A 60,625-nucleotide genomic window follows, 5' to 3' on the forward strand; every position below is an offset into this window, starting at 1 on the left:
CCCTGATACATGCTAAGAGAACCCGGGCATGTGTTTAACACACGTTGACATCCTGTGAAGAACTGAAATGTCGAAAGAACACCCAAGTGTGTTTTTCATGCAAATGAAACTAGCAGCTTGATGGCACAGACAAAACTGCGCTTGACAACTAACGACCTTACCTGAATCACATACACCAATGAACAACGCTGAAGATTTCGGAACCCCTTAGGAAGGACGAGGACTGAAAATCAAGGTGAATTGAGCAACATTAAGCATGTAGTAGACATAACAAGTATGTTATAGTTAGGCTTGATATTTTCATATAAGAATTGTCCTGAACTATAGTAAACCATATATTTTATGAAACCTCTTATCTCACACTTTCTGAAATTCTGGGTAATTTTGGGTAGAATTTAATGGTTATCACGTGACTGCTAAGTAAACAAACAAAAATGTTATTTTAAAAAAACGAGTACTGCGTGAAACTGGAACTAGTTAGATGAGTAACAAACATCGTAATGTTAACCACAGGGTGTCCCATCCAATCGGGTGACAAGATTTTTGCCCAGCGAGATGCATTTATTTCATGAGACCAGCTTGAAATGTTGGACCGCGGTCACTGAATTACACTCAATTTACTTTTAGTTTATAACAAGATTTCTCGCCAACGATTATTGTTAGGATAAAACGCTCTCACCCGCATGTTTGACACTTTCGGTAGAACAGCCCATGCAAAATTCAAGCCAATGCGATACCCAGGGAACGCAGCGTACTCGATAATGTAGTTCACTAATTAGTCCGTTTTCATTCGGCAGAAACGGCAAATAACCTTTCCACTGATGAGAAAGAACGACCCAGACTAACGCGAGGGGTTTGATTTTCTAAAACTTTCAAGCTCTCTTCAGGCTGTAGCATTTTCTTTAAACTGCAATGCTGGTAATGACTGGATATGACAATGCATACACAAACTGCAATGCTGGTAATGACTGGATATAACAATGCATACACAAACTGCAATGCTGGTAATGACTGGATATGACAATGCATATACAAACTGCAATGCTGGTAATGACTGGATATGATAATGCATACACAAACTGCAATGCTGGTAATGACTGGATATGATAATGGAAATACAAACTGCAATGCTGGTAATGACTGGATTTGACAATGCATATACAAACTGCAATGCTGGTAATGACTGGATATGACAATGCAAATACAAACTGCAATGCTGGTAATGACTGGATATGACAATGTATATACAAACTGCAATGCTGGTAATGACTGGATATAACAATGCATACACAAACTGCAATGCTGGTAATGACTGGATATGACAATGCATATACAAACTGCAATGCTGGTAATGACTGGATATAACAATGCATATACAAACTGCAATGCTGGTAATGACTGGATATGGTAATGGAAATACAAACTGCAATGCTGGTAATGACTGGACATGACAATGTATATACAAACTGCAATGCTGGTAATGACTGGATATGATAATGGAAATACAAACTGCAATGCTGGTAATGACTGGATATGACAATGCATACACAAACTGCAATGCTGGTAATGACTGGATATAACAATGCATATACAAACTGCAATGCTGGTAATGACTGGACATGACAATGTATATACAAACTGCAATGCTGGTGATGACTAGATATGATTATGCATATACAAACTGCAATGCTGGTAATGACTGGATGACCCCTTAGGAGAGGCCTTTTTCTATAGGGAATGCTACCCTAAGGTGTTCTTTGTGAACAGGGTATATTCCCTAATAGTTTCCGATTGGGACTGTAATCTGTAGTTAAGCCTAACAAGTAATGAATGGAATTTATTATTTCCACTGACTTGGTAGGTAATGCAGTAAACTGGTATAATTAAAAGTCTATAAGCTTTTCATATCTTTTTCTCTCATATTTTCAATATACAACTAATATATTGATTCATAACAAAACTGATTCCAGGGTTTCATAATTCCAAGCCAGTCCAGATCTTCTTAAATATTATTTATTACTTTCGACATCAAAATGTAATACAGCAAGGAGTCTACAAATTCAATTTGTAATTACTACTATTCATGAAATTTTAACATCAAGAATTATCAAATAGTCAACAATTTAAAATAAATCAAAGCTGACCAATATAAATGTTACCCATAAGACCAATGTATCAATAAAGGGGCATACAGCTCATTTCAATGCAATTTAAAGGATCAAAACCAAAAAAGCACTATGAAAATCTGGGTGCCAAATAAAGTTTGTTCGTTAAAACCCTGAATAATATCACAACTGCTGTTTGAGACATGATATAAATACAACTTTGAAATTTGATAATTCTGTATAAAAAGTGACATAGAAGCCAACAGAAAATTAAAAGCTAACAGAAAATTACAGTAAGAACTAAGAAATGGTTTTAGGCATTAACCATATGATAATGATTATCGGTACACAACCTTCGTCACCTTCGATGGGGGGGGGGGTTATTGTACCGGTAACAGCACAGTTTTACTGTGTCAAATGTGATTGTTCTTCAATGACAACTGCATGCATTCTTGGGGGAAATATAATCAACAAAATCACATTTATAGTGAATTTAAAACCCTGAACCTTTCAAAAGTACCAGGATGTGTGACCCTTGGGGGGGGAGGTCATGCATGTGAAGATCATAAGGTTAAGAGGTCAATTCACTGTATAAATATAATATCACAGAGAGTACAAAGTGTTCTATACATTTGGTATACTTTGCAGTACAAGTATGTCAAGACATTTTGGGGTAGTAGAAGTGCAATGTCTCAGATAAATCTAAAGGTACAATATGTTTGCTGTAAGAAAATCTGCTGAAACGTTCCAAAAACTCATTTTTGAAAAATTGATAATAATATAAACAAGAATAACAATATAACTTTATTGCATTCTTAGAAATACAATGTTTCTATCAGTTTAAAGCAAAGATGAAATATATAATTATCTATTTTGCATGGTTTAAAAGGGTGCTTGGGAATTGCTATCAAGATCGCAATTGACCCTTGACGAGACTACAATTAACTGATGCAGGATACGTTCAGTTCTCTACTCAAAGACGGCTATGGAAATCATCTAGTAGATATTTAGGAATGTGTGCTTCCACTTTCTGTAAAGAAATAAAAACACAAAATAAAAGGTTGTGTACATGCCAAACCATGAGAACTCCTGTGCACTTTGGGGCAATGACTGAACACATGAAATAAGTATTTAAAATTAAAAAGTCAGTGCAAAAAAAAAAAATTATAGCGCGATAAACCACAATTCAAACAAAAACATTATTCAAATTGAGACCATACTTTAGGTTAATTGTGATGTTTCAATTTGTGGAAAATACTGTAAAAAGCTTTAATATCATAGGAGACAAATTTAGCAAATCAGAAAATTTCAGTAATTTTCAAAAAAAAACATCGCAGACTGTACTTGGATATCTACTGCTGAGTGAACTTCCACTCCAAATTGAACCTAGAATCTTTCTGGTACAAGGCAAAATTGAACCTAGAATCTTTCTAGTACAATGCAAAATTGAACCTAGAATCTTTCTGGTACAAAGCAAAATTGAACCTAGAATCTTTCTGGTACAAGACAAAATTGAACCTAGAATCTTTCTGGAACAAGGCAAAATTGAACCTAGAATCTTTCTGGTACAAGACAAAATTGAACCTAGAATCTTTCTGGAACAAGGCAAAATTGAACCTAGAATCTTTCTGGTACAAGGCAAAATTGAACCTAGAATCTTTCTGGAACAAGGCAAAATTGAACCTAGAATCTTTCTGGTACAAGACAAAATTGAACCTAGAATCTTTCTGGAACACGGCAAAATTGAACCTAGAATCTTTCTGGTACAAGGCAAAATTGAACCTAGAATCTTTCTGGTACAAGGTAAAATTGAACTGAGAATCTTTCTGGTACAAGGCAAAATTGAACCTAGAATTTTTCTGGTACAAGGCAAAATTGAACCTAGAATCTTTCTGGTACAAGGCAAAATTGAACCTAGAATCTTTCTGGTACAATGCAAAATTGAACCTAGAATCTTTCTGGTACAAGGCAAAATTGAACCTAGAATCTTTCTGGAACAAGGCAAAATTGAACCTAGAATCTTTCTGGAACAAGGCAAAATTGAACCTAGAATCTTTCTGGTACAAGGCAAAATTGAATCTAGAATCTTTCTGGTACAATGCAAAATTGAACCTAGAATCTTTCTGGTACAAGGCAAAATTGAACCTAGAATGTTTCTGGTACAAGGCAAAATTGAACCTAGAATCTTTCTGGAACAAGGCAAAATTGAACCTAGAATCTTTCTGGTACAAGGCAAAATGGAACCTAGAATCTTTCTGGAACAAGGCAAAATTGAACCTAGAATCTTTCTGGAACAAGGCAAAATTGAACCTAGAATCTTTCTGGTACAAGGCAAAATTGAACCTAGAATCTTTCTGGTACAAGGCAAAATTGAACCTAGAATCTTTCTGGAACAGGGCAAAATTGAACCTAGAATCTTTCTGGTACAAGGCAAAATTGAACCTAGAATCTTTCTGGTACAAGGCAAAATTGAACCTAGAATCTTTCTGGTACAAGGCAAAATTGAACCTAGAATCTTTCTGGTACAAGGCAAAATTGAACCTAGAATCTTTCTGGTACAAGGCAAAATTGAACCGAGAATCTTTCTGGTACAAGACAAAATTGAACCTAGAATCTTTCTGGTACAAGGCAAAATTGAATCGAGAATCTTTCTGGTACAAGGCAAAATTGAACCTAGAATCTTTCTGGAACAGGGCAAAATTGAACCTAGAATCTTTCTGGTACAAGGCAAAATTGAACCTAGAATCTTTCTGGTACAAGGCAAAATTGAACCTAGAATCTTTCTGATACAAGGCAAAATTGAACCTAGAATCTTTCTGGTACAAGGCAAAATTGAACCTAGAATCTTTCTGGTACAAGGCAAAATTGAACCGAGAATCTTTCTGGTACAAGGCTAAATTGAACCGAGAATTATTCTGGTACAAGGCAAAATTGAACCTAGAATCTTTCTGGTACAAGGCAAACATGCTAACTACTGTGCTATAACCAGTTTTCTCCATTGCTGCTCGAGCAACTTTCTAAGGTTAACTGAGATCCATACCATCAAATATATGACATCAAGGGGGAAATAAACCTAATTCTATCATCTTTAAAGTGCCTGTGTAATGCCCACCCACACGCTTCTCATTTTAGATCTGTGCCCCACTGAAACGGGCAATTATTGATTTCTTTGCTGAAAATGATTACTCATATCCAAGTAAATTTGAGATATTTCTCGTGCTGTAGCCACGTCCACCTACCCTGAAACGGTCGACTGTTTCCGGATTTCTGACTCTCGTCGAAAGTGCGCCACCAAATATGAGAGGAAGCCATACCCCTGGGCCGTACTTTCATATCACTGTGTCATTCAACATACTTTTTAAACGATATACATTTTTTGATCGACATTACTTTTTTTTGTCTATTTTATTTTATTTTTGAGAGAGCGAATTTTCACAACAAACATTTATGATGGTTAAACGTTGTGTTGTGGACGGTTGCAGTAATGTGTATAGTCATAGTGTAAGTATTTACACGTTTCCAATCGATCTGAAGGTGCAAAATCGGTGGACGAAAGCAGTGAAAATAACGAGAAAAGGTTGAGGTGGACTTCCTCCTTGCATCGTCATATGTAGTGTCCACTTCACCTCAGATTCTTTTTTTCAAAAAAAACTGTCCTTGTCCAAAACAACTAGGTTTTAACGAGAAACGCCGACAACTGAAACCTGGCGCAATACAAAACGTTTTCGAAAAAATAGATTCTGGACCAGCCCATGATCACTGAGGCGGATTTCAGAAGGGAGAGAGACGTAAGTGTTTCAAATGATTTGATTTTTTTTTTGCGATCCTGATTATCGCTTTATAGAGACCATCCATTTTATGTAAAAGGTAGCAGTAATTTTGATAATGACACGAAAACGAAGCGTCGAACAAACAGGAAATTACGCAGCTCTCAGGTTGTTTTCATTTTCGCAAGTGTCTGAATTGTTCGGTGATTGGTGTTGAATGTCGAATTCACACATTTGTTGCCTTTACTTGCAGCTTGATCTGCGTAATAATTTATGGAATAAGAATCCGTGCTTGGGCTGTCAATGTATTTTTTTAATATGATGTCATAATTATGAAAATCACGCTAAATCCACTCTGAATTTGTCTGCATGTGAGTCGCTCTCAATTATTTTTGTTATCCAATTAAACGCAGCCATTAACACACTTGTCCCCGTCATGTACCGACGCGTTCACCCATTACAACAAATTTATTTCCATGTGGCAGTCATTTATTTAGTAACTGTGTTTTGTCGTTTTTTTTTAATTATTTTGCTATTTTATTGATCACTATAATTTAATGTTTAGAATGTCAAAATATGTTCTCTTTTTATTTTAATTTTGAATGTGTTTTTTTACTCAGACGATCGATGAAATAAAACAGTGTAGTGACGTGCCTAGTAACCTGCTAAATAACAAAACGATTCAGGCATCAAATTTGATTTCGTCCAGTGCCAGAGTCCAGCGACAGTGTACAAACGTGCACCAATGACTGTGACAACCACGGTGACTAGCTACACCAGACCGGACATATTACACATCTGACTCAACCCCATGAAACAAACTTGATACTATGTGTTCATTATGGTCCATTCTTCCTCGACGAACAAGTACATAAGTGGCAATTTAGTCAAAGACGAGAAAATGGCACAAGAAATTCGTCTTATTTATATGTATCGGCAATGCAAGCTACCCAGCAACTTCCCCTTCTGATGTCACAAGGGGAATTTCTGTATGCAAATGAGAAGCTAATGGGGAGTCTCGTTTTAAAATAGACAAAAATAAAGTTTAAAGTTTAAAACGCATTTTTTATTAATTTTTAAAAATTAATAATATTTATGTATGAATGGATAATTTTAGATGTGAAAATAGCAGCCATTTCATAGGCACTTTAAAGGAAAACTTCAATGTGTTAATAAATTACTACCATACTTCCTCGATCATAAGCCCAGGGGGCCTCAACATATAAATTCTGGAAAATTATGCGATGGGCTTATACTTTTTTGGTTTACCATTGTAACCTTCTTAACCACCCACAAAAAATTATCCAAATTACATGTTTCGTTCACCATGCCGGGCTCGGGGGAATATTACTTCGTTTTGAAAAAAAAAAAAATGAAGAGAGTCATCATTGATTTCCACAACACTTTTACAATGAAGAAACAAACATGTTCATAAAAATACACACATTTTATTACATTACTTTAAAATTGGTAGGGTCTGTGGGAAAAAAGTCGAAAGTAAGAAAGACCTTTATCATTATCTTCGTTGTGGGATGTTTTTGATAGTACACAAACACTCCAAGAAAGGCAATTTCCGCCATCATGTTTTTCAGCATGATTTGACCTGAAACACCATCCCAACAGGTCAAGTTATTCATTAACCAATCAAAATGCTGTGTCATACTGATGAAGTTTTTTGATTATTGGCGATGTCATATTTTAACACCTTATAATCGGGAAAGCCTTCGGGGATCGGGGAAGTAGGGTAAATTTATAAACTAATGAGCACCTAAAAACTATTATTACCTTTCTAGGGAGTTCAGTATGACTCATATAATCTTCTAAAAATAGCAGCACATTAGTTACATCGGGTGGTAAGTCAACTTTCTGACTCGTGGCCGTAACCTCAACCATTGATCTCACATACTGGCCAATCAGTGCAATGAACTGGTCGATATTCTCACTATGAGCTTGTCGCAGTAAAGTCACCGTACCAGCTATGAATGGTGGTCCATCTAACGGCTCTTTTGGGTTCTTGGCTGTCATACTCGCTGTGGAAGAAAAAAGATTGGTGTTCAAGGGTTAAACTGAATAGTTAAGGTACACATTGGTGGTTTTTCAAAGAGATCAGGACAGGACCATGTCAGTTAAGAGATTGTACAAATAGACTTACGATTTAAGTTTCACTGAAAACCCATTCATAAGGCATGGGGGTATCTCACACCCATGACAAAAAATATGAGGTAAGATTCATGGGAAGTATAAATACTTATGAAAGTGTTGAATGAGTATCAATGTAATAGCAAATTACTTACCCACGGCTTTTGTATACTGCATTTTCGGCATCTGCGATATGACCAATAAGAAGGCAAACAAGGGAAAATACGGCACTCTCTTTGTTGTTGTATAAATCTACAATAATACCAAGGTGGTATAAGTTATATAAGAGTATGCAAATGATGTGATATGCAAATGTGTGATATGCAAATGATGTGATATGCAAATGTGTGATATGCAAATAGTGTGATATGCAAATGATGTGATATGCAATCAAGATCTCATTTGAAGTCACACAAATTAACATATGCAAAATATACATATTCAAAAAGTAAAATTATTCACATTTTCAAATGGAAATAAATATTATTATGGAATGTTTCCTCAAGCTGAAGTGACATTGTCTGGACTACATACTATAAAACATGTTGAAAAAGCGGCATGAAATTTTAGCAAATTGTTATATGTTGATTTAGCAAATCTTACTTGTCATTGTTGATTTTTTTGTTTGGCGGCCATTTTGAATTGATAATAAAGTCATTAGCAACATCTTGAATTAGCGAATCAGTTGTCTCGCTTAATTCGCGAAAAAGACATGTTTTACAATATGCATGTATTCTACGGCTCTGTAATTGTTTTTCTGTTCTCTGGTTAAGCTTTGCGTACATTACACTCTATATGTAGTTCAAAACTAGCAAATCTCTAAAAATTGGCCACTACACAAACGTATCAATAAAAAAACATTAAATTTTGGACATTAGACATGTACTCAAATTAGTGGGCATTCAAAATGTCCTGTATGTGCTGTTATTTTTAATGACATTATCAGGGGGGAAAAAGGCCGACTTACGTTTCTGAGATATGGTAAAAGGTATCAAAGAGCAACTCAAACACATTAGTCGTCAGCAAATACGATGTTTGATATCTACTGAAGTGAAAATGCTGCAAATGCACAAACATGCAGACAGACAGACAAAGCCAAAGACTATAATACTGTAAAACATGTCTTTTTCGCGAGCATGTCTTTTTAGCGAATTTAGCGAGAGAAGTGATTCGCTAAATCAAGATGTTTATTTTATTATAAATTCAAAATGGCCAAGACTTGGAGATTTGTATACAGTAATCCGGAACATAAAAACCTGGGCGCTTCCTTATTACACTTTTTCTTTGTTCTTATGGAAGTGACAACTGCTCATTTGGGTTGGTACGCAACAGAAAAGTATTGTGAAAACATTCGCTAAATCAACATTTAGCTATTTCGTCATTTTATCACAATTCGCTAAAATTGCATGTCACTTTTTCAACATGTTTTACAGTAGTTCCTTTTTTAGACTAAATAAACAATGTATTTTTCTCTCATTCATATAATGTTAACTATTATCTACATCAAGCATGTGAAGTTCTGCTGAATAGCGCCCTCTAAAATGTTAACAGTATGCGTAATTACCTTTGTGAAAGGATTATTTATACCAGCACACTCTAAGTAGGAAGTCAATTCATACAATAATGGATTCTCATCTTTAGGATAGGGTAACGTAGGATCCTGATAGTGAGCCTCAATGTCCGACATTAAAGAACTGAAAGATAAGTTAAATAATAACTTTACTGTTTTGAAACAAAGATTATCACAAATCAATAAATATATGAAAGATGTAATATGATACAGTGATATTTGGAAAATTATTCTTTAAGGATTGGATACGACTTTTGTGGCCCGAGGCAGAAGCCGTACGACCGAGGGTAGCAAAAGTAATTTATGTTGTTTTGAGTGATGAAATCCGGGCGCTCTGGTCCAGGCATGATTCAGGAAACTATAGCCCTGATGTGAGGGCACACTTCCCATAGTGTTACGAGGCCCGGCAATATGAGGTATATGATAAGAACTCTTAGCTGAAATAATAGATTAATATGAAACAATTACTACTAAAATTTAATACTGGTTTATCATCATAATCTACTTCACAGATGCACATGCTTAGAACACTTCTAACAGAAATTGTATTCTTTTTGACTGGCTATTTAAAAGTTTAAAGAAAAAAATTTGGGTATCAGGAATTTTTTGAATCATGAAGCTCAATAGAACCTAGATGCAAATGGCAAGCGAGAGTCCCATGATACTTGTTCCAACCCCCCCCCCCCACATCTATTACAATAGTTTTTCATGGTTACGGTAGGTCAAACAAACTATGGAGTCCCATGATACTTGTTCCAACCCCCCCCCCCCAATCTATTACAATAGTTTTTCATGGTTACAGTAGGTCAAACAAACTATGGAGTCCCATGATACTTGTTCCAATCCCCCCCCCCCATCTATTACAATAGTTTTTCATGGTTACGGTAGGTCAAACAAACTATGGAGTCCCATGATACTTGTTCCAATCCCCCCCCCCCACATCTATTACAATAGTTTTTCATGGTTACGGTAGGTCAAACAAACTATGGATAATGGAGTCCCATGATACTTGTTCCAATCCCCCCCCCCCACATCTATTACAATAGTTTTTCATGGTTATGGTAGGTCAAACAAACTATGGAGTCCCATGATACTTGTTCCAACCCCCCACATCTATTACAATAGTTCTTCATGGTTACGGTAGGTCAAACAAACTATGGAGTCCCATGATACTTGTTCTAATCCCCCCCCCCACATCTATTACAATAGTTTTTCATGGTTACAGTAGGTCAAACAAACTATGGAGTCCCATGATACTTGTTCCAAACCCCCCCCCCCCCCCACATCTATTACAATAGTTTTTCATGGTTACGGTAGGTCAAACAAACTATGGAGTCCCATGATACTTGTTCTAATCCCCCCCCCCCCACATCTATTACAATAGTTTTTCATGGTTACGGTAGGTCAAACAAACTATGGAGTCCCATGATACTTGTTCCAAACCCCCCCCCCCCCCCCACATCTATTACAATAGTTTTTCATGGTTACGGTAGGTCAAACAAACTATGGAGTCCCATGATACTTGTTCCAACCCCCCCCCCCCCCACATCTATTACAATAGTTTTTCATGGTTACAGTAGGTCAAACAAACTATGGACATGATGAAGAGAGAGAATACAACACTGTTTTGGGGGCAAAAATTAAGCTTTTTGGGTCTTGACAAAATCTCAGCAATCATTTGCATCTAAAGTCTAAGTGAAACCAATTTTCAATTCAAAATGGTTGCTAGAGTGGACCTTAATGCTGGGTGGGAAATACAGTACTAATGCAATGTCATTCTAATTGAGCTGAGATAAATTACTGCTGCATTTGTATTTGAGAAGACCAACTACTTACTTGTTCAAATTTTGCAATGAATCAAATAGAAACATGGAATCAAACTGGCAAGAGAAGTTCAACTCATTTGCAATCTGTCGTCGTAGCAACTGCATCTGACCAACCTAAGAATCAAAACACATCCATTTATTATTTATGGTATTTTAATATCTAGTAGAATAATATGTAGCATGCCTGGAAAGCAAGCAAAGATGAGTAGTTTATTGATTTACTAAAAATAGCCATAGAATGTTGAAGCGTATGAACATGATTTGTGTTTCACCACTGATCAAAATGACCCCAAACACTATTCAGAGTTGAACTTTTTTCTGTCCATTGCCATAAAACGAACGCATTATCAGTAAACAACATTCTGAACATGCTTTATCACGCATGAGCTGTCTCGCTTTGCATAATCTGTGAAACAACAAGCAAAACGACTAAAGCTCGCTTCACGCGCTGCCTTCGACCATGCTTGCTATTAAATAACATTTAGTGTAGCTTGCCTTAAGTACGACATCCAGGAATGGTGGCCACAATTTAGCAGCTTTTGTTACAGCTTGTCCGTACACTTTTCCAGCGTTATCTGAAATGTACAACAAATATTCATCTTTCAAAAAAAGTCTCAAACGAGTCTACAAAGTAACCATACCGACTGACTGACTCCCTTCGTTCCCTGCACACAGCATCAAAAAACATGCGAATTCCATGAAAATTACGAGTGTGTGTCTGTTTTCTAAAGGGACAGATTAATTTTCCTTTTTAACCCCAAAGTAATTTTTCACAAAATAAACCTAGCAATTTATAAAGTAACACTGCATGATTTTGGGGGAGCTCTCTGTGAATTTCTCTACAGTGATCTGTGATAGCATTGCAAACTATATATAATATACAGATAGATAGATCCCCAAGCATATGCCCCTGTACTCACTGACAAGTCCTTTGACAGGATTCAGTGACTTCATAGTCGTACCAAGAAACTCCAACCACGCCTTGTCACGAAGAACACCTCGGTTCAGTATAGTAGCAAAGTTCTGTAACTCCTTGACAATCATGAAACTGAGAAGCCTATCCAATCCAGTCAGACCATAGGTACCAATACTTCTCTGAAAAGTATAGGATTCAACAAAGTTGAATGAAATATAAATGTGTACATGTTTTTAAGTTAGGTAACACAACAGCCTTGGTTTAAAGGTAACACAACAGCCGTGGGTCAAAGGTAACACAACAGCCGTGGGTCAAAGGTAACACAACAGCCGTGGGTCAAAGGTAACACAACAGCCATGGGTCAAAGGTATCACAACAGCCTTGGGTTAAAAGGTAACACGACAGCCTTGGGTTAAAGGTAACACGACAGCCTTGGGTTAAAGGTAACACGACAGCCTTAGGTTAAAGGTAACACAACAGCCATGGGTTAAAGGTAACACAACAGCCATGGGTTAAAGGTAACACAACAGCCATGGGTCAAAGGTATCGCAACAGCCTTGGGTCAAAGGTAACACAACAGCCTTGGGTCAAAGGTAACACGACATCCTTGGATCAAAGGCAACACGACATTCTTGGGTCAAAGGTAACACAACAGCCTTGGGTCAAAGGTAACACAACAGCCGTGGGTCAAAGGTATCACAACATCTATGGGTCAAAAGTAACACAACAGCCTTGGGTCAAAGGTAACACGACTGCATTGGGTCAAAGGTAACATGATAGTCTTGGATCAAAGGTATCATGACAGCCTTGGGTCAAAGGTATCATGACAGCCTTGGGTCAAAGGTATCATGACAGCCTTGGGTCAAAGGTATCACGACAGCTATGGGTCAAAGGTAACACAACTCCTCTGGGTCAAAGGTAACACAATAGCCTTGGGTCAAAGGTAACACAATAGCCTTGGGTCAAAGTTAACACAACTGCCTTGGGTCAAAAGTAACACGACAGCTGGGATAGTACTGAACATTTACTGCCAGTTAAATTATTTCTTATATAAAAAAATGAAATTATTTAATTTAATACCTGTACTTTGGAGAAGAGCTTTATTGTCATGACTTCTTGTTTAGTTTTAAAGTCGTACCATGTGTTTCTCTTCTCAATGTAACATGTTGTTCTGTATTGAATAAACAAATCAGTGTTTAATTCTGTTCGTATGAATGTCTCACTTCACATACAATCCTAGGAAAGTGTCTTAGTGCTAAATATTTTCATGTTAAAGTAGTATTGTCAGCAAAATTTCATTTAAAGTGGGAGGGTCGTCACCTGCGTACACGCTGGAATTGAGACCTAAGCGACGATAACAACGCATGCTAAAAATGCATGCGCAGGGGATGACTTCCCCACTTTAAAGTTTTGTCATATTAAGTAATATATGTACTGTAATAAATACAACAGCTACGGGTATTGCAAAATGTCTGCTTTACCAATAACTGATGATCAGTGCGCAGTTATGTCGATCTGGTTGTGATTAATTTTTCAGCATCTTAGGATGCTATCAAGTAAACAAATTGCATGCCAAATTCCCTGTTCAATGAATGAAGATAAACTACTAGTGTATTATGGAATTCAATGGGAAACATTTACCAGAATTTACCTGGAGATTCACACCACACTCTTGAGTTGTTTCCTGTACACCAATTAGGTCCATCTCTTATTTAATTTAATTTATAAGATAGCTATTATTATTGATCTTACCACTGTGCTCAAACTTTAAACATTACTTACTGACTAGGTTAATTGTGTTTAGCACACTCGTGAGGTCAAACTACAAAGCATTACAGAAATTACTGTAGTGAAGAAAAATACTAACTTACCGGCCACCAATAAATGATGCAAAGTGTCAGGTTTTAGATGCTGTAATATTCAGGTTTGTTTTTTAGCCATGTTACTCAGATTGAAAAGGTTTCTATGTTTTGCCAACAATACAACTATTTTCAATCTTAATAAACAATAAAAGAAAACAGAAGTTTTCCTTGAAATTTCTGTTACAAATAAATTAAACAAGCAGTCAAAATCAATTTCTGAATATTATTTTGCACTTCAGAAAAAGTTATTTTTATGCAACTTCATTTAATTTTCATTGATACATTAATTAATTTTGTGGGTAAAAAACAACTTGCTGCTGAAAAATTTTACAAAATTTGGGAAATGTTTCTAATGACGAACATTTGATAGTTTATTTTATGTTAATTAGTACCACCATACTGTAAAATACTTTATTTTAGCTGGAAATTAATTTTCGGTGTAAAGGCTTTTTTGGTATTTTGTATGGAATTGATTTTAACTGATTTTTGATGAGTTGGATTGAAATATAGGAAAAGATTATATTCACTGGATAGCGAAAATAAATTCGAAGTTGAAATAAAGTATTTTACAGTATTTAGTTGTCAATGAGTGCATACCTTGGATCAGTCATGCGCAGTATCTCCCGTGCCATTCGACCAATGAAATTCACTGAACTGTCTCCCATGACAGGTGGGAATCTCGGAATAGGTATGGCAGTTGATTGGTACACACTCTGAAAATCTAACACCTAAATACAGTACATTATAAAATAAATTTTGAATTATTTAAGAAAGTATACTTTATAATGCAGTCTTTTAAACTATTAAAGGATTGTGGTTGTTGTAGCCATGTCCATTTAACAGCTTGAGAATTTTGTGTAAATAAAAAAAAAGCTTTGAACCAACAAGATTTTATAGTGCTATGTGTAGTATGGGACCTATACTCGGTTATTATCTCCTGCTAAATATGCTAATTTTTCCCAGAGACGTCGTATAGCACTACCAAATAATCTTGCTTGCCAATTATAACCTATAATTATATTCTAAACTGTTTGAAAGTCCTTAACTTATGTCATAAAATGTGACATAAACCAAAATTAGTAGTTACGGTGAATTCAATTTTTATTATAGCAATAATGAATGCATAGTGCTATACTGAATGAGAAATTGATTTCATGCAAGATACAACTTTGAATAAAATATAGAAATGTGGGAATTTATTATTGTTATTAGGATATACTATCAGTAGGTGTTACATGTTGAATCTGCAGTTGTATTAATTAATCTGGTTTGTTTAGCACCCAAATCCAGATGCATAGATAACACACTGAGTCAGTTGGAAACAAATATTTAAAGTTCATATATCATGAAAAGTGCTATGTATTAATATGCTTAATTTTTAAGAACACAAACCTCCGCAAAACCGATTCAGACACTGTCTAATAGCAATGACATAACATAATGTCTAAACATGGACAATGGTATGTTATAATATGAGGCTCTTACGAGGATACCTTAAAGTATGTACGAAGACAGTACAGCGCTGCGCAGCAGAGGTCGATGCAACGGTGTACTGTCTGAGTGCATACTTTGAGGTATACTTGTAATAACCTTATTATTATGCATCTTTTCCTTCCAAGGATACATCATGGGAATGCCGAAATTTAAAATGTTTAGAACAGAATCAGCGAACTTCTTTGTGTGGAATCTGGTCAAACCCTGGTGGCAGCCATGTTTGTTTTTATTATTAGAGGACGCTTACATGCGTAATCATTCCATATTTGGAATTTGCGTTTCCTAATATGGTAGGATGAAAATACCCCGTAAAATACCACAAAATTACGACACGCTGTATATTATGGCGTTACGGCGACAGATGTATAATAATATTTAATATTTTAATACCTTGGTTCTCAAGAAACTATTACATTCTTGTTCCACGTTGTAGTTAATAATTCTGGATACTTCTTCCTGCCATATCTTTAATCCATAAATACTGACATAGTCCTGGATATATTCAAATGAAATGCGGAATCCATCCATGCGTGCACCAAGAGCATCCAATTTAGGAGGCAACTCATTTACCTACAGATTTATATCACAAACTAATGCATTACTATGCCTTGTCTTAGGCAAAACAATAACAGTTAGGCAAGACAGTTCAAGACAATGACAGTTAGGCAAGACGGTTTGGAAAAACAATGCCAGTAAGTAAAAACAATAACAGTTAGGTAAGACAAAACAGAAGAATGACAGTTTAATAGGCACACCAATGACAGTTTGGTAAAACAGTTAGGCAATATATTTCAAAACAATAACAGTTAGGCAAGATAGTTCAAAACAATAACAGTTAGGCAAGATAGTTCAAAACAATAACAGTTAGGCAAGATAGTTCAAAACAATAACAGTTAGGCAAGATAGTTCAAAACAATAACAGTTAGGCAATATATTTCAAAACAATAACAGTTAGGCAAGATAGTTCAAAACAATAACAGTTAGGCAAGATAGTACAAAACAATAACATGATTGATGAAGTAAGATGACGACAGATAACCAATTCTGACAAGTTTGAATTCACTTGGTGCAATTTAAGTTCCAGCTGGTGATGTCATGAACCAAATTGAAACAAGTCAACATAATCAAAACACAATCTGACACCTGAATATGATAAGGACTAGTTGATTGTTATTGTCTGTAAATGTTTCTTACCTTTGCTTTAGGGTTAAATATGAGACCTTCATGCAAAGCTCTCGCTACTTGGCGTACCAATTCCTTGCGTATACCGTCCTCCAAAAGCTGTTTAGGATCAATCTGAAGATGAATAAAGTCATAATATTAAAATGAAGTCATAATATTAAAATGAAGACATAATATTATATGCTTCCTTATAGTGAACACTTCACTATAACAAACTCAATGTAATATGTGCTTCACTATAGTGAGCACTTCACTATAAAAACCAATGTATTATGTACTTTATTATAGTGAACACTTCACTATAACAAACCCAATGTATTATGTGCTTCATTTTAGTGAACACTCACTATAACAAACCCAGCGTATTATGTGCTTCATTATAGTGAACACTTCACTATAACAAACCCAATGCATTATGTGCTTCATTATAGTGAACACTTCACTATAACAAACCCAATGTATTATGTGCTTCATTATAGTGAACACTTCACTATAACAAACCCAATGTAATATGTACTTTATTATAGTGAACACTTCACTATAACAAACCCAATGTATTATGTGCTTCATTATAGTGAACACTTCACTATAACAAACCCAATACATTATGTGCTTCATTATAGTGAACACTTCACTATAACACCCAATGTATTATGTGCTTCATTATAGTGAACACTTCACTATAACACCCAATGTATTATGTACTTCATTATAGTGAATACTTGACTATAAAAAACCCAATGCAATATGTGCTTCATTATAATGAACACTTCACTATAACAAAGAGTTTGCTTTTGTTACAACAAGGATACAGTGTATTACCATTACTCTCAATGTATAAGATTAATAAAAATGTTCATTATCAAACTAATCAAATTATAGTTGCGTGCAATGATATATTTACCTTTATTATGCCAACCAGTGTTGTTTTCATCATCAGTATACCTTCTGTAAACACTGATATTGAATGGGTTAACTTAGCAACCTGAATATACAAAAATAACGTAAAATTATCAGCAAGATGTAATTTCTCCATTACAACTGTGTTTCCATGACAACTGGGAAAAATAGCTTTACCTAGCTAAATAGATTCAAGCGTTCACAATTTGCTATCCTAACATAAGAGATGTCAAATTGTTTCTGATTGGTTCAAACATAATTCAGTACTGTTAAAGTGACACTGTATCCCAGTATCTGTAGACATGACAGAACTACAAAATCTTACATAGCAACCATTTGAACAATGATGATGTAATACACAAATCTTGATTTTTAAAAATTGTTTTACATAAATAGAGACTCAAATTTGAATTGCTTTAAAATATGACTTTATTTTGGAACTTTTTAATAATTCAGTTGTGTTATATTTCTTGTGTGCTTTCTTTCTGAAATGTACATTTCAACATTGCTGGACTCCCTGGTAGAAGGGCTTATATCTAAGAGATTATCAACGATGAATAAAGCATATTATTATTATTAAAGACCAAAAAAAGAACAGACAATAATTGAACAATAGAACCTAAAGAGACCTAAAGAAATATCTCACCCATACAACCATGCTTACCTCATATCGCTGATCTAGCTGTGCGAACTCTCGTAGTTTTTCTTTCTCTAATCTTGTTGGCACCTCTTTGATACTGTGCGTCTGCAGACGGATGATCTGGGCTAATAATCCAAACATGGTTTCTGGGATAATCTGCAGCACTTTTCGTACATAGGAGACAAGTTCACCTGAATAGTACTGGGACACGCTGACCAGATCCCCACTACCAGCTTGGTTGATTCTCAGTAGAGGAAGATCGAGAGCAGACGCCAACTAAACGAAAGAAACATAAACCACATTGATAATTTACCGGTATGCCAAACAAATACACCATTCTACATTTAATATTGTCAATCATCAAATAATATAAGAAAATATCTAGTGTAAAAAAACTGTACAAATATTTATAGAAGTGCGGTGTCGGTATTGAGCAGGAATTATACTATGTTTACTTCATGAAAGTACATTATCGCTACAAGTTGTAATTTGCAGGAATGTTTACCTTACAGAAGTATGGTGTCACCATGGGGCACGAGTAATAAGATTTTTATGTAATAGTACATTCTCGTTAGCGTACGCTACTTACAGGAATACTGTATTGCAAACATTTTAAAATCTTTTTTACATAATGCTTGCAATTTGCTTATCATAATGTTAAAACAGGGGAGTCGTCACCTGCACATGTGTCAGATGGCCATAGCATGTCATTGTTTACAAACAAGCGTTTACCCATGAGCCTTTGTGTTTTTAGCGTGTGTTGTTATCGTCGCATGGGACTCAATTCCCACGCGTGCGGAGGTGACAACCCTCTCACTTTAATGCAAGTTACATTATGATAAATAATGGATATGATAAGTTAACTTACCTTTAAGAATGTAGCTCTCAGTTTGATGACTAAAGACGGTTCCCGTTTTATTCCTTCTTGCATGTATCGAGTATAACTGAAATAAACAAACATATTTCTAATACATGACTGAACAAACCTGCCTATACTGTTGACCAGTGGGTGAAGAGAAATAAAATCATCAGCTCAACCATGCCAGTATTCAAAATATCACCTCATGTGATTTTGTTTACGTCCATCTCCTTAGTCAATTTAAGTCAATAATTCAACCTAACATAGATGTATCTTGATTTTCGAACAACATAATTGGACACAATGGAAATTTTAGGGGATACTAAGATCATCATTGTATAGTTGAATTTTACAATGGCATGATGTTCCATAATGAAACAGGGAGAAATTAAAAATTCATATTCATATCATTCAAACTTTTCCCAAATTGATGGTCTAGGATGCAGAGTTTGAAGTTCATATAACCTCTGCTGGATCAACCAGTGTTCCCCACTCACTTCGGCATGAGCCAATGACAAGAGCCAGAAGATGTCACATGATTTATACCCACCTATCAATGAGCTCCCATGCATAATGCACATCAGCTACTATCTGGATTTGTATCAAAACTTCTTCTTTGATGTTAATGGTACGCAGCATCTGGTGCAGGAATCTACGAGTTTCGGCAAGAAACTGACGAACTTGCAAATTGCTTTCTAGTTGATGGAACTCTTGAACCTAGAATGGAGAGAGGGTTTAGAGAGAGAGGGTTAGATATAAATTTAATGTAGGATACTTGGAATTGAATATGCAAGTTTTGTGTAAAAATACACTGAATACTGTTATAGAAATGAGTCAACACTGATGATAACAAAATTGTGATACATGCACAACAACCGACTAAAATTACATGTAAATTTGTCTAAATGTTTTGAGATATACATTAAATAATAATAGTGTAAAAATACAAAATTTAATTTTTTGGATTTTGTATTTTGAAAAATTGTCTGATGGTATTTGTGATGGCATGAACCAACAATAATGAAAGTATGGTAAACATGACAAACACTTTTCAACTCTGACCTCAAGACTTGAGAAAGTGAACAGTTTGAATGTTTGTGAATTACCTCCTCCAGTGCCTGGATAAGCTGAACTATCTTCCTACCAGCAGAGGTGGAGTCATCATAATTCAATGATGTAATCTGTTTAGCCATCTCCGCAAACCATGCCTGCAAATTTTCTGAAAAATCAAACAAACAAGATTCTAATCAGTGCTCCCGTGCGACTACTGCACAATTCATCAACCACAGTCATTGAAAATTTTCAACAGATGTTCTTTCAAGTTGTTACATTTTTCTACAGTTATTGACAATTACAACAAACTCTACCCCACCACACTCACTCCATTCTGATGTCAACATTATTTTAATATGATAGCAACATTCAATAGTGGTAATCTTTATTTCTTGCTTAGAGACATTTCCTCATTTAAAAAAAAAAAAAATGGATAAAAATGCAAAATGATGCTTTTAATTTTAGCAATTGTGCCCCTCAAAGAGTTACTAACGGTAATAGTTACATAAAGCATTCATTATTTACAACTGAACATGTAGATATTTAAACAAATACATATAATGGATTCATATACCAAACGACAATTTAATCTGTTCAAAAGTTTTAGAAAATTTGTGATATCAATAGAATTGTTCTGTGAAGAAAAAAAGCATAGCATTTCAGCAAATTCATAAATGTTTTCAGAACACCTAGAGTTTATTTGAATACAGAATGCATGATTTCAAAAATAAAAAAAATAAAAATATTTTTCAGGTTGTTGAACTTTTCCCCGTATCCATAGTAATCTATATTACATTTCAATGCCTAAATAATTGAAATGTGAACTGCATACTTTTGTACAGAGTAACCATAGTAACCAGGATTCTCACTTACCATTTTTCTCTACCCTGGTTAAGGGTTTGCTACCAGAGTAGACTTCTGATAATTCAGCCATTCTTTCTGATCCCTCTTTCTTGTAAGCTTCCCACTTATCTTTCTTATTGTCCAACATATGTCTGAACATCTGTTGCATTGTGGGAAGATTTAAAATATAATTAAAACTAATTATAATACAGTTGAATGCACAATTCCTGATTCCTGAATTACCATCAGACGCAATTTCATTCTTTTTGCGTATGCATAATCTCCCTAAAAACAGGCAGGGGTAGGACAAAAATAAAATAATTAAAAGAACAATGGATAGGCAACCCCAGAAGAAGTCAGCGGTATATTTGACACAGATCTTAAAAGATAGCGAAGTGAGTGTTAGGTTTCAATTACCAAAATACCTCAAAAAAATGAAAATATTACGCTATAGCCAAAGATAATTTGTGTGCAAATTGTCAGAGACTGATATGAGTTAGTTGAATGATGACAGCATTTTTATAAAAATACAATTAGGCAAATTCATACAAATAAACGGCAATATGAAATGAGTTCCACATGCTTGTCAATCAAACTGGTTCAAAGCAATGGTATCTCTGAATGACATGGCTGCTTGATGGTAACCATGGAAATGATTGAGTATGAAATCAGAACGAAGCAAGGAAATCGCCATAGTCAGGAATGCAAAAACACAAACGAAGAAAAAAAGTAGTTTTTGAAAATTTATTTGCATTTATATAATGGTTGTTTTGTGATTTTGTGGTCGACTCTCCTAACTTCAGTTGCAAACCCTTATTATCATAAACTTTTAATTAAAATGATCAAATATTATAACAAGAATCAGACGATGAAAATTTGTCTTAAATATTTCTTACCTCCTTCAGCTGTAGTTCAAACTGCCCGGTATTCAAGAGGAGCGTAAACAAGACTTGTGGATTGAATTTACTATCTAATAACACCTGCTCCTTCAACTGACGGCATCTTTTATTGTTATCCCAAGCTGATAGGAAGCGATAAATTCAGTGATTATCAGTGGCATAGTAAAATACTACTTAAGATCATGGTGGAATCAATCACTACTGTAAACATTTTTCACTGGAATTAATTTTTGCTGAAAAGAAATTTTGGACGTTTTGCATAAAATATATTGTCACTGATTTTTGAGGTGTTAAATGTAAAATATAGGAAAACAGGTATTTTCACTGATTCAGCGAAGAATAAATTTAAAGTACTTTACAGTAGCCACGGACGCAATGGGAGGCCAAAGTCATAATAATAAAAATTCATTTTTACAATGTTTTTTTTTTTCATAGAGGCCACAATAACTTAAGGAGAGTTACAGTATTATGACTTCCTGCTAAAAACAGGAGTTTTTATTTATGAGTTTGTAGAGGGCGTAATAAACAGGAGTTTCTATTTAAGAAATGATAGAGGGCATCCTTACCTCCTTCAGCAGTGTGTAGCATCAACCACCGAATTGTAACGTTACATTCCCGAAGACAGTTCATCAACTTTGGGATGTTATCTAAAACATACTCTTCAGTTAATGTACCTTCTTGCAAGTAACGCTTCACAAGGTCATTTAGTTTGGGAACTTTAGTGGCATATCGAGCAGCCTAAAACGAGAATACACACTACAATTAAAATACAGACAAACTACTAACCAATTCTCTGACATTACTGAGGTCTAATGTATTATTGAAGGCAGTTCTTACTGTTTTATACGGATGGGCGTACGTGCTAACATCAAATGAACACATCACTTACCAATTCTCTGACATTACTGAGGTCTAGTGTATTATTGAGGGCAGTTCTTGCTGCTTTATATGGCTCCCAAGCATCCATCAAGTTCACTGGTATACCCATGTATATACTGGTTACCTAGACAACAAAATATATAATGACATTGAAATGTAAACCCTTGCCTGAAATTTACTATCAATTTCAAATTTGTTTGTATAAATCGATGCATTGTACAAGTTGCTTTCTAGCTCAGAGAAAGTAATTCATAAATCAAAAATGACTTGCCCAGTTATCCGGGAAATGTTTGTCTACTATTTCTCTCATCTTTGCCTGCTGTTGGTGAAGGATCTCTGGTGCAAAGTACAGAATGACATACAACATAGATGCCTGGGTAGCCAATGCTGTGCTACGATGCTCAGGAAAAGGATATGCAGAGATCTGAACAAAAACCAGAGTAACATAGGGGGTCATTTGAATTGTATTGAAACACACACTCATGCTCAATAAAAATGTAAAATGAAAAAACAAATATGGCCCAGAAAAAAATATTGAATATTCAGCATTCTGGTGTCCTGCAACAAATTACAAATTATCATGTTTTGTCATAAAAAATCAATCAAAATAAGACAATTTTTAAATGAATTTAAAAATATGTTCTTCTGGGCATAAAAAAATACAATACTCATTTGATTAATTAAATAATTATTTAATTAATTAAAATTATTTAAGAACTGCTAATTACTGAGATGCAGCTTAGAAAAAAGAGTTATTATTGTAATAAAAAATACAGAATGCTGTAGAGAATCTCATAAGGTCAGGTATCAAGGCTCCATTATATATGTTTCCTATTTCTTAGTCAGAGCCCATTTTTTTCAATGTTTTATTTAGATAATACTGAACCAAATGATCAGTGGTGTCTATTGAATGCTCAAATGTTAGAATGTTATACATGATTGCAAACAGCTCCTCTACAACTGGGAAATGGATTTTAAGAAAACCCAAACCATTTCCCAGAATAATAGAAGCCACATAAATTGAGAACCAAGAATTCATCATTTTTCTTGTGTAGATGCTCCTTTAGAAGTGGCATCCCCTGTTGCATTGTATCCTTTTAATAGCATTCATGGGAAACAGATTTAACAGAATATGTCAAGTTACATAAGGTATAACCATGTGTTGCTCATTGGGTTAATTTTAGCTGAGTGATACATGGAGTAAAAAACAACATAGAATAATATTCTGTGTGTTTACCTGGTTATAAATGTCATCTGACCTCAGTCGTCCAATCAGCATGCTTACAAATTGTCTGTTTATCGGAACTCTCCTATAAATGGTGGGAAAAAAGTAAATGAAAACTGAATTAACCATACAGAAGAGAAAGAACCACTACTTTGAAAAACAAAGCAAAAACTGAACATACAAAATATCCAAAGTAAGAAACCACCACAAAAATAAAAGGTCTCAACAGATTGAAGTCCTATTTTTGCATCTATACAATTCAATTATTTTTCTGATCTCACCTTCAACTTGTACTCAGACAGTACAATACTCTCACTGTACTGCCTGAGGGCATACTTTGCGGTATCCTTGTGATACCCTTATTATTATACATATTTTTCTCCCAAGGATACATCATGGGAATGTCAAAATCCAAAATGTTCAGAACAGATTTAGAGAACTTCTTTGTGTGGTTTTATTATAAGAAGACACTTATGCCCGTAATCGTATTTCCTAATATGGTAGGTTGCAAATACCCAGTGCAATACCACAAAATTACGGCATGCTGTAACTTATGGTATTAGAATAAAACCCAAGCTCAACATGGAATTCAGGGTGATACTTTTTCAGAATTATCACTCTACGTGTACTAGTGTTTTTAAAAAACCATGGCTCTTTGTACGTTCAGAGAATACGTTCAGAGAATTGAAACTTTTTGTGGTGTATTTCTTGAATGATAAGCATATTTGGCGGGTTATCTCCCGGAGATAATAACTGAGCAATATTTCATAACCTTGCGAGCTGTTTGTGATATACACAATGCATGTCAAATACATTGTTTATATGAAATTCACACTGCACGGCAACCACACAAAATAACCATTTTTGATCCACATTTTCTCGATTAAAGATATGACTAACATTCCATGTACTGTGGTTTAACTCTTTGAACCTTGACCCTTTAATCTGAATGCCAAAGCAAACTTACGTCACAATTCACTAAATATATCTGCACACTTTTCTCAATACTTTTTTTGAAAATTTGGAATAAGACCTATATCCACTTGAGAATTACTTATATTAAGCCCAAAATCATCAATGACATAGTGTGCAAATTATTGCACCAACATTTTAGCAAGATTACTGGGTTGAATTTGAAGCACAAATCTTCTGTCTGATAGACACTACAATTTTTATATAAAGATATTCATTGAAAAAAAAAACATTTAAGAAGAAACTTACAGGAAGTAACTCTCCGGATAGTTTGGTGGTCGCCGGGAACCTGGAATTGAGGAGTAACCTGTACTACGCAGCAATTTACAAACATCATCAATATTTGAGTCAACAGATGCTTGAGCAGCACTGGAACAAAACAGATATTGAAAAGTAAGCAAATATTCTCAATATGTAACACAAATGATATAATTTTGTATATTCTAATCATATGTATTTTCATGATGAATGGCTTCATAGTTGGTACTCTCAAAATAAAGAGAGACAGTTTGTAGAATAATTAAGTGCTACAGTTTTTTTTGTTACACCACATGAAATTGTATCCTTTTATTAATTTGCGCTTTAACTTTTTATTAAAAAAACAAAACAAAACATGTTGTAAAATGCGACATCCTCTGATTTATGCATCACAACACCTCGTACCAATGATGATTTTACAAAATGTAAACTTCAATCTTTTTCACTCAAAACATAAACATAACAAGAATGTAACAATTAAAAAAGTGTTTCTAAACGATGTATATAAAACATTACTTCAGTCCTCGCAGATGGAATTAGAAATCATCACTCAACTTGAATGAAGTCAGGCCATGTTATAGAAAGGTTGAAAGTTACAATTTATGGATGCCATGAGTGATCTGAAGTGTGAATTTAGGTATTTGATTGGATAGCTGCATGACCATGTATCATAAGATTACAGGATTGAGGAACTTCTCAGTTGTGTATTTTTTAATTTCTGATTGCATCTAAATAATTAATTATTCCAACAAAACTCACATTACATTTTGGGGGGTGTCCATCACAGGTATTACATGAATGTCACAGTATTATTTTGAACATATTTGCATAATTTCTAAAAAATCGAAACGTCACTGACAGTGTGTGGAATACTCCCTAAACCTACCAATGCTGATTTGTATCCTATTAATTCATTCTCTTGACATCATTTTTTTAAACCATTTTTATGGTATCTATTCGTTTATGCGGCACCTAAAGATCAAATATAATTTTAATATTTGTTTATGGCATCAAAAACATAAAAGCTTGCAAAAGTTTTATGCAAGACAGATTTCATGAGCTAGTGGTTTGACAAGGCTTATCTAGAGTGCTACTATATGTTGGTACAGGAAGTGCGCCCTCAAACAGCAATATATTTGCATATTTGCCTTTATTTAGAGACCAAAATAATAATAATTAGCATTCAGTTCATGAAACAATTTTTAATTTCCACAAGTCAAACTTATTTTGATTTTGATCAATTTGAATTAATGTGTTTTTGTAATGGCTCATTATTTTCTGGACAAATATTATATCAAATGTAGGAGTTTGAAAGAATAATCCAACCTCCTTTTTTATAAAGACCATTTTAATGAAGTGGTCACTATACACAGATGAGAAACCAGATTAGTTTTCCATATTTTCAATAACATGGCCATTCCTGTTTAAACATATTTGAGGTATATAAATGTACCAAAATGAGCCAAGTACAGGTGAAAAGTACGGGTCGTACTTTTCAGAAAATAGCGAGTACGGGTGATATTTGAAGTAAGTACGGGTGATATTTGTAGCGAGTACGGGTGACATTTGTAGCGAGTATGGATGATATTTGTAGCGAGTATGGGTGGTATTTGTAGCGAGTACATGGAGGTAATTTCGCAAGTACGAGTGATAAAATGTAGCGAGTATGGGGGAGGGGTTTGATGGTAAAATATAGCGAGTACGGGGTGAGGGTATTGCAGGGTAAAATGTACGGGATTTATACAACAATTACGGGTGCAACAAAACACGCCAGTGAGAAAGAAAATATCAGTGGTACCGAAACTAGTTCAATCTAACGTACCGAAACTAGTTCCACCTTACAAAAACTAAATGGGTATGTGAAGCAGCCATGTTCAATTAATTATATAGTTTCGGTTCGTTAGATTGAACTAGTTTCAGTTCGTACCACTGATATTTTCTTTATCAATGGAGTGTTTTGCTGCACCCGTTATTGTTGTATAAATCCTGTACATTTTTACCCTGCAATACCCCCACCCCGTACTCGCTATATTTTACCACCAAACCCCTCCCCCATACTCGCTACATTTTATCACTCGTACTTGCTAAATTACCTCCACGTACTCGCTACAAATACCACCCATATTCGCTACAAATATCACCCGTACTCGCTACAAATGTCACCCGTACTCAATACAAATGTCACCCGTACTCGCTACAAATATAACCCGTACTCGCTACAAATATCACCCGTACTCGCTATTTTCTGAAAAGTACGACCCGTACTTTTCACCCATACTTGGCTCATTTTGGTACATTTATATATATGCATATTTGGACAAAAGCATTTGTTTTGGGGATTTGAAGCATGTATTTCTGAACTGGATCTAGCTATGTAAAGTGACACAGGGTATTGTCACATGTGAAATTCATAGTGAATGTGCATCCATCCTGACATTAAAGAAATTACTATGTTGTAACCTTCACCTTCATAAAACAATGGTCACCTTCGGACCTGGGGATGTATATGATTACATCTTACCTGTATCTATGGTAGGAAACTAACATTCTTTCTCTGATGACACCTTCAATTCTCATGTCTATTACTAATAACATTACACCATATAAAAACAATGCTTCACACTACAAATAAATAAACACAGAATTACACTATGAGTACACCACATGCTGTACTAGTTAACATACCATACTGGACTGCATTAGTGCCCATGTCTGGCCAAGCGCCCACCCCCACTTTTGAGCAATTTTTATATGCAAGGTCACATTCAGCAAAGCGACCACCCCTTCAAAATGCCACTAATTTGAAACTTGGTCTTTGATCATTGCTTAACGAATAATGGTAATCATTTTTATATGATTTTCTGTTTCTGTTTTTGCATTGTAAAAGTCAATGATGACACAACTAATTTTGTAATTTTATTTTCCCTCAAATATGTAATACTCCCCTCAATCTGTCACATGATGAATTCAAATTTTCATTTGCACTCTTTCCCGAGAGAGTGCTCGGGTATGCGGCCATCCCTAAAAAAACATAATTTTGTGAGTTGAGGACACATTCATAGTGAGGCTCATCTGCATTTTTTTATCTTCAATATTTAGTACAATCTCTGTTAATGTTCTTGAACTATGTTCCAAACCTCATGGATTCAAATCTCTTCCTCATTTGTAAATTGTGAGTCTCATTTAAATAACATTTGAACACTTTTGTTTACTTTAGAGGCAGAAGTGCTACAGAAACCTGTTACTGAATGCAAACGTTCACACAGCATGAAACATTCTTTGTTGCTATTTAGGTTGTTATCTAAATTATCAGTACAAGAAAGAAAAGATGCAATAAAGTTATCGTGAGAATACTGCAAAGTATGCACTCAGGCAGTACAGGAATCCATCAACCTCCACTACAAATCATGTGCATACTTTGTCTTATTCTGTATATTAATAAGGTTATCATGAGAATACTGCAAAGTATGAACTCGGGCAGTACAGGAATCCATCAACCTCCACTACAAATCATGTGCATACGTTGTCTTATTCTGTATAATAATAAGGTTATTATGAGAATACTGCAAAGTATGTATTCAGGGAATACTAGTACACAAAGGCATCAACCTCTGCAACACATTAATCCATATGATTACTGTACTGACTTCATATTTTTGGTAATCTCATAATAACCCCATAGTATTCGCAGTCAACTCAAAATTTATAATATGCATATTAGCACTAACAAATCTTTATGAAAAATTTCAGTAGCCTCATCATAATACAAGCCTAATTTCATCTATGCCGCCGTGGTGTCACTGTGACATCATCATAGCATCACTGTGGAATCACTGTGGTACCACTGTAGTGAATTTATTATTGTCCAAAATGGTCTCTCACCATGAGTTGTTTGCCATCTTCATTTAGCAGGACTGTTTCCAGAGTTTGCTGAATAAACACCCCTTCATAGAGATCTTCAAGAAATCTACAAAAATAACAAAGGATGTAAGTTTTATACTTTTATACATATTTTTGGATGTACATGTTACAACTTCTAAACCCCTTTTTAAAGTGCCAATGAGATGCCCACAAGTACGCCTGTCATTTTCGATCATTTGTGTCCCTCTGAAATATACATTTATGAATTTTGTTTTTTAAAATCTAAATCATATTTAAGTAAATTTGAGATATTTTTTGCCAAGCCCCTGTCTATCCTGGCTCAATCGACCGTTACCGCAAAAATATGAGGGAAAACCATACTCTTACACCATACTTCTACAATACTGCGTCATATAATTAATAATATATAAAAGTTATTTTCACAACAAATATATTTACAATGGTTACATGGGATGGGCCTCTCCTTACCCCGACATATATATGCAGCACTTCCATGTCGCCAACTTTTTTTACTTTCACTGTCTACAAATTTCTGAATTGTTTAATAATAGGTGTTGAATGGTGACATCTCTGTGATCAGATGACGTTCGTTTTAACTTGCTCTTGGTGCGTAATAATTCGTAGACTAAGCATCCAAACTCTAAAGACCTGAGGTAACTAAATTTTACGACCACGTAATTTTAATGCAATGTCATAGCTATTACAATCATGACAACTGAATCATACACCCCCCCGGTAGGTGCTTTAGATCATTGGTATTATAGAAATGTGAAGTTTGGTTGTATGTCAGTCTAATTCTTTTTAATAAATCAAACGCCATCATCCGCACGCTTGTTCTCTGAGCGTGTTCCATGGTTGCTATGTTACTGAACATGCTCACGACAGAAAGGAAGAGTCAATTTTACAGATGTTCATTTATGAGCCTATTTGCATCAGTTTTTCGTAAGTTGAATATACATGCTTGTACATGCACATAAAGCATGTACAATACAATAGGATATGGTAAATGATATTTTGTCCTTATTCCTTTTCAATGTACAAATGTAAAGCATATTTTTTATTTTCTATACTCTATGAAAAGTTTGTGAGCTTTCAAAGTAACGTTGGATTTCTACAATGCAAAATCAACACGTTTGGAACAAAACTGAAGCTGGTATAGTAAAATAAACTAAATTATTTCTGCAGACTGGAAGTTAATCCATGTTGTTTCACCCCCCCCCCCCCCCCCCCACACACACACACACACACACATGGTAGTTATTTAAGCAACCGGGGAATTTAAGGATAAAATAAGTCTATTGCATATACTTTAATATACAACCTGTCAAGGTATTGTGGAACGGTGTTGGTCAGATAAGGCTAAGCGGATCAAAAATTAATGGAAGCAGTAAATAAATATGTAAATATGCATAAAAAAAAAATTTTTATTTCAACAAAATAAATTTTCCCAAGAAACATTTTAAGTCATTTGATTACACGACAATGAAAAAATTTCACAGGTGATTTTATTGATATTATCAAAGATTTATCAGATATGCTTTATGATCATGCAAGTGGTGTCATTACAATGAAGATCTTGCGAGAAATGAAGAAAAGTCACTGGTTTGTGTTTGTCAGGCTGTTTTCCTAGTGTCATTACTTATTCATAAAGTATAAATTAAGGAGGTATGAACCAAATTCAAGAGTATTCTCTGATGCTATTGGCTAGAAAATAAGTATGTAGTAGGAACATGTAAATCACAATTATTTTGCAATTGGCATCATAGAATGCAATGTATGCTTGGAAAGTTTTGATTATGTAAACAGAAATGAGTTATGTATCTATTCAATGGGGCAAAAATACATATTACACAATCTGAAAATTTGTAAAGACACTACAAAGACACTACCGGTAATCATTTCTTTGAGACTCATTTACAAAAGTATCTCTGGAATTGTGTTTGGCTTACAATTTTATGAACATCTCACAATTTATGCGACTTCAAATGAGACCTCCATTGCCCTTTATTTTATAAAACCTTGACTAACAAAGTGTACCTTAGATATAGAAACTGAGAAATATTATTTTGTATCAGACTTTTATCAGACATTTATTAAAATTAATCAGAAAACCATAACAACAGATATCTTCGGTTCTTACCTATTAAGATCTGTGATATATTTGTGCACACTTTCAAAGGCAAGATAAAATCTTGTTAATATTTCAATATTGTTTTCACGAAATTCTTCATCTAAGTCTTGTAGATCCTGGAAATAAATGCAAGAAGAAACAAGACTGAGTCACTAACATTTTGCGCTACATAATTCCCATTGGGTGCTGATAGAAATAAAAAAAATATATTTGAAAAAAATTATGGCGGTAAAAATTAATTTTTCATTCAATATTGCCACAGTAAATAGCGATGAAAGCCTGATCACAACAACCAGCGAACCATGTATATACTAAAAATTGTAATTCTTCTATTACAATACAAAATCATAACATGCAACATGTTTTAGATCAGAAACTCAATCAAGAAAGAGAGCAGTATAAAATTATGTTCTTTCACACAGAGAATTATAGAAGTATATAAATGGTTCATGCAGACAAATAGACCAAATGTTTAATCATGAATAAGACTGTTGCATCTGTGTTTAATTTCTCCCATTCAACATTTTACAAAAAAAAAACATGTTGTGCACTTTTGCATACTGGAGTGCTGGGAAAGACTTCTGGCGAGTATGAATTGATGTCAAAGTGTACCACAGTATGCTTCATGGATAAATTTAACATGTGTTGTCATTGATACATGAATAATTAATTATCTATCTAAGCTTGCTATAAATCATAACAAAATAATAACACATTGTAGCGAGAATGTGAGGATTATTTTCTATTGGATTTTGGCATTACCGGGTAGTAGCCATACTGGTGCTTTTTCAACAGTTTGCTATATCTCTAACATGCAGAGCATCATGGATGGAGCACGAATAGGAATTTTTGATAATAGCTGAAGCCGTACCTGCACACGAATTTGTGACGTCACAAAATACATGACCTTCAATCAGGGTCGTTTCCTCGGTATATATGAATTGGTATATACAAATTACAATAAAGATACTTAAGACATTACACATAAATTAAAACAAATCATGTGACAATATAATGATAATAACGGTAATAAATCCTAGCTTAACAGTTGAACAGAACGATCATATAGTCAGTCGGGTCACGCCGAGGGTCACGCACTGTGTTGCAAAATGGCCGTGTGGTTGAAACTGGGTCATGGCGTGACGGGCGAGGAAGACATCATTAAACACTCTCAAAATCACAATAAAACGGGGAAGTGGTTGCATATTACGGCGTAGCCAACATGGGAAATAAAAAAACGCCCAATACAAACGACATGGGTTCGAATCACACTAGATACACACTCACCAGAACCGAAGCAATCAGAAACCAGCAATCGTTTTGGCTTTTCCGTTCAACTCATCGGAACACTGGAGTAGTTAGAAAAATGAACACCACTTAACGACCAATGTCGTGGCGTGGTACACAAGCGTGCCATCAAAATAAAACAAAATTAGCTTGAAAAGACAGTGGGTTCGAGTCCCGCTCAGAGCTACCGTAAAAACGTAAATCAAATAAACTGAAATCTCTCAAACCGTAAACAAGTAAACAAAGAACGTCGCAAAAAAATAATAAACCTCACAAAACTCCACCATACAAAACTGAATGAATAAATAAAATAAAATAATACATTACGTCTTAAACTGCACGACGCGCAATTTGTTCAACAGTTTCCAGATTGTGACAAGAGATAAACAAAACCCAAGTCAAGGTAAGTTTTGTTAAAGTGTCGATGGCGTTCTCTATATTACGAAAACAATTCAGGCAACAGACGAATATCTTCTGTGGTGTTGTTGAATTTATACTGTGTCTGCGGAATTGTTGATTGAGGGTTCGAAGCCAGCAGTTAACATTTTGTTAGAAAGTTTCACAATTAAATCAAATATCCAATGATACCAGTATATTTATTTCATTATTTTAACAACTTGGAATGGTGGAAGTTGGTCAAACACAGTTCTTATACCTAAATAAGTATCAAATATTTGTCGACACATTTATTTTCTCAATTTAACAACCTTGTAGAGGTGGAAATTAATTAAACAACAGGTATTTACTCACAAATATAATGGTCAATATTTGTCCATACATTCATTCTGTTAATTTAAGAACTTGTAATTGTTGGAATTAATCAAATGAGAGTTGTCTACACCAAAATAAGTTTCAAATACTTGTCCATACATTTATTCTCTCAATTTAACAATTTGTAATGGTGTAAAATTATTAAATGAGAGTTGTCTACACCAAAATAAGTCTCAAATATTTGTCCACACATTTAGTCTCTCAATTTAACAACTTGTAATTGTGGGAATTAATCAAACGCGAGTTGTTTACACTAAAATAAGTCTAAAATATTTGTCCGCACATTTATTCTCTCAATTTAATAACTTGTAATTGTAGGAATTAATCAAACGAAAGCTGTCTACATCAAAATAAGTCTCAAATCAAACGTGAGTTGTTTACACCAAACTAAGTATTAAATATTTGTTGAGACATATATTCTCTCAATTTAACAACTTGTAATGGTGTAAAATAATTAAATGAGAGCTGTCTACACCAAAATAAGTCTAAAATATTTGTCCGCACATTTATTGTCACAATTTAACCACTTGTTAATAATGGAAATTACTTAAACGCGACTTGTTTAATCAGTTGACATCAATGCAACTTACCTGCAGACAGTGCACAACAGAGTATCATTATTGAGCAATTATTAACAGGAACGTGTCTTGGCATTAGGGTTAGGGTCGGGTCAGATATGGGCAACGCAAATGACAAACACCCAATTGGCAAGATGTACATTAATTAACGGGTTATGGCATGCATATAGTTTACACAAGTAAAAACACAAAATTGGCAATTTTTTGGACAATTGTAACTCAATAATAGAAATATGTTGTATTTCTATATATATACACACTATATAGTCTTATCAAATGCAAACACACACTCGTGGTACAGTGGACAAGACAGTGCGCTGGGAACTCAAAGATTGCAAGTTCGAATCACGGACAGGACACTCCTACAAGACAAGATATGAAAGAAAAAAAAACATAAACAGCAACTTCTGTATATCAAGAACTCAAGTATGAAAAACAGAACACAAGAAACTACCTCACATGGAAGCCAGTCGAAGTTGTTGAAGTACGAACACAGTTGACAGCACCAAACTGCATGTAATGATGTTCTATCATAAAGAATTATGGGTATTTTGGGTGGCAAAATTGACCTGAAAATTGCCTTAAATAATGCCATATTTCATAAAAAAAAAGTTAAACCTATCGTAAACCCAAACATTCCATCCCAATCCCCTCCCTAATAACCATACTTGTCCAGAAGAGGGGCATATACAATTAAAATGAGGAAGCAGCACAACCGGTGCATGGTTAGCATTATAGGTGAGGTGATCCTAATTAACTCTTACCTACATACAAATGTACAGTGAACTGTTTGAACTGAAAATAATATAAGATGTATATGATTGTCTTGTATTGTATGAGTAGTTTAATTGTATAATTTATTTTAACAAGCTTTAATACAGCAAATAACAGAACTGAAATGTCAGATTTCATTATAGATGTAATAAAGCAGCCACTTACCGCATTCGAGTCTATTTTACTATCATAATACTCTGATCCTTTGAAATAACTGAAGTCGCATAATATATCTCCATATTTGACCTGTTCAACTTTGTGTTCTAATTTGAACACCGGCGGAATGAACTCCGACAACCGTAATAATTCCGCAATTATTGCATTGCCCCGAGAGACCAGTTTTAATATTGTTTGCCCGCAAAGATTGTTTTCAGCCAGAAAATCTGTCATAGTTGCACCAATAACCTGAACACTATAGGTTGCAGCACAACTACAGGAGTTTATTTTCGATGATATCTCCCGATCTGGCACCTCAACTAGCAACAGACAACGCCTCCCTCAGATTTGAGTGATGGTCGATCAGCAGTGCTGGCTTCCGGAAGTAGAAATCAAAGAGACGATTTCGTTGATTTTGGTAGATGCACAGTAACTACCAGAATGTCTTACGATTCCAAAGTTTTTACCTGATTTCTGTATTGAAAATTGTACATTTCAGTGCCAGAATAAAGGCACTGTCACCAAAACATACAAATGAAACTTAACCACTTCATTCAGTCAGCCATGTTGAAATGATCACGTGTCATATGTTTACCACGTGACTGGTGACCTGCTACCAGACGTTGAGGTCATGGTGACAGTGATCTTAGTTCTTCAGTGATCTGGCACGTGGTGATCTGGGTTTGGGACAGCTGCTTTGCCGGTTATGTGCGCCTTATCATATAGAAAAGTATATCGAACAAAACGCTGCCTTTATATTTAATTTCACTTTTAGTCAACACTATTGTTTTTAATTGTAAAATTATATGGACGAGTATGTGTAGTTTTTAGTTTCAATTATACTTGCTTGCAGCCTGTTGCCATTCCGATGAAAAAATCTTTAAAAATAAATATAAGTTGCGTAAACGAGGGGTGAACGCGAAAGTTCTGTAACCGCGAAATCTCTTCGGAAGAATTAAAATGGTTACATAACAAAGAGAACATGGACTCACTATAACAGAACTCACAACAATATACGAACATTATATCCACACACAAAAACACAATTATAAAATACAGAATTCAAGATACAGAACTGTAAAAAGCAAAAGGACAAATAAAAAAGGTTAATTTAGGAGGAGGTGTTTAGTATTGTTTGATGTATATCAATACATGTAGATACACTTGCAATTCGGTAAGGGGCGCGAAGTCGACAGCGCACTTTACCTGAGTCCTCTCCCTACGTTGTAAATCCGTGCGTAGCTACTTTGGACGCTTGTGGCATATGTCTGAGAATAGAGGTAATTTAAAAACAAATCTAATTAAGTATACGATCGAGAAAACAATGGAGTTCTCTAATACGGGTGTGCAATGCTTCAATGTTTTGGCACGTCCACAACAATAGTTGTAGATTGTTTTATTTTTATTTCCAACAGAACTTCTATATATATTGTTTAGAACGTAACGATGTCGTCAGCGTATCTCCAATAACGAAATTATTTGAAATCTTGTGTCAAAAAAAAGTTGCTCTGGAAGATACTAAATAACTTGCTATAGCCAGGGAGCTCCCTGCTATAGCCTAGCCTAGGTACAGCACGCGAAAGGGAGATGGCGACTCTCGATCCCGCGGTATTACCGTGGACTTTAGAAGGTCGCAATCTGATTAAAATCCGATGTAGGCATGAGGCTCCATTTTTTGTTTTTTTTTGTTTTTATGACTCTTTATATAATATTTAATTGTGTTTTAGTTTGAATATGTCGTATACAAATCAATATTATATAAAGAATCATAAAAAAATTATAATAAACAACAAATTGGAGCCTCGTACCTACATCGGATTTTAATCAGATTGAGAAGGTCGAGGGTGTTACCTACATGACACTGGTTGCTTCAATGATCAATCACAGTCCCGACAAAGTCAACATAATTCCCCCTTCAACAAATTTGTGTAAAACATGTTGAAAAAGCGACATGCAATTTTAGCGAATTGTTGTAAAATGACGTAATAGCGAAATGCTGATTTAGCAAATCTCTCTTTTCATTGTTGATTTCCTGTTTTCATGATACTTTTCTGACGCTCGCCAAAAAAATTAGGCAGATATCACCTCCATAAAAACAAAGGAAAACTGTCAAGTGTAATTAGGAAGCGCCCCAGATTTTTATGTTGTGGATTACTGTATACAAATCCCCAAGCCAATTAGCGACATCTTAAGTTAACGAATTAGTTCTCTCGCTAAGTTCGCTAAAAAGACATGTTTCACAGTAATCCTATAATTTGCACTATCTGTTGACACTGGCCACTCCCAGCCAGCACCGTACTTGCTGTGGGATGGCTCTTATCAGCTTGTGTCGATCTTTCGTCATTGTAATGGTATTTTTGTGATTTCCGATACATTTGATGTTTTTAAGGTTGTTATTTTTTGTGGCAACACCATGCATGGTTTGTTTCTCTCTTAGTGTCTCCTTCTTCTTGCCATACCCATGATTTAAAATGGTCTACCCCTTACTGCAGAAAATCACATGCTGCTATGCTATCGTTGAGGGCAGTGGCTCAGACTTACGCTGTCTATCACTTGTCCGGAACATACACAGATGTATATATGTACATTGTAATAAACCAAATCTAATGTGTAGCGGTAAAAAATATAATGATGACATGTCGCTGAATAGTATTTTGGATTTTCATTTCTTACGTTACTTAGATTCTTGCTCCCAGACTCTTTTGCGATATAGCAATTCACAGGCCCGTAGCCAGCACTTTTGAACAGGGGGTTCGAAAACAACAATTATAAATTTGATGTGAAATGTGTGAATTTTATAATATTCAAAAAGTGTATTTGAACTCTTTTACAGACATTTTCATATTATCGGTTTTAAATTCAATTGATTTACTTTGTGTTACGTTGGTAAGATATTTCACATAAAATCTTTGAACTATTTTACCATTTTAGAGAAGGGGTCCTGAGCCATTCCTCAAACACATCCACACCATTGATCCACTACGGCAAAATGTTGTACACAAAAAAGACAAGACTGTACTTATCTTAGCTTTATTGTCTAAGTATTTTAAGGTAGAAGGCTATACTTACGAGTTTTTTCGCTCTTGACAGATGTTAGCGCACATAAAATTGACACGATTTTATGTCGAAATCTGTCTACAATTATTCATTTTAGTCAATTTTGTATTATGTAATTTTATTTCTGTACAGGGCCTCAGCCTATCGTACAAAATGTAATGGGTAGAAAAGTGCATAGCACGTTTTAAACACAATACAACATCCATGTAAACATATGGTATTAAGTTAAGCTGAATTCATATTCGTCTCGTCGCTTGAAAACTTTTAAAAGATACAGAGCTATTTGATATATGGTGTGGCAGTTTGTGTAGCGACGAAGTAAGCCCAGACTGTCAGTATTTGCAAAATTGCATAGGGTTATTAGATCATTATAAAATGGACATATAAAAACAAAGTGAATTTCATTTTCTACCATGCTAAATTCGAACGTATCACTGCAAAAACTAAAAAATATTGATCTAACTGTATTGTTGTGTGTCTGCCTAACTCAACATTATGTTTATGGCCAAAAACAGCAAATACTCGTCAGTATATATTTTAGTCTATAATTGCTTGCCAATAAATCTCCCAGGTTATAATACTACTTTGATTTTTCCAAAAGTACACAGCCTGGATGATTGTGAAATTCTCCAACTTGTTTTTCAAACCAGACAATGTCGAAACCATATTTGAACAGGAGATTTTTATGTGGGTTTCCCAAGCAAGTCTGCCGGTCTTGTCTAATCGTTTAAGCATGATATAACATGTTTTGGGGTTTCAGTAATTTTAACCATTATGAGATACAACGCTTGAAATAACCACAGCACAATAGCAGCCATCGCTACATTGTTTGTACAACTATTAATACTAAGTACCGGGTAGATATCTGCAAAATGTTATCTGTACCCTCTCGATTTCCGAATTTACGTACCCCCATATCGCACCATAAGAAATAGTTGGCACAATGATTGCATCAAACAAATTAAATGCACTAACCAATGGCATACTACCAAGTTTCTTACAGTATGTAAATATATTTGGTTCACTGTAAATCTGTTCTTAGAGGGCGGTAAAATAATATGCATACAGTGGCAGTTTAGCAGCGGTCTCATTAGACTTCAATGACTACAACTCCTTTTATGAACCCACTAAAAATATAGTAAATTTTCTGAGACATAAAAAAAATATGTTTGCAATTTATGATTCGTCGCATAGTTTCAGTGCTGAAGCAACACTGTGGGGTAAATTGTTGGCTGCAAAAAGCTCTTCGACCTATACAACTCGTGATGATAAATCTTCGGGCGCATTTTTTTAATGATATGTTCAACCCGTAGCTGTACACCATTGTTCAATAACAGAGGCTACACGTACTAATACAATAAGTTAACTACATTTGGCTGATACACTTGGAACAAAACAGTGATATATGCCATCATTAACTTGAAGAATGCAAAACTAATGAACCAAACTAGGAAAGTACAGTGTGGTGTTGTCGTGTCAATCCCGTTCGATCCCCACACTTTACTGACTGAGCGAAAATTAGCACAAGACAAACTGCCTATTCAGGACCACCACATCATTCAGATAGTGACTACCATTATTGTTTCAATGTTGTTTTAATATTTAACATCAGGTGCTTGAACGCGATCTTCATTACACCATCGCGGAAAAACCGAATAAAAGCCTGTCTATTTATAACAACCTGTTTTGGTTGGCTGCTGTTGAGCCGAGACGGCATAACTTCACGATTGACATTTAAAGCTCGTTGCCACCTAAATGCATCTTACTATGCATTACTCATTACGGAGTCAAGTGATTTAAACAATGATAATTATTTTAATTAATGCTGTCTGTTTTATTATGTTCTAATCTACAATCATAAATCTATTCACTTCCAAAATTTAGGGGGTTCGACCGAATCCCTCCCAAACTACGGGCCTGAATTCCGCTGCTTATCACCTCAGACATCTGAGTTATGACGTTGTTCTCATAAAATAATCTCCCCATGGTAGACGACAATTTTTTTCACATAAAGCAAATGAGTCAATTACCCTATTTTTTAAATAAAGAGTGACGGTGTCTAATTTTAAAAATCAAATAGTGAGCGCCAGTAAACTACTCCCATAGTTGAAGTATACGGATATAAGCCGTTGTTTTGACGGCCATTTTCACGATTCATTTGACGCCCAATTTTAAGATTTTCGAACATTAGCAACGAACCAAAAGCCCTTCTTACTGCTAATTCTGGTGACAACTTTGTTACAGGTAATAATGCTGTTTTGATGTACCTTTAATAGACTGTCAACAGTCGGTCGTACCTAATATCAATCTGTTATTATTAATAAATATTGTGTATAAACGTAATAGGCGTGAATAAATTGCAAACGCGTTCGGCGTTTGAATGTCTAGGATACACAATTACATTAGGACCGACTGAGGACAGTCTAGATTAGCCCTGCGTACAGTGCTGTGTGTACGGGGATGGGGACATCTATCAACCGAACGCGTCCCCGTACACACAACACTGTACGCAGGGCTAAGTCTAGATATACCTGTGTTTTGATTATTATTGTTTTGAATCAGTCTGATAATCAGCTAGTGTTTTTGCACCAATTACATGCGGTTTGTACTAGAACTAAAGAGAAATGTAATCGTTGTAATATGTATTTGTTGAATATATGAGTATTTCCGTTTTCATTCTAGTCTGTGGGTTCAATGCATCGTCAGTTGTCCCCGGGCCCAAGGGTTCACTTCTGGGACCCCTCAGTGTTCTTTATAATATCAAGCAATTCTTGTTATGACCATGTACCAACACATTTCTTTTGGTTTTGTAGGTCAATGCTATGACTGTCCTGCAATTCTTAGTACGTAATATTTATTTTTTTGTTTCAACAACTTGAAGGCATCTGAGACGCAAAGACATTTAAAACCAAATGATGCTTAGTTAATTGCAGAAAACAGTCATCCCTATTAAGCTGCATGGCGACTTTTGGTGACATTTCATCTAAATGTAATATTTTTTCGAAATTTCATTCTTTTAAATCTCAGTATATAATTGAGTTGTGTTTGTTCGTATTACATTATATTTGTTTGATATTGTGTTGTTAATATTTTCTCAAGATCTGTTAATTGATGTTCCCGTTAATCAGCGTAATAAATTCAATATTCTATCTGTTGGTATTATTAAAACGTAGCATCTGCAGCATCATTATTATGGCAGTGAAAACATTTTTACGATGTTCCCCAGCTTTGGAGCTTGTCAAAATTCATAGTGGAGGACTTATAAATAACATAACTTGCTATGAAAGAAACATCGATAGCGGAAGTGCCTTTGTCACGTGATTTTCCAGTTTCATTGACCGCAATGAATACTTGCCCTTGTCGGTATCGTACAGCAATATTAGAGTGGGACATTTGAATGATTACCAGCGTGTTTATTCACCTTTCTCGGTCGTTGTGAAATAAAATCACATTACGTAAAAACGAAGATCGCAAAAATTAGTTGTTTCAGAGTGAATATGGTCTGCGTTTTGGGACCGAATGTTTCGTATATTTTAATCTTAGACTAGTATGTAAAAATTAGAGTTCTGATGTACCAACCTAGTAATTAAAAACAAATAAATAAAAAAGAAATCGGATCAATGTATTTTTTTATTCTAAAATTGTTGCGTGCTTTTATTTTGATTTTTCCATGAAAATATTTCATCATTTTCAACACCAGACACAAGGAAGCGGCTATGACGCGCAAGATGACCAGAAACAGAAATATTGGTTTTGTTGGCCTAACAACTATATAAATTTCATGTCACGTGTCATCGCATGTATTTATAATATCTGCATACAAATACATGGAATAGAATTTTTTCGAATAAAAAATATTTGTTGTTTGCGTATTATTCATTTGGCACAAGTATTTTTGAATTATAGTCAGAAGTATACCTACATATCTCGTTGTTTATAATTGATACAGTCATGCCCTGGCTGGAAAAATGTGACCAGTGCAATTTTTTGGCAGTGTTTTATAAGAACATTTGTATTTCTGTCGAATGCGCCAGCATATTTTTTTTGCAACACCTTGCATGCGTTTTTTTAACGAGTCTTCCGTCATCCCATGATTTCAAATGGCCCAGCCCTTAATGATATGAGTATAGTAAAGGGGAGCTAAAGAAAATAGATATCTCCATAGATGAAACATTCTATTTTACCTCCAAGTTTATTTGTGTCTGTTCAATTGAATTTACATTAGATCCGTCTTATCTGTATTTATCATGCAATAAAAATTACTACTAGTATTTGCTGCTCAGAAAGGGGTCTGTCTGGCATATAAGATATGGCCGGCATCGTGTACTGACACCGTGGGGATCACGTGACTTGTAAACGAATGATTTTACATTCGTATACCACAATCCCAGATCCTGGATCAACGAGTAACATATACAAAATATCATACGAATACGAATCATATGAATACGTTTGTTAATAATAAAAAAAAATATTTAAATTTATTATGGAACTATAATAATCTCTGCGCAAATATTGACACACATTCCCGACGAAAGTGCGTACATCCGGGTACTTTTGGTCTGTTTGTCTCGATTGGCCTCATTCGCGTGTCGAAGTTGGTTTGAGGAGTTGAGTGGCTGGGCTGCAGACGATTCAACAAGATCAGTACTGAAATTAATTTCTATTTAGGAAATTATATAATAGACTATGGGTGTCGAAGTTGAAACAATTAATCCCGGCGATGGTATGTATAATTTTGTGTTGTTATAAATTTTAGAATTCGTGGTGATTTACCGGTTCAAATTATGTATGGTGTCCATCGAATACACGTGAATCGACACCCGACTACAACACACGAAATGTGATTGTCTTACTGTTCCTTTGCAGGTATGACAAAGCCAAAAACTGGACAGACTGTTGTGGTTCATTATACCGGTAAGATATTCAATATTTTAGTGGTTGTTCCGTTTAGTCAGAATACCATGTTTTAAAGTGCCTGGGACTACAAGATGACCTGTCGTCGATGACTCACGTCTGCTCGTCTGCACAGTTGCAGTTATTGAATCTCGCAACTCTGCTCGCTAGTCAAAATATTTAGCTTTTTCGAGTCTTGTTTTAAATCGGCGTCATGTATCGTTCATGCGTCTAAAACGAATGCAATGGAAATTAAAAGAAACTTGTCAAAGATTGCCACCACGTCAGCCATGAGGCTGTACCTATTTGTACAATGAATGGGTGTGCCTTTAGTGGTTAATTGTCCTGCGGTTTGGAGATTGAACTACAGGCATGGCCATGGCGTCAAACCCATGCTCTTTGTTCTGTACATTTCTATTTGTAGTTCTGAAATCTTCGACCCAAGTGCGATTGAGGTGTACGAGAACATCTTGAGTATAGTAATGTATTGTAGGGTCTATGGTGCAACTTTAATATCAATGTACAGTGATATATAACTTGAGGCTTAGTCTTTTCCACGAAACGAAATGAAACAAAATAAAACGAAACGAAACCTTAACCCTAACTCTAACCCTAACCTTAGATTTTGAACGACCTCAAACATGTCCGTATTTCAGTGTGAAATTTTCTCAGATATTATTGGGCCAATGAAAAAAAAATGCGAGTTAGGGTTTGGGTTTCGTTTCGTTTCGTGGAAAAGACTAAGCCATAACTTGAAGGCAATTTATTCAATGCCCAATAAGTTTACCTTTGTGCCCTTTGAAAAATACAGTTTTTCTCTGCACTATTCCTATAGGCTAAAGAGCCCTGAATTTTTCAAATAATGTACCGGTACATGTAAATGATAATCTAACAAAACTGGCATACCTAGAACAAACTACATGTATACAAGCATACTGTACAATACAAATGGCTAAATGCATACAATATTGAAAGACAATTCACTAAACTTCATAAATGAAAAACACTCACTATAAAACAAAAAATCAAATTTTATAAACTTCCCTTGAAAATAAATGCCTGGAAAGAAATGATTTCCAAAGAAAATAGAAAACATATGCTAAATTTAAAACAGAATACATCTTTGAGCCATATTTGAATGAACTTGACACTTATAAAAAGAAAATGTTAAAAAATTTAGAATTACCGTAGTAACCATAACTTAGCAATAAAGGAAGGCAGATATTCAATTCCTAAGAAACCTATTAACAAAAGAAAAAGAATATGCAATAAGTGTGACACAAATTCAATTGAAGATGAAGAATATTTTCTATTGAATTGCCCAAAATATAACTCATCCGAAAAATTATGATACCACTTTCATCCAATAATAAAAATATACAATTCACATATTATATACTCTAAAAAAAAAAAGATCCCAGCATAATTTAACAGGGGTTGCATTAGTGTTCGATAATGTGGAGTCCCTGGGACCCACCCCTTATAAAATGTGTGGGTCCCTTAAAAATATGTGGGGTCCCTGCCGCTACCGCACTTTATTTTTCTAAAATAGTTTTTTGCACGAACTATTACACAATAAACATAAACAGGCATTAATCACATTTACATATTGTACTTTATTTACATGTTCATTCCAGCCTTTACATGTCAGCAATCTGCATTATTTGCATGGTTTACTTCTATTTTTACTGTTATTAAAATGTAATGCTACTTGTAAAAATTTTAAATCATTACTGGGTTTACCTTCAAGTTCTTCATAAGCCAAGATAAATGAGCTGGTGTCAGACTTAACATGGAGGTAAAAATAGACTTAATAAGATTCTGACAAGAAAAGGCATGGCCACATGGAACCTGCCGGGGAGGCGATCTTGCAAATAACGAATCGATCCATGGCTTCTAGAAAAGTGATTTTTTTTCTCCCAAAGTCACTTGTGTTATACAATTAAATAGTTCATTGTTTCGATTAATATTGTCCCCAGAAAACAATACACCCAAAATTTGTACATACTAGTACTCAGTAGTACTGCAGTAAATTCGCCTCTGGGCAGTTTAGGTTTTTTTTAAAAAAAAATTGGACCAAGAAATCGGCGATTTTTCGGCAGATTTTATTTAATATTTGTTATTTAAATATTTTGGCGTCCTTTTTCGGACATTTCAATCTTTCCTGGCGCCTAAAATAGAGTTTAAGTTTTTATTCAAGGGTACGTTTTTTGTGACTAGCGTGAATGCGCAAACTTCGTTTCGGTTCGAGTTGTTGTCACTGTAAATGATGTTAAATTAGTCTTCAAACGCTCAGTTTAAATTTTGAAAACAACTATTTTTTTATTTGGAAAAAAAATCATGCAGTTTTCCTGTAAAAATCCAAGCCAAATGATCGTACTACAACATCGGCAAATCTCTTTCGCATTGCGTTAAAAACATTAACATATTTAAATGAGCTATGGTACTTTGAACACGTTGGCGTTATCCAGCATTTGTATTGGTTAATTAGAGATTTGACCTATTAGGTCAACCATGCAAGACAAGGAACATGGCGGATACTCGACAGCATCTAGCGTTAATTTGCGACCGGAATTATTTACGACGAAACAAAGTTGAATTTTATTTGCATTTCATTACAATTCAACAATTTTTTGTTTGAACGTTATTATAATCACTACTGAGTAATAATTAACAATTGTGAAACGCAGCATGACTGGATTGCGCAACCGTGATCATTTGTTGCTCCGCAGTTGTGATCGTTTTTACTTTGTTTAGAATATAATTTCGTTACCAATAAAATTAGGAAAAAAAAGTTTATTTCACGTACCAGGTTCGTTAAAGTGATTTGTTGGAAAAAAAATTACCCTGGGTGACATTGTAAGTTTTAGGCGGTTAAATTAGCAGGTCACAGTGCATTCTACTTGTCTCAGTATTGACTGTCTCGTCGTACTTCAGACGGGACTTCACACTTTCCATTGTGACATGTAGATGCTAATAGGTGTTTTTGAAGACAATGGCACAGTATTGTAAGTGAATTTAAAAGCTCTATGAACTTTGTATGCGGGACAATGGCATCGCAAACGCACACAATGCCTTTAGACCTATCGTAATACGACCAAGACGCGTGCTTACCGGATGCGTACCAAGGACTCACCAGTTGAAAAATTCATGCCTCCCACATAAAAACTATGCTTCCCGGACGCGGAATTCCGCGTTAACGCAATCCCTGATTTAAGAACTTGACGATCATATTAACACAACACAAAGATTTATTTAACATTTAAATACTAGTTACGTACTTGTTATATTATTTTTATATCCATTTTATTTTAAAACTTTCTTGCTGTACTTATCCTATGTAAATCTTTTTACACCGAGGCAAGTTATTATTATTAAAATAAGTATACATGTCCCCAACATTATAATACTGTGGCATGAACAAATGCACTATTCATTCATTACTGACTTGCACAATCCCCCAAATGCTCAACTGAATTTCCACCAAAGAACACCAAATTGTAGACTGGCACTGTCGTGGCAATTTTATCGTTTCATATGATCATTCCTTTAGAATGTTGTAGAATCTTCTGCGTTGACGCAAAATTACGACTGGTCTGTTCTGCCACGTCCTCTATAGTTGTCGCCACGTTTTGTGGTGATGAATATGCTAATGAGTACCGTACATCAATTGTAAGTTGCCAACCAATAAGAAAGGCCGCTTTTGGTTCGATCTGTGATCTACATAACTATAATGCACACGTAGACTGATGCTTAGAATCTTTCTTGATGAGGATGGTTGAAGCAAAGTTCAGGTGACTTGAACATTTCATGAAAGTTTTCTTTTTTTCAAAACTTGCATGGTCACCACTGGATTTGTTGGTTTACAGAAAACATGCAGTTTTACTTCACTGCTTGGGTATTGAGACAGTGAATTGTCTAGGCCCTTGGTATTTGTCCTATGTACGAAGATGCTATATTATTTCGACAAAAAATGTGACAAGTCCATGGCAACTTTAATATCATGTCAAATAAAATGATTAGAGATCAGCTAATGAAAAAAAAGTACCTTATCCCAAGCTAGAAAAAACTTACATATAATGGCACCTGACTAATCACAGATAAACCATAAAAGGAGAAATTTATGTTTGAAATCAAATCATCCAATTTTTGCGGCAGACTTTTGAACCATGTTTTTCAGGCATTATGCAAGATTTCGCACTTGAGGGGAAAATCATCTATTAAGCTGTATCTACGAAAATTGAAAATAATGACTTCATGATGCACAGCCAAGTAGAACTCAAGCTGTTAGTTAATGACCAGTTTGTGATTTTGCAGTGTCTTTATCGGTCGGCATATGACATGTCAGTGTTCTCCACGAGGGGTTTTAGCAGGGCACAGCGCCCTGCATAAGAAATCATGCGCCCTGCATAGGTAGTCCTGCGCCCTGCATCGGTCAACAAGCGCCCTGCATTCACATTTCCCGCCCCGATCAAATACATTGTATTGTTAGTTGAGTATTCAGTGCTCTCCACGAGGGGTTTTAGCAGGGTGCAGCGCCCTGCATAAGAAATCATGCGCCCTGCATAGGTAGTCCTGCGCCCTGCATCGGTCAACAAGCGCCCTGCATTCACATTTCCCGCCCCGATCAAATACATTGTATTGTTAGTTGAGTATTCAGTGCTCTCCACGAGGGGTTTAAGAGGGGCGAAGCGCCCCTCTGTAATTTATTTGCGCCCCTTTTCAATTTGTAGCGCCCCTCTATTTATCTTCAGCACCCTCCTTTGTTTTCGGTGACAGGCTGTTTCACAGTCCCGGAAGATGTCCGGACGATGTTATTGAGAGACCTCTTATTAATTGACAAGTGATAAAACAAAGAACTAAGAGACAGATAGTGGCATAGGTGACAACTAGGACAATGGATTTGATGTCTGGGGAAAAACTGGCTGAAAAAATAAACAAAAAACAATGAATGGATGCGTGAAGTGATTGTCACAAGCATTGCGTTAATCACATCACGCAATGGGATAGTCAAAACAAGTTTTCTCATCATTCCTGAATTAGCTTAGATACTTGAGAACAGGAAAACCAGCAACAATTTATTGGTCCAATTGCTTGTTACTTGCCTTTTATTGGCGAAAAGTAAAAAGAATCATCAAATAAATCACCAAAACAAAACGTACGGTAAACACTGAAACAACATGGATGTCACGTATCTGATTTGACCTTTGTTCTCAGTACCCACAATACAATCAACATATAATGATTAATTTATTTTCAGTCATCGGATTCGATTTTTTTCTTTCTTTTAAATGGTAATTTTGTTATGTGAAAATATTTTTCTTATTACTTGGGGTTTTCAACTATTACAATATCTCAGTGCATTTATAAAACCTATGGAAATATTTGAAAGAAATTTAAAAGAAATAAATGAAAGGCTAGAATTTCACAACTTGTTCCATTACAGAGAATAAAATTGATATTCTTCATTTGTCAAAGTTGATATTTTTTTTTTTTACACATCAAGTGGTTTAACTTGTTCATCAAAATAATTCAAGAACATTAATATAGTACTTGTACACAGTATTTAATTGATGTAAATATAAAAGTGCTAACAATTTCCTTTGAAATGTTTGATTAGTATGCTAATGCAAATTAAATATGCTAATTATATGCAAATTATATGCAAATTAGTGCCCCTCTTTAAATTTTATTTGTGGAGAACACTGCATGTAGTTAATGGTAACAGTGAGGGCTTAGTCATCTTGCGATTAATTTTTTTTTTCTTACTTGCAGGTACTTTAACAAATGGAAATGAGTTTGATTCATCAAGAAAAAGAGGAAAGCCTTTTAAATTTAAAATTGGCCAAGGTCAGGTAATAAGAGGCTGGGATGAAGGAGTCGCACAGGTGTGTATAAAAATGTACATTGCAGAAATAGTGGTGGTCTCACCATTTTAAGCAGTAAAAAAGTGTTTCCTCTAAAAATTAAGAATCCCGGACTGTTGTTTAATCCCCATGGTCCTGGGGGGGGGGGAGATAAGTGGCGACTCTGAACTTCTAGTAGATCTGTATTTCTGACATGTTCCGAGTACTATGAAGTCAATATACCTCGGCTATTCACGATACCCTTAGTTTTCACAAGTTTAAAAAAAAAATCTGCCCGACCGACCCAAATTTTTCAATTTACTGACTTGAGGGCAACATAAGTTTTTTTCTTGTTGGCCTAATGACGTCTTTGAACCAAAATAATAAGTGCAAATGATCTACTGTAAAATGATTAATTTTCACTGGGTTTAAATTTCGCTTATATTCAGAGTCAGATTGTTTAAAGAAAATAAACATTTACTATTACTAAACTCTTATAATCAATCAGTATTGTCTTAAAATTACTTTTCAGACACAGGAAGCAACACTCTAGAAGTCTGCACATTTTGTTCTACATGTATATGTCTGTTGAATTTCCTTTTCAAGGAAACTGTATTGCATAGATTAGATTGCAATCTTGTTGGGAAAAATGGGGTTTCTCTAGTTTCTTCCCTTCCTTCATATAGTGTAAAGTTTCCCCTATGAGGGGTTTCCACTAGCCTCAGAGTTGAAAACCCGATGAACATTATTAGCTTCTGTGTGCGTGCAAAGCATGCAAGGGAGATGGGTTTGGTGTGTCTGTGTAAGCAACATCTCACGATTCTAGGTTTTGATGAAATATTCTGACTAGGAATAATGTGTAGACAGGATTAGTTTGGGACCATGTCTGGTAATTTGCATATTATCTAGTTTCAGCCTGTGTAAGCACAATCAGAACAGATTTAGATAAAATGGTAATATTTTGATAATGGTAAAATGTACCTTGCAGTTATGTACAGACTTGGATTATATTTGAACACATAGTTTAAGAATTAGCTAATTTTCAGACAAATTAGGTACCTTATACATGTAACACAGTCCCTCTATAGACCGGTCTGGAAACGGCTATTGTTCAAAAATGTATCCTGTTTTCTGTTTGTCAACGATTTCATTCTGTCGAAGCTATTTTTTTCTGATTTGTTCATCGCTATTGAAACATATCAGTAATATATTTGAGGCCGCAGCTTTAATAGAAGCCGCACCCCTAACTTGAGACATTGTTTCATGTTGAAATTGTCAAGTTTTGGTCCCAGGAAAAAGCCTGCAATATAAGCCGCACCCCAAACTTTCACAAACCAAACAGCCACCACATATTTCAAAAAAGATATACCATTTCATTGTCACCTCTTTGTAAAGAGTTACACTCTATGTGCCCCAATTATTAGTCCCAGTTCGGACAAAGTCCGAAAACGGGACTTATAATTCGGTCTCCGTCCGTCCGTCCGTCCGTTCGTCCGTCCGTTCGTCCGTCCAGAGTCATATCTCAGAATCCCTTGGACCAATTCCGTTCATTCTTTGCATGTGCCTAGTACCTTATGTGGGACATATGCACATGCAGTGGTTTAGCGATTCGATTCAAAATAACCGACTGGCAGCCATCTTGTTTTTTGAAAATGTTGTATTTTGGACATGCTTTGTCAGTTGTCATTCAAACTCCATGACGATTTATTTCGCAATTGGATCAAAGATGGTCGACTGGCAGGCATCTTGTTTTTGTTTTTTTATGCGGTATCTTGGACGTGCTCTGTCAGTTTTCATTCAAATTTGGCATGTACTTTATACATGTTAGGATGTATGTCCATGACAATTTGTTTCAAAATCTGGTCAAGGATGGCCGATTGACAGCCATCTGACTTTTTGGCCTTACTACTATATTTCCACAATTTATGTACCATTTTCATTCGTATTTGGCACATACATCATACATATCAGTGTGTTTCATAATCACATCAAAGATGGCTGAATAACAGCTGTTTTTATTTTGGCCATATTACTATAACACGAAACGCGCGTTTTGATGTAAATAAACAATCTGTTGTATACGCCACTTGAAACTCAAGTTTCAAGGACACGCTCGCGACAACCCCTCCGCTTTAATATGACGAGCACAAAGAGAACTTAACGGGGACTGTGTCATTTTCAATGACTTGTTTGTTATATGTTGAAATATTGAAATTGGTCGGATACTCTAATATTGTGTTTGAGACTGTTTTGTCGCGTTTTTTCCGACGATACATTTCGATCATTTGTGTTGATTTCGAAAGGTTTGACGTCACCGGTCGATCCACGATTTCATGACTACTAATCAACTCTATATCAGGATTAGTAATGTAAGTCGAATGTCGAACTGGTCAGTCGAAGAAACTTGATTACTGATATCTGTTTGGAGAGAATCCTATTTCTTCCCACCAGTTATTTCCCGCGTTGAGTCCAAATCGTTTTGGTTGCTGGGTCTATTGTTGCGATATTCATACATGCGAATAGCGTGAACATAAAGCGATCATTTCTCAGTCTTCTTCGACTAACAAGTTCGCGATTTTTTGCTCTTCGAAATCTTGATTAATCGATCGTCATTGCCTTCTTCCCGAGCGTTAAAAACACACAGGGATTGATTGACCTTTCCATTTGTTTATTGACCTTTTCGTGATATGATTTGTTGTGGCCGCAAAACATCATTTTTTTTTACTAATTGAGAACACGAGCAGACAATTCAGCAGATTAGCTAATATTTGCACAACAATAAAACAGTGTCAACACAGTTGTGACAACGTAGCTACAGATTGGTGCTGGTTGTTTGTTTTAATTTTATGAGGTATAATTTTTCCAATTTTTTACAAATGTGTATTGAACTAGCCAGGCTAGTCGAATTTTAAAAATAATTTTATCTGCATTTCTATGAAGAATGAAGTTTTGTTTCAATTATTTGATGTAACCAGCATTCTCAGTGAGTTTTCACATGAGCTGTAAAATTTTATGGCAGTCCTTGTGAGCAATTGTCATAGAATAGTCGCCCAACCTTTTATTAGATTGAGTAGTTGTGACATAAACAATGTTCCATTTTCTGTCGATTCATTATTAGTCCCCGTTCGAACGTAGTCCGAAAACGGGGACTTATGTTTTGCCCTGTGTGCGTCCGTGTGTGCGTCCCTGATCACTTGTATCTCGAACATGCATGGACCGATTAAGTTCAAACTTCACTCATACATCACACATTATATGGGACATATGCACATGCATTTTTTTCATGATCCGATTAACGATAGCCAAACAGTGGGTATTTTACAGCCGAAAATGCCTCAAAATCGCACATTTTCACCATTCCGGACCCGGATCTCAGTTATGCATGGAGGGATTTTGTTCAAATTTGGTACATACATTAAACATAATAGGACCTTGATGCACGTAATTTTTTTTTTTTGGATCGGGTTTGAAATTGCCGACTGGCGGCCATTTTTTTTAAAGAATTCAGTTCTGCATCCGTATCCGAGACATGCCTAGATTGATCAAGTTTAAACTTCACACACACAAGGTACATCATGTCAAAAATATGTGCGTGCATTTGTTTCATGATCTCATTAATTAACGATAGCCAAATGGCGGCCACTTTAAGGCCGAAAATGCATTTTCACCATTCCGGACCCGGATCTCAGTTATGCATGGAATGGATTTTGTTCAGATTTAGTACAGTGTGTTCTACATATGCAGGTGCATTTCGGATCAGACCACTGAAAGTGGTCTGAGATTTCGGTCATGATCTGCTTTGAATGTATATGTCTCTCAAATAAAAACGAAATGGGGACGTGTCATTGACAATGACTTGTTTCTTTTGATTGTGTACCGTACGCAATGAATAACAGTAGTCTTTTTAGCAAAACAAAACTATTAGCAGATTGCATGTAAACTTGGACACAATAAAAATTCTAGCTGAATTTATAACGTTCAGTCAATTTGCATTGTGAAACAGCATGGAAATAATAATACCTTCTCTCCTTTTTTTGCAAAGCCATTGGTCTATTTTTAGCTCCGCTGTCGACTTTGTCGAGCGGAGCTTATCATATGAGTGATTGTCCGTCGTCGTCCGTGTCAATGTTTTACTTCTTCGACTTCTTCTTGAAAACTACAAGCCTGAATGCTTTGATACTTGGTGTATATGTACCTTGGGTAGACCTCTCTCAGCTTTGTTCATTTCATGATCATATCTTCAATTCTCTAATTTTGGTGAAAATTTTTGTCCAATTCCAATTGCCTTGATATTATTACATATATACGTACTACATGTGGACCTCTCTCAGATTTGTTCATTTTGTAATGATATCTTTAGTTCTCTAATTTTAATGAATATTTTTGTCATTTTTGGTAAAAAGTGATATTTTCAACTTCTTGTTAAAAAACCCGCAAGTCCAATTGCTTTGATATTACATATATAGGTACTACATGTGGACCTCTCTCAGATTTGTTCATTTTGTAATGATATCTTTAACTCTCTAATTTTGGTGAATATTTTTGTCATTTTTGGTAAAAAGTGATATTTTCGACTTCTTGTTAAAAACCACAAGTCCAATTGCTTTGATATTATATATATAGGTACTACATGTGGACCACTCTCAAATTTGTTCATTTTGTAATGATATCGTCAATTCTTTAATTTTGGTGAATATTTTTGTCATTTTTGGTAAAAAGTGATATTTTCTTGTTAAAAACCACAATCATTCATGGTGAAAAATTATATTTTTGAATTCTTGTTGAAAACAGCAAGTTGCATTGATACTATGCATATTGTTCATTTTCTAATGATATCTTCTGTTCTTTAATTGAAATGTGCATTGCTAACAGCGGAGCTATCTCAGCCGAGAGGCTGCTTGTTCTAATTTACAAATTCATTATGGAATTTTAACCAAATTTTATGCCTTTGGTAAAATCCACTGTTATGCTGTTGAGATTAGTTTGGTCATAATTAAACATCTTTTAAAATTTTAGAATCATGTAATTGATTCCAACGAAATTGTTAAAATACATTTGTTGGCATGATCCATTCACCTGGGCATGTAAATGTGAAAAGTCTTTGCTTATGTAAAAATACAATTAAATGTGCTATGAGTTTCTATTACTAATACTATGTATACAAGTATGCCTGTACTTGTTTGGTCATCAATGTGCTGAACAACTGATGGCTGATGATTGTAACCTCTAATGCTATTGCTCCTTCACTGACTGCTGTGAATTTCCTAGATACATTTTTTATAAAACAGTGATTGCATATATTCTGTATTTAAATGGGAGCTTTGAAAAAGCCGCATGCAATTTTAGCGAATTGTGGTAAAACAACGTAATAGCGAAATGTTGATTTAGCGAATCTCTCTTGTCATTGTTGATTTCTTTGTTTGGCGGCCATTTCGAATTGATAATAAAGTCATTAGCGACATCTGGAATTAGCGAATCAGTTCTCGCTAAATTCGTGAAAAAGACGTGCTCGCGAAAAAGACACGTTTTACAGTACTTTGATTTTATGCACTTGAAATTGGTTGTCATTATTTGTTTGTTACTGTAGATTGCACAACAACATAGACAAAATGAAAATTTGTCCAACATTATTTTCCACTACAAGCTATAATGATTTAAATTAGAGTTAGTCAACACTGACAGTCTGACACTTCAGAGCAATATAATCCCCAGAGTGTCATTCACATGCTATTTATGATATCACAGGGATTGAAATGGAATTTTTTCCCTGCATGCACAGTGTGCATGTTGAATTTAAAATTTACCTGCACTAACTTGTAAAATGCACCACTTTGATTAAGATTACGGGTTCTCGATTGATACGATCACGAAAGAATTTGCTTTTTTTTGAGTTGTCTTACAATGTTGGTTGAACTTAATTTAGGCTTAGTGAATATAATGAGAAAATGTTAATTTCTACATGCACAGCATGCACATTATATTTTGAGTTTACTTACACTAGCTAATAATCTATGTGCAGTTTGCACCAGAGTATTTTGACCCCTGTATCAATACAAGGGTCACATCCATTTGCTTCCACCACTCCAATTGCATTTTTTTGAAAAATTGACATTTTTGGAATAATTTAACCATAAAAATAAATTTCAAAATCCCTTTGCCTATGTAACAAAATAAAAATTTTAAATCATAAAACCTCATCACCATAAGAACCAATGGTGAATTTCCTAAAAAATAAACATTTTTATGTAAAAGATAACAAAAGTTGATTTTGTCATTCAAAGAGTTAACCCCACTGATTCTTGAACTATTTTACTGGGGTTCTTCAGTCAAAGTCAAAATGACTTTTGCGCAATTTTGTTCTCAGGAATGCACTTGAATTGAGAGAATTCTGAGCACCAAATTCAAATTTATATTATAGTGTTATGGATAGGAATGTGGATGTTGATATGTAAATTCAATTTTTTTTTCCACAGATGAGTGTTGGTGAAAGAGCAAAATTAACATGCTCTCCTGATTACGCTTATGGAAGTCGAGGGCATCCAGGAGTATATCCTTTTATAATAACAAGGTCTATGTGATATTTGGATTGTAGTTAATTAAAATAATTATTACTAAGAATTTATATGATTAAAGAGCAGTGGTCGTTGTGCTGCGCATGTTTAAATTTCATGTAAGCAATGTATTTTACACATGCTGTATAAGTCGCTATGAAGCCCATATCGAACAAGACATGGCGCGACGACCACCGCTCTTTAAGTTATGCAAATTTTGATATGTGTATGGTGATATTCGCTGAAGATGTCTCAAGTTCTGTGTGCGTGTCACTATTTTAATTGTAGAATGTAGTGGATGCTAGGATTAAAGAATAAGAACAACAGACACAACCAATTCTTTCAAAGAATCATTTGCATTTTCTAGAAATGTACTAGTATGCATGATTTTGTGATCATCTCGTAATTGTCACGACTTCAATTTGCACTAACTCTGGACCACGCTGCTTGCATACCCCATTAATCCTTGCTATTAAATATGCTGCGATATTATGTTAATTATATACTGGTGAGAGCAATGGTCAGAGAATTAGACAATGAGATTTAGTTTTGAAGTTTTCTGCAGAGTAAAACTGTAAATAATTAATTTCGGTGTCATTTTTTTAAAATTTCAATCTTTTCTTGCGACAATGAGCTGTTATCTCCATAAAATGTGTGAAATGCTTCCTCTAAGCTCTGTTTATCTTTCATAAATTAATAATTTCCTGATTAAGAAAAAAAAATGTGCTGTTTTTCCACCAAAATAATGCCAAAAGTTTGCATTGCAACTTTGGTCAAGCTTTTGTGTTGCATTCACAATTCATATTTAAATGAGCTATAGTAATTAACAGTGTTGGCAATAACCAACTTTCTGATTGGTTGATGGTCAGTTTGACTTATCAGGTCAGAGAACAGTTTCAAGTCAACTAGTGTGTGTGAAAAAAAAATGAAAAAATGCATTTCTTGTTGAATCAAATGTGTATGTCATACAATATGTAATTGTACATGTATCTATGGGTCTTAATTACAGTTTGGGAAAAAAATTGTGCAGGTTCTTTTTCATAAAAGGAGAGTGCCACTCAATTAATTATTCTCAGATTTATTATCAATTATTACCGTAAAAACTCCAAAATTTCGACCCTTCTAAAAATTCGGCCGCCTGGTTATTTGCTGAGTTTTGGTATTTTGTTTACCTCCAAATTGCCGACTCAAGTTTCAAATAAAAACGTATTCACGTACTCTATTGCTTTCAATGTATTTTTTTGTCAACTGTTTACCTTAACAGCTACGCACTATCCCACCCAATGCGACACTAATATTTGACGTTGAACTGATCGGGCTTGAATAAGAAGACTGAACGTTTTTCGCTATCGGTGTTACCATTGTAATCATCTGAGCGATGGATGTAGCTGATTTGTTATTGAAGATATCCATAGCTGTAGACCTTTGTACATTATATAGACTAAACCCAAAAGAATTCTACTTGCTGGATTTACACTCTCTCAAGGTCATCTCAAATTGCAAAGAACTGTTTTTCTCATACATTTGTCTACAAAATCTTGTCTTGTGATTGAACTTGTATTACTTAGATTAAAGTTTCACTTCAATAATTTAAAACTAATATATATATCTACACATTTTCGGTCGTTGAAACGTATATGATAGAGTATTCACTCTGAGCTATTTTTTTTTATTTTTTTTAAATGAGGTTAATATAAGCACATCATAAAATTGAGTTTTATCATGCATTTTCACTAATATTTGTCATTTTGTAAATGAAAATTAGAGAAGCTATGTACAATATTGTGCAGTTCTGAAATGTTTTAATGTTATTGGCACTAGAACTGTCAATCTGTCAATGTCAATTGTTAATTTCGCAAAATCACACTATAGGAGTAATTTTCTATTAAGAGATGCATGTATTAGCAAGAATAAAGGGTGGTCATAACCCAGAACTTCCATTATGTGTTGCAGATGTAAGGGTTGGTTGGACAGACAGACAGACAGACAGACAGACACGCACGCACACGCACACACACACACATGTACGCGCACACACAGCCGTCTTTACTGCATTCATCAAATGAATGTAGTTGCTCGATTTGTTATGAATGAGTTGAATGTTGTACTTGTGCATTTAAAATTAATTTAATTGGTGAGCTGATTGAACAGGTGATTTTTAATGTACAACCCGCTTCAGTTTTTAGAAGATTTTCAGAAAAGCTAACTAAAAATTCACTTTGTGATTGGCTTCCGTTCGGAGTATAAATGTCAGATGTATTCAAGTCAATTTCTTTGAGAAAGAGAAACTGTAAAGCAAAAACACTTAACTGTTGGTGCCAGATAGATCAGTCCTAAATTTTGACAAGTGTGCATTAAACCTTGTTGCATAGTTGATCTATCGACTAGAAGTTAAATACCACTTTTTAAATCAAGTGTTAAGTTGTTTGACCTAGTCTTGGCGGTTTCCATTTAAATAAATACTTTGTACATTGTATTTGCAAACACCCATAAGGTAGTCTCTTAAAATCATTGAGATTTCAGTTTGTCAATTGTGAAAACAAATATTTTAGTGATATACCTGTAATGACATCCATGAAGGGGTAGTCAACTCTACAATGATGTCCGCTCCTGTGTGTAGCTGATTGTCTTAAAGACACAAGTCTACCATAGATATGCCAAAATGAATAAATGGGGAAGCAGATGCGTTAATGAAAGGCAGTTTGCTTGGCAAAGAATGTAAACAAAAGATTAGATACTTGGATGAATTGATATTTTGTCTTTCAAATTGTGTGAAGGGTTTCATTAATATAAGAAAATATTAGAAACTTGAGACATTTTTCTCAAGTTTCCTTTACTTGTACTAACACAAGTGAGCCGATTCCATCCCCACGGTCTTGTTCCACATTACAATAAACTACAGCACTTTGGCATATGCAATTGGTTTGATGGCAGTACTCAAATTTTAATTTCCCAAATTGCGGTCTGTATCTGGACATCCAAGATATTGCAAGAGTAAAAACCTGAGATGTGTGATTGAAGTTTACAATGCCTCTCCAAATGTTCTCCTTAACCATTATCCACTTGTCTGTGCATAATTTATGCTGTGAATGATTAATTTATGATGTGGGGAAATTACAATCAATCACAGATTCAAGCTCTCAATTTTCCCCCCATCTTTGATGAGAGCACAGATCTGCCAGTATTTCCAGCTTGAAAATTCTACCCATAATTTCATTTCATTGTCTGCTCGTAGTTCATTTATGTATATCCACCTCTACAAACAAATCTTTGTATGCATCTTTAATTATTGAAGGGTGCCCCTCCCCCTAGTGTCAACCTTGTCATTTTACACATTGTATCAATGTATATTGTACTTTTCAGTTGCTAGTATCCTGTATATCATAATTATTTTATAAAGGTCTTCTACAGGTATCTGAAATTGTGCTACTTGTTTTTAATGATGCTCCACTTTCTTCGCCGAAGTTAAACATAAAATGTACGATAATAAGTTTTTTATTGCTTACACATTTTCAGTACAACAAATGTAGGAAAAGCACTATTTGTTGCATTCAGAAGTTGGTACGACTCCGAGCAAGTTCATTGGGTAGACTGTATTCAGACACCACACTTTAGATGGCAATTTCTAGCAAATCATAAATGCTAGACTATTTCCAGCCTTTATCCTGCTTCGCCTTGGCTGGTGGTCAAGTATCCTTGGTTGTGTATGTTACACTCAATTGTACGTAAAATGGTAGTGAGAAACTAGAGGCCTGGTGAATGTGTGTAGATAAGACTATCGTTATAGCAGTACGGGAATGTTATGACATCTAACATCAAGGAGGTGGCACTTGATAGGCTGCACCAATTTGTATATTGATCCTTGAATGAACCACCAGGTCATGTGTCAGCAAATAATATCACTTTATCATATTTAGTTTCATTATTGATGAATGTGCTTGTGTAAATGATGCATATAGCTTTAGTCAAAACAAGCCAAGTCTTTAATGATCAAATACAATTTTTGGTTTATATACGAGTTGCACTTCTAATGGAGCCAATGTTGTACTTGGGTTTTCAAGTTTTTTAAAATGTTTTTGTGCCAGGCAATATTGGATGTCACTTGTCTTTTGGGACTAAATGACAGGGATGTGTAGACATCTATATCAAATGGCAATTTAACTAGTCCTGTTCGTTAATTAACTTGCATCGAGTTTGTATCAATACTTACTTTGTTGCAGTGAAAATGTGACTGGAGGAAGTACTTGTGAGTAATGCGGGGGGGGGGGGGGGGATCAATCATTGAAACCAGGCACAAGAATTAAACTAAAATGCGGTACTACTGACTTGCCAGATTAGATTTATTACTGTCCAGTAAGAATTGTGGGTAATTGAAAAATACAGGCCTTGGCAAGTTGATTACTCCGACATTATCACTTGTTCATAAAACCAGTTCATAGGAGTGATATCATCCAGTATTATCCATGAAGTGAAGGCAATTGCATAATATAGCAAAAAACTCCACGAGTGTGAAATCTGAACAGTGGGCTGTTGCCATCGTGGCCTGCCAATAAGTTAAATAGGACATTTCATTGAATAGAACAATAAATTTGCTTTGATGGAGAAAATATACGTGTACAGGAAGACAAATTGAAAGGAAAATTGGAGTTTGTAGTTTTACATTTTGTAAACTTTATATGTACCAGAGAGGATTTAAAATACACCATTGTATACAAGGTATGTTAAACCAGCTTTACACGCTGAAGTACAAAACCTGCCAAAGTAAGCATTGTATCATGTGATCAATAATTCATGAAGAAATTTGATTCAGACAAACTCGTAAACTGAAATGGCGACATTTATTTAAAACTGTAGCAATGATATGATGTATATATATGACTTATGTTTACAAAAGCTGTTCTGGGAATAAACTTTCTTGGGATTCTTAACAAATTACCAAAAATTACAGCGAAGTAAAAGCAGTTTGGTTGAAAATGTCACAATTTTCACACATTCTTGTTTCCTATCTTTCATACACTGTAAGACTCTCTTATGATTGTGACAAATGCTATTCTCACAGACGGACCGGAACAGGAAGTCAATAGAAGACAAAAGATTTTTTCGTTAGTTTGGGGAAATTTGGTGAGCTTAGGGGAAAACAGGTGTTAATCCGAAAATTCATTGTCTTTTCCTGTTTGTGGGATCGTGACGTAGCTCAGACTATGAGAATACTGTAATTATTTATCCAACTCGATCATTGTAGTATTTCACTTGGCTTCATGCATTGTACAAGTCACATAGCATGTTGGGGGCATGGACTAAACAGCC

General features: G+C 35.0%; 2 protein-coding genes across 2 annotated transcripts; one reads left to right on the forward strand and one right to left on the reverse strand.

The window, feature by feature from the left end:
• Positions 1 to 1,997: 1,997 nt before the first annotated feature.
• LOC100375426 (WASH complex subunit 5-like) lies at positions 1,998 to 35,545 on the reverse strand. Its single transcript, XM_078010016.2, has 27 exons — positions 34,978 to 35,545; positions 31,412 to 31,518; positions 29,272 to 29,356; positions 27,911 to 28,011; positions 25,381 to 25,500; positions 24,172 to 24,244; positions 23,206 to 23,358; positions 22,945 to 23,058; positions 22,622 to 22,793; positions 22,053 to 22,177; positions 21,187 to 21,316; positions 20,367 to 20,479; positions 19,811 to 19,977; positions 19,270 to 19,345; positions 18,426 to 18,677; positions 17,766 to 17,846; positions 16,874 to 16,975; positions 16,070 to 16,249; positions 14,783 to 14,913; positions 13,404 to 13,494; positions 12,328 to 12,502; positions 11,903 to 11,982; positions 11,418 to 11,521; positions 9,576 to 9,705; positions 8,167 to 8,263; positions 7,658 to 7,902; positions 1,998 to 3,135 (listed from the first exon to the last, which is right to left on the reverse strand). Exons 1-27 carry the CDS (start codon positions 35,200 to 35,202, stop codon positions 3,079 to 3,081), a joined length of 3,486 nt encoding a protein of 1,161 aa, XP_077866142.2. The 5' UTR covers positions 35,203 to 35,545; the 3' UTR covers positions 1,998 to 3,078.
• Positions 35,546 to 42,632: 7,087 nt separating this feature from the next.
• LOC100313604 (FK506 binding protein) lies at positions 42,633 to 58,732 on the forward strand. The gene is given in 5 exon segments (NM_001168069.1): positions 42,633 to 42,751; positions 42,895 to 42,942; positions 48,697 to 48,809; positions 55,241 to 55,314; positions 56,591 to 58,732. Coding segments are annotated over 5 exon segments (327 nt in total). The 5' UTR covers positions 42,633 to 42,714; the 3' UTR covers positions 56,646 to 58,732.
• The last annotated feature ends 1,893 nt before the right edge of the window (positions 58,733 to 60,625 follow it).

This window comes from Saccoglossus kowalevskii, chromosome 18 (assembly GCF_978046115.1).
Source record: "Saccoglossus kowalevskii chromosome 18, keSacKowa6.1, whole genome shotgun sequence".
In the NCBI taxonomy this organism is placed as follows: domain Eukaryota; kingdom Metazoa; phylum Hemichordata; class Enteropneusta; family Harrimaniidae; genus Saccoglossus; species Saccoglossus kowalevskii.

Coding starts and splice junctions, on each gene's coding strand:
- LOC100375426 (XM_078010016.2), bottom strand. CDS start 35,202: ATGACAGATTTTCTGGCTGAAAACAATCTTTGCGGGCAAACAATATTA. Junction 25,501..27,910: donor GTTTCCTACCATAGATACAG/GTAAGATGTAAT, acceptor GTTTTGTTCCAG/TGCTGCTCAAGCATCTGTTG. Junction 14,914..16,069: donor ATAGTTTCTTGAGAACCAAG/GTATTAAAATAT, acceptor TACTGTATTTAG/GTGTTAGATTTTCAGAGTGT.